Source organism: Chenopodium quinoa, unplaced genomic scaffold (assembly GCF_001683475.1).
Source record: "Chenopodium quinoa cultivar QQ74 unplaced genomic scaffold, ASM168347v1, whole genome shotgun sequence".
Lineage (NCBI taxonomy): Eukaryota > Viridiplantae > Streptophyta > Magnoliopsida > Caryophyllales > Amaranthaceae > Chenopodium > Chenopodium quinoa.
In genome coordinates, this window is record NW_018745000.1 from 5,533,553 (window position 1) to 5,605,641 (window position 72,089).

At 37.0% G+C, this 72,089-nt stretch overlaps 3 protein-coding genes across 4 annotated transcripts; 2 read left to right on the forward strand and 1 right to left on the reverse strand.

Moving 5' to 3' along the window:
* The first annotated feature begins 1,709 nt into the window (after positions 1–1,709).
* LOC110707540 (probable folate-biopterin transporter 7) lies at positions 1,710–5,840 on the forward strand. 2 transcript variants are annotated; one of them, XM_021885561.1, is made up of 3 exons: positions 1,710–2,357; positions 3,614–4,742; positions 5,656–5,840. In XM_021885561.1, exons 1-2 carry the CDS (start codon positions 2,093–2,095, stop codon positions 4,669–4,671), a joined length of 1,323 nt encoding a protein of 440 aa, XP_021741253.1. In that variant the 5' UTR covers positions 1,710–2,092; the 3' UTR covers positions 4,672–4,742; positions 5,656–5,840. The 2 variants fall into 2 exon arrangements, with proteins under 2 accessions (XP_021741253.1, XP_021741254.1); XM_021885562.1 differs by having other exon boundaries at positions 5,669–5,840.
* LOC110707542 (NADPH-dependent aldehyde reductase-like protein, chloroplastic) lies at positions 4,749–6,981 on the reverse strand. Its single transcript, XM_021885563.1, has one exon. It carries the CDS (start codon positions 6,518–6,520, stop codon positions 5,726–5,728), a length of 795 nt encoding a protein of 264 aa, XP_021741255.1. The 5' UTR covers positions 6,521–6,981; the 3' UTR covers positions 4,749–5,725.
* Positions 6,982–15,106: 8,125 nt separating this feature from the next.
* Positions 15,107–21,503, forward strand: LOC110707543. The gene is made up of 7 exons (XM_021885564.1): positions 15,107–15,618; positions 17,323–17,377; positions 19,176–19,250; positions 19,331–19,422; positions 19,793–19,874; positions 20,571–20,654; positions 21,141–21,503. The coding sequence occupies exons 1-7, from the start codon at positions 15,269–15,271 to the stop codon at positions 21,249–21,251; spliced, it is 849 nt and encodes a 282-aa protein (XP_021741256.1). The 5' UTR covers positions 15,107–15,268; the 3' UTR covers positions 21,252–21,503.
* Positions 21,504–72,089: the final 50,586 nt, after the last annotated feature.

A 72,089-nucleotide genomic window follows, 5' to 3' on the forward strand; every position in this document is an offset into this window, starting at 1 on the left:
TTCGAAGACATTTTTATCATTGACTTGTATCATGTGAAATTCTGGTAAGTACTTAACTAGGGTTGGATTGGTGGAATTCTGTAATTGTGCAGGCCAAAACCGCCAAAACTAAATGCTAGGAAGGCTGATTTGAATTTTGTTGCAAGAACTAGTCTTTCTATGTGCAAGGACCCAAGACTTGGCATTAAAGTATACACTCGGAAGAAGAATTTGAATGGGAGGCTTGTGAATACGAAATCCATTGTCAAGTAAAGAGATTTTTTGTTTTAGGTGAATATGCTGGTTTTTGGTTATGATCTTGCTTATAGGACAGCCGGGTTACGTGGATTGGGTTGGTACAAACTGAGGGCAACTCTGTATGTGGATGCTGAGCTTTTTGTAAATGAATGCTGTATAGACTTGGTTTTTTGCTTGGCCTAAGTCATTTTGGGTACTGATCTGAAGACGATTAAGTTTGCTCTTACTATTTTCTCTATCTGGGCAGCTTATCTTGGTCACTCACTCTAGGACTGGTAATTTTGGATAATCACTGATGTATATTTACAACTTGTATGCTGTCAAAAATGAAAAATCCACTTCGTGCTCCTATTGATTTAATTGTACGTAGTACATTTTATATACTTCGTTCATGACATAATAATATTGTACTACGTATATGCTTTTCCAACACCTTTTTAATGACCAGCCACCCTTGAATAATTTGTCCACTTTCTGATTATATAAACTTGTTTGATGACTTCCCTTCCCCTATGATTTTATTTAAGACATCATTTACGTCATTTATTTCATGTTCATATATCAGTTAAGTGTTCAAACTTGTGAGCCGCTCAAGGAGGAGGGACTTCCTGTCTCATTAACTACAATTGAATCTGAAAATTTGGAACATACAAATTGGCAGTCACAATTATCTATTAGTCTTGGGCGATTTGGATTTCTCGTAATCAATTGAGGTTTAAGAATGTTGTCAGTTATTGTATTTTCTGTTTTAGCTGTTTGTTGACATTTGTTTTTAGTTTTCTTTTTATTTGATAGCTCTTTTGTCAAAATAAATAAATTATCTATTAATCGTTTCATCTACTACTAATAGCTTAGGGAATGAGATCCTTCTTAGTCCTATGTGGTTAAGGTTGGTATTTCTCTCATTCATTCTGAAGCGATTTGTGTTGAGTTGTGTTGTGTTTCACTGTCACTTTAGTAACACATGTTTTGCCTATCTGCCTTTCGGGGTTGTTTATTCTAGGGAATGTCTCAGCATTTAGCAACTAGAGACAAGAATGTCTCTAGCAAGGACTAATAAATAAATTAGAATAAATGTAAAAAAAAATAAAAGAAAAATAAAATTGCAAAAAAAAAAAAAAAGTCATGTGACTCCAAGAGAGAGAGAAAGAAAGTAAAAAAAACAAAGGTCGGTTCTTCATTATCAATTGAATCACCAAAAAGGAGGAAAAAATAGCCAAAAAAATTTCCAAATTTTTGGTAGTGGAAGGATCGATACATGCGTATCAAAATTTTGGGATCTTTTGATGTTGCTATTGCTGAGGAATTAGCAGCGAGGCATGCCCTCAATGTTGCCTTGGAGGTTGGGCTTCTTCACCTTATTTTGGAAGTGGATAAGTTATCTGAATAGTATTTTTTAATTGCAAAATTATCATCCTATATACGCTAAAATCAATAAATGTTATGCGCCGAGACTTAACCAATTCCTATACCTTGAGAAATTCTCTCTACGTAATAGTTCACTCTTTGACCGTAAAACAAAGCCACTTCAGACCGAAGAAAACTAGTCTGGTCTCTAATTTTTCAGAAATTTAAATTTCCGATTCTCAATTAGATTCGATCTAGTCAAAAAATTAATTAAATCAAAAGGACCTTAATTACCATTAATCTTTGTTCATTGGTCTTATTTTAGTAGTTCACCTGTCACCACGTACATTCTCTTCTTTTCTTTTCTTTCCTCTTAAGTCACCCCTTCACATCCGCCTCTCTCCTGAACCTTCCCTCTCTTTCCTAAACTACCGTTTCAAATCGCCAATTTTCCAATTTTAATCTGAATTTAATCAAATTACTTAATTCCATTATTTGGGTGATAAGAATGGGGGAAAAGGGAAAGGGAAAGGAAATGGGAATGATGATGAAGTGTTTACTTGGAATGGGATACTGGGTTCAAGGATTCCGGTGTTTTCCATGGTTAGCCATTATTTTCTTCCTTAAAGATGGTCTTCAAATTGACCCTTCTACCCTTCAGATTCTTCTCAATTCTGCTAATCTTCCTATGGTTGGTAAACCCCTTTACGGCGTCGTTTCTGATTCTCTCTATTTCTATGGCCAACATCGTCTTCCTTACATTTCCCTTGGAGGTTACCCTTTCTTCCTCCCTCTTTTTATTTTTTATATATTAATCAGTGATGTAGTCGGTATTTGATCCGAGGTGATTTAAACCACCCGAGGACTTTACCGACTGAACTAGCTAGCTACTATATGCAATTTTTAGTTTTTATATGGAATATTGGTTTGTGCTACAGTGCAAGTAAAGTTATGTTGAGCACTTTGTCACTTTACTCACTTAGTCAATTTATTGTAGTATGATTTTATTTTTTTGGGTTTTCTAATGTCATTTGTATGGCCTTGGCATTAATTTTCTTTCAAATTATTAGTACTTGCACTTGATTATTTAAGGTTGTGATTTGTGAATATTGAATTTTGAATAATTTAGCTAGAAAGTGATAGGGGTGGAAGATTTGTATATGTCACTAGAAAAGTCAAATTGTGAAAGTTAAGTTGAAATAGAAAGACTGCAATTTGATGTGATAAAAATGCCATATTTGGTACAGTACCTTTATAATGCTTCGCTCTTTTCACTTGAAGGAGTCGTACTTATTTGTGCTTATTTGAACTTTATGTGTAAAATTCATCCTTAGCTTATTGAACCAGAAAAGGCTGAATTGAGAATTTAATAGATCTTATTTGAACTTGTTGGAGCTATTTTGGAGTTATGAAGTTGTATTTCCTCTGTTTTTGAAAATCTTTAACATTTCCAAATTGCACACAAATTGAAGCAATTGGAGTTTATGTGTTGATTAATGAGCGAAGGTAGAAAAAGGTGGATTAAGTTAGAGAAATTGTAACAAGGTGGGTGAGTGTAAGAAAGACGTGAATAAGATATGAGAGAGTAAGTGAAATTTTTTTAATTATTGTGTCGTAAGGTAGTAAAAGGGATTTGCGAAAAATTGAATAAGGTGACAGTGTTGAGAAGAAGAGGTAGAATTTAGTCAAACTTGTGTAGTCCATATATGAAATATGGACTTATTGTAACACATCAAGACTTATTGGAATTTAAAACTTATTGGAGCTTGTTTAATTTGAATTTTTTCAACTAGTTTTTCCTAAGCTTATATTTGTAAGCTGAAGAATTTAGAGTCTAAGTTTCAAATTGTAGAAGTTGTAGCTAATTTGGTGTTCTGCGGTTGAACTGAAATTGAGCTTAGGCTCCTTTGAAAATGGTTCTATCTCTCGTTTCAGTATTGGATTGTGGCTTTTATTATCAAGTGCTAGTTCTTAATTCTCATATTGTTGGTACAATAGATTTCTTATTTGTTCATGTTTATGGATGTAGCTATTCTGCAAGCTGTTTCATGGATAGCAGTAGCAATGTTTTCTTCGTCAAGCATCTCAATCTCTACCATTACTTTCTATCTCCTTCTGAGCAACTTAGGTGCCTCTATTGCTGAGGTTGCTAATGATGCTATGGTAGCTGAGATTAGCAAACAGCCCGGTTCAGCAAAGAAAGGGAAACCATCTTCTTCAGGGGAGCTTCAATCATTTGTTTGGATGGCTTCTTCAGTCGGGGGAGTTCTTGGGAATTTAGTAGGAGGGATTGCCATTGAAAAGTTAAGCCCACGATTTATGTTCCTAACTTATGGTGCAATACTTATCATTCAGTTCTTAATAACTATATTGGTTAATGAGAGATCTCTTAATCTTCCCAAAAATAAATCTGCTGGTGGGATAAAAGACAAGCTTGCTGAGCTTGCAAGTGCACTGCGCAAGCCTGAAATTGCTTACTCCATAGGTTGGCTTGTGGCCTCTTATGCCATGACCCCTGCCCTTGTTGGAACTATGTTCTACTATCAAACTCAGGCTTTAGGTATTGATTCATCAGTGTTGGGGATTTCCAAGGTGTTTGGCCAAGTAGGAATGCTTTTGTGGAGTTTTTTTTACAACAAGAGCCTGAAATCAGCTTCCCCGAGGAGAGTAATGTGTGCTATTCAAGTGACACTTGCTGTTTTCATGGTTTCAGATTCGTTTTTTGTTACCAAATTTTACCAGAACATGGGGCTTCCAGATTCCGTGTATGTTGTAATTTTTTCTGGTCTACAGGAGGTTCTTTTTTTCTTCAAGATACTACCCTTTAGTGTTTTGATTGCACAGCTCTGTCCACCTGGGTGTGAGGGGTCTCTGATGGCATTTGTGATGTCTGCCATTGCCCTTGCAATGATTGTTGGTGGGTATCTTGGTGTTGCACTTGCATCTTTTGTTGGTGTTACTGGGACCAATTTCTCTGGATTACCGCTTGGACTTTTGATACAAGCAGCATGCACAATACTACCCCTCTTTTTGTCGTCCTGGATACCTGATCATGTAAAGGCCAATGTTGCGAAGAAGAAAGAATAATTCAGTATGTACATCATTATGCTGTAGAGCTGTGAAATAGCTTGTTCAACAATCTCAGATTCTCAGTAAAGGTAGATGCATTTCCTTTTATATCTTTACAAGTTGATTGATTTTAGTGATGAATATGTCTTTGTCTTTCTGAGAGCGATAGAGTTATACATCGTCTATATTTTGTTGTTATGAAGCTCTCAAATAGGAAAACCACTGCAGTAGCTTGAAACCCTAGGCCGAACTCAATATATCTGTGCATGGGTTATTTTACCTTTTGTTGACTGTCACCATAAGGGGGCAACTGGTATGAATTTGGAAATGAAGTGAAAAGGAAACAAATAAGAGGGAGAAAAGGATTCATTTAACTCTTACCTTTTCATTTGTTTGGTTTGATCATGAAAAGGAATCATTTAACTCTTACCTTTTCAATTATTACCTTAGGTTTTAGAGAGGAAACAAATATGTGGAAACCATTACCCTAGGTTACGCAAACCTTCTAACCAAACAGTTGGTAGCGGTAATGGTTTAATTGAATCCATTCCCAACCCAAAAATCACTCTTACCAAACATGCTCGAAATGTTAATTATCTGTTGTTTTTGTGTCATCAAGATAATCTGTGATTTTTTATTTATTTATTTATTTTGATGGGATCTGTGATTTATACTTCCATCAATGCCCCATTTTCTCTTTATAATAAATAAGGTTTAGCTCAGGTCATTTCGTCATAGGGTCAAAGGTATGATTTATAAACCCAAAAGTTTGTAGTTGGTTCCAGCCTTCTAAGGACAGACCTGCTAGCCAGCTTTTAAGCCAGTTTGGGTTGTGCCTATTGTAATTGGTTGATTTGAATTCAAGGTAGTAGTATTTCGAGTTTGAATCAAATTTCAATAGCTCTACAAATGGCAATAAACAGATTGTGAACATCTTTATTTGGCAATTGTTCATGATTCAATAGTGTGAGTACTATGATAAAACAGAGTATAATTTGTTAGGATCCTCAAGCAGGAAACCTCATCATCTACACAAAACATGTCAGATCAAGAAGCCATCCCATGCTCTATATTATACAAATCCACCATTGGCTCGAATGATCTGGCCGTTGACCCACTCACCACCGTCACTAGCCAAGAATCCTACAAGCGGTGCAACATCCTTTGGCTCACCAAGACGTTCCATTGGTGAAGCATTGATTGCTGCCTGGATTTTCTCCTCTGTGGCACCAGCAAAGAATAGCTCCGTAGCAATGGGACCTGGTGCAACACAGTTAGCTGTAATACTGGTTCCCTTGAGCTCCTTCGCCAAAATCTTGGTAATTGCCTCAACTGCCGCCTTGGATGCCGTGTATGCTCCATACCCTGGCCTGTAAACTGCTGCCAGTGAAGATGAGAATGTAATTATCCGTCCTCCACCTCCGCGCTTCACCCTCCTGGCTGCTTCCTTACAGCACAAAAATGTTCCCTTGGTATTTACACCAAATGCTTTGTCGAAATCTTCTATAGAGGTTTCAGCAATGGAAGGATACTTTGGGTCAAGGATGCCTGCTGTGGTCACAACAATATGGGGTTGGGCCTGGAAGGCTTCTTCTGCTGCATTGAACAAGGCCTCGACTTGAGCTGGATCAGACACATCTGCTTGGACTGCGACAGACCTGGTTTCAGACCCATGAGAGTTAATCTGGGATACCACCTCTTGTGCTAGTGTTGGATTTGAAGTGTAGTTGACTACCACTTTAGCCCCAAGGGATGCGAGGTGGAGAGCGATCTCTTTACCAATGCCGCGGGAGGCTCCAGTGACGATAGCTACTCTGTCTTGTAGAGGAAGGGTGCTGGAAGATGATGCATTTGAGTCTGCTGCCATTTTAACAGCTTTGGAGAGTAGGTGTGCGTGTGTTTTGGTGGGTGAATTACTGAATTGTTGAAGTAGTGATTTGTCTGAGATTGGAGAGCTTGTGTTGTGTTCGCCATATATAAGAGATTATGAAGTAATATTATAAACTAGTGTTGATTATTTTATATTTGGAGTAGACTGCAACAAATATAAATTATGCTTCTTATAGCTCTTGATGTCAGTGCTAACGTCTGTTGATCATATGAGGTATATTAATAGCTGACCTTATCTATGTGGAAGCTGGGTTAACTCTTTTTTTTTTTTAATATACCACGTTGTTCCTCTGTTCTTATAAGAAATACTGGCTATTTGTGGTTTTTAGTTTGAAAGTATGATGTATAATAATTTGATATCTAGTTAAATTTCTTTTAATGTGTATATTCACATTTGTTTTTATTTATAATGATTGTTTAGGACAAATCTTAGAAAAGGGTTTCTAGGAATTCGTTAAAGGTTTTATGGGGTATTAGTAATCAAATCTGCCAAAAGAAAATAAACACAACCTCCAAATGAATTAGTTAAGAGCAATAAAATGATAGAATTATAATGATAATTATGAATCAAAGAACAAAGATCAAGATAAGAGAGGCATTTCTGATTAAGGACGAAATGGTGTCAGTAAGGACGACATAAATCAGAGATTTTAATATAAAAGTGTAGTAAATTGTATTAGACAATGTATGAATAAATTCTTTAACAAGGAGCCTCCTATTTATAATGATTTATAAGTCTAATAAAGGTAAATATTGAAGAATAATCCTTGCTATTATGGTAATGTTGACAATATTGATTGGAATCTTCATATCTTAGGAAATGTTGACTTGGTGATTGATATTTCCTTGATTCGCTCCTTCAATCATGGGACTTGATTGTGCTTGTTGCCCAAGTATTCATTACGTATCTTCAAATGGTCCGAGCTTTGAAGGGAAGCTGCCTCACTCAGAAAGGTGCACTTGAGTCTGTATTGTCCGTACTTAGTAGGGACCACTGCGCGGATAATATTCTATCAATCAAGTTATTCATTTCCCGATTTAGCTTTATTTGATTGATTCCATAGTCTTCATAAGATCTTTGATTGATTGTTGACTTTTTGATTGGAAATCCTTGATTAATATTTTTTTGATATCTTTGACCATGCATGCTTCCCTTTTCACCTCGTTTCCATATTAAGTGTAATTGATTATTTTATTATTAACATTTTCCTAATTTGTAACTTGCTTGGAATCCACTCCCAACAATAGCCCCTAGTTTTTCTCTCTAGATATCTATCTAGAGAGGAAAATTGTAAAGTTGTCAATTGCTGTCTTACTCAACACGTAACTTGTAAAATTGATGGTAGTGACAAATGTAGATGAATTTTCTTGTGTGGTAACTTGTAAAATTTATAGCCCCCGATGTTTCCTTGTGTGTTTTATGAGCATCGTGTCTCACGCTATGCCTCTCTCAGTTTTGTAGATGTATGTTTACTATGTTGTGTAGAGATTTGGCGAATGTATCGTTTGTAAATAATGTATGTGTATCCCTTGTATTTCGTATATGTATTGTATTATTGTATGCATCTCATATGTATGTATTTCAGTTGTATTACGGTATGTATTTCAGTTGTGTCTTTCTGTACTGACCGGTCAGATTTGCTGAGATATCCGTACTCGGTTTTTCTGTTTGAAACCTGCTTAACATGTTGGAACTCAAAATGGCATATGACATGTGAATAAATTATTGTCTTCACCTATTGTTTTACAACCACTTTGAAAAAGAAAACGATAAAAGGTCGTAAATCAACAAAGTGTAATAATTTCAACGTTCAAGAGGTGAATAATTTCAAGGGTAAGTATAAACAGAGACGGATTGATTCATTTCTATACCAAACTGAGTTCAGATGTAGTAACTAAGTTCAAAAATCAGAAAAGACAAACTAATTTGGTTTGGTATGGTTCCTAACTGAGTACGGATAAGAGAATTGAGTTTCAATTTCAAAAAGACAAATCAATTTTATTCGGTTCCGGACTGAGTATGGACGGAAGGATTGAGTTCAAAATTAAAAAGGACAAAGAAATAAATTTACTTATGTTCCGTACTGAGTATGGACGGAGGAACTGCGTTCGAAATTCAAAAAGGACAAAGAAATGAATTTACTTCTGTTCCGTACTGAGTATGGACGGAAGAACTACGTTCGAAATTCAAAAAGGACAAAGAAATGAATTTACTTCTGTTCCATACTGAGTATGGACGGAAAAACTCTGTTCGAAATTCAAAAAGGATAAATAAATTTATTTGCTTCCGAGCCGAGTTCGGAAGTCAGAAATGCAACCAAAATAAAGAGGAACATCTAAAGCCCCCACGGGATGAGAATCTAGAGTACATAAAAATAAACAAGCTAAACATGCATTGAAAGAAAGTAAGGAAAAAGTAGGTAAAATGGTACTTGAAATGAGTAATGCTTACAATTCTCCGAATGTCATTAGACCAACTCAGTTTGTAACAATCCGTCCATATTGGTCCTCCTCAAATCGCACTTGGGCCATAGCTTTAGCTTGCACATCTTTGAATGTTGCACAAGGGTACTTAATTAGCTCCTTGTATAGCCCATCTTCTTCAAAAAGGCCTTGACGGAATGCTTCAATTGCAGTGGGGATGTTACACTTATAGATTTTTACTTTCTCCTTGTTAAAGCGATTTAAATAACTCCGAAGTGTTTCTTCACTTCGTTGTCTAATGTGGTATAGATCGCTTGATTGTTTCTCAAGTGGGCGACTAGCTGCAAATTCTACTTTGAACATGTTGATCATGTCTGCAAAAGAACTAATAGAATAAATAGGTAAATTAATGAACCAAGTAAGGGCCGGACCTGATAAAGTGGCTCCAAAACTTTTGCACATGATCGCCTCTCGAATATTTTGTGGTACAAAGCTAGTCATCATCTTTTGTTTGTAGAGCGCAACATGTTCATCGGGATTTCCAGTACCATCGTATGTTGGCATGTTTGGAATGACAAACCGCTTTGGAATTTCCACTAGCTCAATGGATTCGACAAAAGGTGAGTCGGCATAACTGTTGTCAGCTTCTTCCTTGATTGGCCGAGGAACACCGGGGATCTTGTTGATCTTTTCTTCTACTCACTTGACATGAAAATCTACTATATTTTTCAAAACTGGCTCCTCCCTACTCAGAACGGACTGTGATTTCCCAACTTTTTGATGAAACAAAGCGCGAGGCGGGGTACGATCTCGAGATCTGAAATTTTTTTCGTTTTTATGTCTCGAATTGACATTTGTTGCTGCTATTGAGTGAACTTGATTCCTTAAGGATTCGTTCTCAAGAGTTAGTTGGGCTAGTTTGGCTTTTGTTTGGATTTTTCCTTCCAACAATGTTTCTATTTGGATTTTTTGTGAGTCTAGGGTTTTCCTCAAGGAATTCATTTCCTCATGGATGTCGGCCATGGTAATCCATCCTTGGTTCCCGGACATGGCTTGGATTTAGGTTTTGTGTTTAAAGGTTTTAGCAAATTTTTTACTACAAGCCCCAAGGTGGGCGCCAACTTGTTTAGGACAAATCTTAGAAAAGGGTGTTAAAGGTTTTATGGGGTATTAGTAATCAAATCTGCCAAAAGAAAACAAACACAACCTCCAAATGAATTATTTAAGAGCAATAAAATGATAGAACTATAATGATAATTATGAATCAAAGAACAAAGATCAAGATAAGAGAGACATTTCTGAGTAAGGACGAACTGGTGTCAGTAAGGACGACATAAATCAGAGATTTTAATATAAAAGTGTAGTAAATTGTATTAGACAATGTATGAATAAATTCTTTAACAAGGAGCCTCCTATTTATAATGATTTATAAGTCTAATAAAGGTAAATATTGAAGAATAATCCTTGCTATTATGGTAATGTTGACAATATTGATTGGAATCTTCATATCTTAGGAAATGTTGACTTGGTGATTGATATTTCCTTGATTCGCTCCTTCAATCATGGGACTTGATTGTGCTTGTTGCCTAAGTATTCATTACGTATCTTCAAATGGTCCGAGCTTTGAAGGGAGGCTGCCTTACTCAGAAAGGTGCACTTGAGTCTGTATTGTCCGTACTTAGTAGGGACCACTGCGCCGATAATATTCTATCAATCAAGTTATCCATTTCCCGATTTAGCTTTATTTGATTGATTCCATAGTCTTCATAAGATCTTTGATTTATTGTTGACTTCTTGATTGGAAATCCTTGATTAATATTCTTTGATATCTTTGACCATGCATGCTTCCTTTTTCACCTCGTTTCCATATTAAGTGTAATTGATTATTTTATTATTAACCTTTTTCTAATTTGTAGCTTGCTTGGAATCCACTCCCAACAATGATATAATTTAGAAATATACATCTCCATTTTGCAACACAAACGAAATTTAGGGTTTATTTTATGAGTAATGCTATGTGCAGTTCTTAGGGCTGCATATAAGCATTTAATATACTTTCTTTTTTAGTATTAAGTTGAGAATTTATCGACAATTCACAAGTAAAACGGTGTAATAAATGTTTATTTTTTGTCTTGTTCTTTCCATTTTTAGCTTCTTATATGCAGCCCTAAGGGTTGTATATATCTTTTTCTTTATTTTCCTTATTTTATTTATGTATTTATTTTTATTATTTGCATTATTCAATTTCGCTATTAGAACTTAATTTATTTATTATTTTTTCTATCCTAAATTTATATTTGCATACCTTACCTTCCCTTCCATTTCTTCATTCTTTAACTAGCTTTTTGGCCTGTTCAATGCACGGGTTGTTACTTGGGTTAATTATTTTCATATGTAGGAAGATTGTTTCAATTCTAAACTTAAAAGAAAAAAAGAGAGAGGTAGAACCGTGAAAGAAGGTGAATGAATTTAGTTAGATATATACACATGAAGATTGTGGGATATAAAATGACATATTATTTTAAATTATATTTAAAGTCTAGGAGATGAAAATACAATTTTTATTATAATTTGTATGTTTATGTAATGTGTATTAATTAAAACATTATTTTATTATGGTGGAAATGAAACACTTTATTTTCTTACTTGAATTTGCAAGTTGTATAATGCATAAAGAGTTAAACATAAATATTAAAGGAGATGACATGTGGCATATGAGGTGAATAGTGACTTGTGAATTGTGATGTCATGTGTCATATGAAAAATTTGTGGTTTGTGTTGAGTAATTAGGTTTTGATGATTGTAAACTAATGATGATTATCTATCTAAAGTGTTTGTTAAGTTATGCATAGAAAGAACAAGTTATTCTTGGAATAGGATACAAGGAACCTGAGCAATGTCATATATATATATATATATAAGGAACCTAAGCAATATATGATAAGCAATAGAGAAACAAGAACAATGATGAGTGTTGTGGTTGATAAACATGATGATGGCTAAATAACCATGAAGGTAACTATGTAAATAGGTGTTTGCATATGTTAGCTTCATAAGGTAAGTACACTATGCATATATGAGTTGTATATGTGTAGGGGTATTTACATAAGCTTTAAGTTTAATTAGTTCTCTCACTTGAAGTTTGTTTCTCTTAAGTGTTTATGTGAAGACAGGAACTGACTTAGGTGAAGTCAATGGGTTGGAACATAGAAGACTTCAAGAGGAACAAGAGAGAATGAATGAACCTAAAGCAGGTATCCCACAAGAACCAAACCACGAAGGAACCAGAAGATACTCTCTAACGAGATGCAGAAGGAACCTTTGGCAGGCTTTCCCACGAGAGCTGGAGCATGTTCCCTAACAGGTACATGAAGAGTTCCAAGTTCCCTAACAGGAACTTAGTTCTCTAACAAGAACTATCTAAGTTCCCTAACAGGAACTTAACGTTGCCCCGAGATCTAGAAAACATCAATACTACAAGATTCTAGAACAAGAGTTTCAAAGAAACAAAATGAAGACGGAGAAATCGAAGTATATCGCTTTAGGATTCATGTAAGTATGTTGGACATAAAAGTCAGTCTGGAACAAGTCTAAAGAACCAAGGTGAACTCATGATAGTCAATGAAATTAGATTTACTGACTTGTCAGGAACTCAGAGACTGTCAGAGTTCCGAAACCTAATCGGAACTTAGGTCTGCACGTCGTTAAAGGTCGCAGGTCGAATCTAATGATATAAATATTTACCTAATACGTGCATATCTTGTAGGGATTTGGTTTTACAGAATAAAAATATTTATTTTCTAATAAATCCCTTTTGGAAAAAGATAAGTTATTTTTGGAAAATATTTTTAGTAAAATAAGTTTTAAATAAAATCTAATTTTATAGCAAGTATATCTTTTGTAAATTAAATCTGATTTTATGGTAAATATCTTATTATTATTGATAGAATATATTCTTAACAAAAGATATATTTTTGGAAAACTCATTTTTGGAAAATATCTTTTATGTCTATCTTTTAATAAAACTTATCTTTTACGAAAAGGATGATTTGGGTGTACTGTAAATATGCTCATATGTATTCATTCAAAGTTGAGGTTGATGAAGCTTAGTGGTCGTGCTTAATGGTTTCATCCTTCACCACGAAGCTAAGTCAAACCTCCAGATCGAAGTTCCAGTCAGGTTCCGGCTACTGTTCGTCCAGTAAGTTCCAGATAGATCTCGAGTGTCCAGCGTATTAGTTTTATCTCTTTATTCATTGGTATGTATTTAGAGTTATTCTTTGAGATCTTGTAATTGGGAAAAAGGGCGTTGAGTGTTTTATGTATTGGGGTGTGAGAGTTCGTGAGGATTCTCGTTATAATTGTATAGTAAGAGTAGTTTGTGTAAGCTTCTAGGTGAAGCTGTGGTTTTGTACTTAGGTGGTACAAGTATTTAGTACTTTGGTAGTACGTGTAGTGCTTTGGTGGTAGAGTGAATTTAAGTGTGGTGCTTAGATTGGGTAGGATAGGGTCCTATCAAGTAGCAAGTCCAGTGAGGAACTTGTGAAATAAAGGTCCGTGTCTAATAGGTTGTAACTTGGTGTTTGCCCTATTATAGTGAAGTGGTTTGTGTTTGAAATCCATAAGGTAGGGTCGAGGTTTTACTTCCAGTTGGGCCCTGGATGGTTTCCTCGTAAAATCCGCTTTGCATTGTCTAAGTTCCTAACAACAATCAGTTTTATATTCCGCGAAAAGTAGGCACCAGGAACATACTACAATTCACCCCCCTCTTGTAGTATATCATCTGAAATATCAGTTTGTGTTTTCAAATACTAAGTATAGATATAGATATCCTAATTAATAGAATTATTTGTATTGCACATAAAATGCGTGGGGAATTGACTGTTAGCTTGGTGTAATTATATCCTTAGGTTAAAAGATAGTTCTAGTTCTTGGATTTTGATCCCTCCGCTATTTGGTTCATGATTTTGAAATTTTATTCTTCCTTGTACTAGTCCCCAAACTCTTGCTTCCTCTCTCTCTCAAATACCCCCAGATTAGTTGCATCTTTCTTCCTTCTTTGCAGGGTAATGAAGGACTAATATTTTGAATTCCGTTAGGCCTAATATTTCGTATTGTCAAACTCTATCGAACCCCGTACTGTAAAACTCTTTCTTCTTCCTCTCTCCAGTGTCAGCTCTCGTATTTGGTCTTCAGCGTACTGGAGCAATTCAATTAAACCATCTAATACAAATAAACATGCAATTAAAGTTTAATCGTTGCAACAATAGTATCACCAACTAATTAAAGTACAATCACCAACTATTACACATTCCTTTGAAGCCGCAAACGGCACAGTGCTTAGTCGCTGCGCAACCACATTGTGAAAACCCTAACTTGACAATTTGCAGTCGCCACTGCATAACTGAGTTAAGTATACCAAAGGTCCTTTATGTTTGGGGTTTATTTGATTTTAGTCCCTAATGTTTGAAATGGCTGAATTTAGTCCTTCAACCACCACTAAGGATGGTCAAATTGCTGACTTGGACAAACACGAGGGAAATGTTTGGTGATTATGATGTAAAACATCAACAAACATGAGGAACCTGCAATAGATGACAATAAGGAGGAGTTAACGTCAGTTAAGTGGAAGTTAAAGGTCCTAACCCTTTTTACAATTGTTCCCTTACTAAAGACGCGGAAAAGTCAGTAATACCCCCATGCATATAAACGCTCCCTGTTAATATTAACAGGGATTTTCTCTGATGGTAAATCCTCTGGTCCTGATGGCCTATCTTCAGCGTTCTTGTAAGACCTTCTAGCTAGTTGGGGAGCACGTGATTTATGCAGTTCAGTATTTCTTTGCTTATCGTCCAACCCATTTATATAATTGTGTTATGCGTGTTGGTTTTGGGGTGAAATTTTCAACCTAAACCTTGCCCGTTAAATTTCGTGTCGGAATTGTGTAGACCCAATTATATTAATGGGTAGAGAATTTTTAACCCAATCCTGCTTAATTTGTATTGAGTTTGTGTTGGGTTATTGTGTGGTGCCTGTTTAAAACTAACCTTTTTAATTTTCACTAACTTGTTGATTAAATTAAAGCTTAATTAACTAAATTTAGTGAACAAAATGAGAATTATGGAAAAGGACATTGATTTTGAAATTCAGAGAACCGCAGAGAAGATATTTGCTGCAAGAAAACAGAACGTGTGGCAACGGCTTCTTCCGTGAAGAACTTCACCCAATTTTCTCTCTCTTCTTCCCCCGCTTAAAATTCAACTCTTTCTTCAAAATTTTCAACCAAATTCAGCTTTAATCAATGGCACAGTTCATTCTACAAGGCCGATTGAAGCTGCTATTGAACAGTGATAACCCAGCTCAATGTAAGCTTATTGGGGTAAATAGAAGTTGTGGGGTGTTTGGTTTTGGTGATTTTTGCTCGATTTTTCCACTTAATTTCAACGAAAACATTGTTAGAAGAAATGGGTTGTTGAAAAAAGTGACAATAATTGCTTCTGCTTCAAAGGGTAGTTCAAAAAATTCTGTAAATGGGACAGTTAATGGAGTTTTTAATGGTGATAGTAGTGATGATTTTGATGATTATGAAGATGAAGATGGTGATGATGATCTTTCTTGTTTCAGGGGTTTAGTTCTTGACATTTCTTATAGGTCAGTTTTACTCCCTTTGTTTTTAATGAATTTGTCAATAATTGTTTCAAAAGCATGTGGTTTGTGTTGCTTGGGATTGCATTAGAATGAAATAATGATCTTAAAAATATTTATTTATGTGTTTAATTAAGGTATTATAATGCTTGTTTATTGAACTGTATGGTATGTAGCTTATGTTTTGAAAATTAGTGTGTAGCCGTGTAGGTTATGTAGGGTATGTGCAAGTCAATTTTCTTTGTTAAGGAAAGTTCTGTACTGATGCAAAATGATTTGATAATAAGTCTATATTGATTTTGTAATGATATGCTAAAATACATTGAGTTGAGATGAGCACAATATGAGAAATCACAAGGGACAATTATGGAGGACCTTACCCTAGGTACGTGCTCATTAGTGTATGGCTTTAAATGCAAGAAGTATGGACTTTTTTGCATGAGAATAATCAACCAAATATTTTTGAAAATCGGATAGATGTTAGATTGATTAAATGCTACACCTTGTTCCCGAAGGAAAGATGAAATGAGGTAAATTGAGAAGGAACTACCCATTAAGTTGTTAGCCTAGTGGTCGAGGCCAAGTTGGCAGTATAATATGTTTCATGTCTGATATTTACTTTGTCTTGATTTGTGGAAATCTTTCGTGTTAGTGTTGTTCTATTCGCCTTCCTTAGACCAAGCTGAAGAAGAAAACATTGAGAGGTTAGCCTACTTCTTAGGAGTTAATATCTGTCTTACAACATGGAGGTCCTCAACATAGACTTTTGCACTTGGATGGGTTTGGTGAATCTAGTTGTTAGTGTTGTAATTAGTTGATTTACCCACTATCTAAACCACTGATCTTTACAGCAAAACTAAATTTCACTATAGAAGTTAGTGGTGTAAGTTGGAGACCTAGGTGACAATCACTCAATTTGCGATGTCTTGCAGACCACTGGTGTTGAGGTGGTTTGCATTGTTGGAGAGCTGTACTTCGTGGCTTCTCCATAAAATCTCACTTACCTCCCAATGACAAAAAGAATTATCCAAAGAGAATTGACAAATTTAGGGTGTAAAAAAATTACTATGGTTTCCAACTGGGTGAATGAATAATTGGGGTCCGAGAATCTAATTGCCACCATTTCACTTCTTGTTGGTGATATGATACAACTCTATGAAGTACAGAAACCTTGCATTTGTCTTGTTGCCATTAAAGTATCAACTAAAACCTGGCCAGATCCCCAACCTGCATTGAAATAAAGTGTTTATTTTTTTCATGAATATAGGGAGTATGTATCTGAGGACCCTTCACCAATTGCCATTTGATTACTCTGAACATTAGTCAAGTCATGGTCCAGGAACATACTTATAGTTTTCCTATCCAACTTGTTATTTTATGTCTGTGTAAATTGATAAGCCATTATTGAATAAAATAGATTTGAGTAAGTTGATGGAACACAATAATAAGGCCTGACTTGATCATACTTCTTAGTAGTTTATTTGATAGAAAATTATCAATACAGTTCAGTTTCTGTTATGGATGAAAGCACGTTAAGGTTGCAGACTTGCTGCAATGCTGCACATACTGTTTCTTGTCTACATTGGCCATATCTTAGTCTTACATTTGATTAACAAGAATTACTCAATTACTTTTGAGCTTTGAATTAGTTTCTAAGATAATATTGTTAAACAAGGCTTACTTTAAAGAAGCTCTGCTTGTCCTTGCCAGACCTGTCAATGTTGTCTGCTGGAAGCGTGCTATTTGTCTGGAGTTCACAGAGAAGGTTAGACTTATGTGGGCTGCTTCTTCTGCTGTTGCACTCTTATTTGGGCTACAACATCTTTTCCTAAATATAAAGCTGGCAATAAGTATAGAAACTTGAAATTTGCATATAGAACTTTAAAAAAACATGGACTTTGACCCTCTATTTGATATAGACGACTTTTTTTTGAAACCTGATATAAACAACTTTATATTTTTATTATTTGTAATGTCCCAATATAATCTTTCTATATCCTTGTAAGTTAATGGTACTAGTATTTTTTTTTATTTTTTTTATTTATTTTTTTTCTCGAAAAGCAAAATTCTCTCTTTTTACTTACAATTGTTTATTTATGGAAGTATAAAATAACTTCAACTATTCTTGATGCCAAAATCTGATGGGAAGTTTATATTGGAATATTAGTATTATGCTGTTATTGTTAACTTAAATCTCAAGTGGAAGTTGAAAATTTACTGAATGCCTGAAACTTAATACAGAAGGTTTGTTGATGAGGCTGAAGCAAAAAAATTGATTGTAGTGTATGGTATTTATGTTGATCCGGGAGTTTGGCTTCAAGCGTAGCTATGATTTTTTTCCATTAATTTTGTGTGGGGAGGGGTGCGTTGGGGCGGGAGGGGGGTGGGGATTGGAGGGAAAGGAGGTACAAGGAGGGTTAATGAAGAAGGATTTATGTAAGGAAATCACTTCGCGCACTCAGTACTAGGATAGCCCTATTATATAATTTTAATTATTATTATAATTTTGCAATTTTTCTGTCAAGGGTATCTCATTTTGGGTAGGAAAGTTTAATTGATAGGGTCCATTTCCGCCATGATTTCGATTCTTTTGGAGCAATTTGAGTGATACACTGATCTGCATTTGATGGAGAACTCTAGCCATAGAGTGTGCTACAGAGTTTCATACTCTCTTTCCATAAACAATTCAGAATGATGAGCATAGTAACTAAGATATCCAATATCCCACTAAGATGAAATTCATCGGAGCATAAAACACGTTATGTTGGTTTTTTGCACAAAAATTAAAGCACAAGACTCCACCACTACATCAAAATATCTAAGCCTTCCTGTAACTAGGATACCCTGCAAACAGAGGCAGTTTCTTCCATGGGCATACTCCATCACACCTTGGACCTCGCCACAGATGCAGTAACAACACACTCATCATCATCACTGGACACTGCACCAAGACCCACCAGGCCACCACTCCTGTGTTTATGATGGCAGTTTTAGTATGTACTTTAATTGCTCCACCAGAGGGGGTCATCTAGTGTCAGTATTTACTTCGATGCATACTCGCAGTAGTCATTTTACCAGCTTCAAAAAACTGGATGTGACAGAAAGCAAACTCAGATTCCCATGTTGAGTTTGTTATCATTTCTTCCACACCACACACCCTAGTTCCATATAATCAAAACACTAAACTCCTCTGTATCACATCTATGCCTTGGCCAATCAATTTTATACCTAAAACAAATCGCGGTCTAATGCAATTTTTCTGTAAAACCATTCTAATTCCAGAAACCTTTGACCCAATTACACTCAAACAAAGCATGAGAAGCGGTCTCCTCTTCTCTCCTCCTCCCTATTATGTATATTACTTAATCTATCTGGATTAATATGACAATAACTCATGGAACTTTATGTTCACATATTGGATCTTTTGTTTGTGGCATATTATTGTCTTTAGTTGAAATACTTTTCCTAATTGATCTGATCTTCATAAAAGGGTTGTTCATGCTCGTAACTTTCTATAGATTTCCCTGACTTCATCCTTTTAAATTTTTTAACTTCTTCTGCAGGCTGATGTTCTGGAATATTACGATCAGACAGTAAACTCACCTAATGGTTCTTTTAATATACCAGCTGTATTAAGGGTATATATGGTCTACGTTTTCTGCTTGCTTTATACTCCAATTTGTCAAATTATCTAAGCAGAAGTGTTTTTTTTGTCCAGGTTCCACATCTACTTCAGGTAATGAAGAGAAAAAAAGTCAGAAACGTCCTAAGCCGCAAAAATATCTTCTATCGAGATGATTACATGTGTCAGTAAGTTGACATGAAGTAAAGCTACTTTATATGCTTATTGCTGCTCTTGTATGCTTTCCGTTTCTCCAATATTCCACTTCAACGTAACTATATAAACTTAAAAAATGCACAATAGATCTGCTTTCCTACTTTAATTTGAATGAAATATCTTGGTTTTTGAGCTTGTACTTCTATTTTTGGCATATGCTAGTGAAATTCTTGTCTTTGTAAGCTCCCCCATATATAGCAGCCTGCAGCACAGTAGGAAAATATACAAATTGCAATTTTTGAACATTTTGCACTGCACTGCATTTAATCGCTTATGAGCTTTTCTTAATTGTGTTCTATTGTGCTCCAAACGACTTACCAATGGACTTTTAAATCTCTCTAGGTACTGTAAAGTGACAAATAATTTGACTATAGATCACGTGGTTCCAATTGCACGAGGTGGAAAATGGGAATGGGAAAACCTGGTAAGTGCACCTCCTGGAGAGTGGTACTTCATTGATGAATTTATTCATCTTTGCTATGTTTTCGATGAGATAAAACTAACCTAAAAGTACAAAGCCTTGTATGTTGTCAATTTGATCATATCAAATTGGAATTTATGGGCTTGTACTTGGTTTCTGTGCATGCATAGTCTAACTTTATTATGACATAAACTTTATTACTGTAAGAGCATGTGAAGATAACAAAGCCGAATTTGATTATTAAACTTTTCTTTATTGCTATCAAAGATCTCGGATTCATGCAGCCAGCCACTTCTACTGGCTTGTAAAGCTGATTATCCTAGAATTCTAGAAACTCTTAAATTTCTCCCATGTTAGTTCTAACTTCTAAATAAGATATTCGTTTCTTGTACCGTCCTGCTAGTAATTGTCACTTTCATGGTTATCTTCTTATCTAACCGGTTAAGTTCTGACAACTATGATCTATAGATTTAAACCATAGGGTAGTAATTATCATTAGAAAACCTTGTATTTTGACAATATACCAATGTATTGTACCTGTGTAATCAAATTTGAAGTCATATTATTGTGCTTTCTTCTGATCTGGTGGTGCTGAAGTAGTTTCAGCTGAGGCCTGATTATTACTGTGCTGACTACAGGTTCTTGCTGTTGAAATTAAATTGCTGATTCTTTTTCCGGTAACCTATATATTCAAAACAGGTGACAGCTTGCATTAGATGTAACTCGAAGAAGGGCCACAAAACTTTAGAAGAAGCAAACATGAGTTTTGTTAAAGCCCCAAAGGTACATCTTTTCCTTTAAATGATTGGTAAATAACTCGAGCAGAAATTATATGCCTTGGAAGTTAACTTGTTCAATTTTGCTTCACTTGGATTACCTAGAGGCTGTACATTCACACCAATCCAACTCCTAATATTTTCATTCTTTAATTATTATTATTTTTTTTTTTTAATTTTTTTTTTTTGGTATAGAGAGAGTCACAAAGGGCTGTCATTTAAGGTTATGCACTCAAAAAATTGAATTGTTGTTATAGCATATGTATTCAATACTCACTATAAAATTTTCACTTGAATGTTGAGTGATTTGAACGTCGAGTGATTTGAACGTCACAAAGTGAATGTTAATATGCTTTGAAAATATGCTTAATATGCTTGTACATGCTCTCAAGCAGACTTTAGGTGTATGAAGTGAAAGTATATTACAAGTGTTATATTTTCTTTCACAGAAAATCTGACCTGCTAATCTGTTCAAGACTATATTGTTTTGCAGGCACCAAAAGATTATGACATACTTGCTATACCGCTGACAAGTGCAACTGTAAGGATGCTGAAAATAAAAAAGGGAACACCTCAGCAGTGGCGTCAATACCTTCCAAAATGACGGCTACAACTGATTAGTGGCACTGCCTGAACATGTAAGGTGGTTGTATATAATTATCGGTCCTTCATGTACCCTTATGCCTTATGGTATCCTAGTTACACGTCAACTGATGTATCCGTGGCCATGAGAAGAGATTGGTAGCTCTGTAAATTGTAAATTTAGGAAACGTTCTCTTCGGGTTTTCATGGCTGACACAACTAATCAATTAATTCTCTCTAATATAAGCAAGGAACTGCCCTTTTCTTTACCTTATTTTTTTAGGAAAATTTGTCAAAAATAACACCACCTTTGGCCGGTCTTCCAGTAATAGCACCACCTTTTGATTATTCCAGAATAACACCACCTTTCACATGTATTTGCCAAAAATGAAACAAAAAATCGGTAACCTATTTTACAGGTAACCCTAGGACACGTGTTCTAGTTTGATTGGTTAACTTATTTATTTTTACTTTTAATTTTGAAAAAACATGAAAAAAAAACAAAAAAAATTAAAAAAAAAAAATTAAACCCCTTCCCACATTCCCAGCCCCTCTGCCCACCGACATCCACCACCCCCACCAAGACCATCCACCTTCCCCGTTTCCGATTTCGGGCTCCTCCTTTCCCCGTTCCCGATTTCAGCCCCCACCTCTCCTCCCCGTAGCAGATTCAATCCCCCCTCCCTTCATCGTCCCCAATTTCGAGCCCTTCCCCTCTACAAAACCAACATTTTCGACTGTTTATGGTTTCGGAGAAGGAGATAGGTGGTAGGGGCCGGAAATTGGGAAGGGAAAGGGAGGGGGTATCAAAAATGGAGAAGGGATGGGTAGGGGCATCGAAAATTGGGAAGGGAAGGGGGCTAGAAACGACGACGGGAAAGCATGGTGGGTTGTTTAAGGACGGGGAATGGGTGGAGGGAGGGGGAAGGCTGGGGAGGTCGATCGGCGGCGAGGATGGGGAGGGGGAAGGGCGGCGGCAAGGATGGGGAGGGGGAAGGGCGGCGGCGAGGGTGGGTAGGGGGTAGGGGTTCGGCAGCGGGGGCTAGGTGGTGGTTTTGTTTTTTTTTTTTTATTTATTATTTTAACTTTGTTATTTAATTAATTAGGTTCTTTTTTTAAGAAAATTATATAAAAAATTGACCAATGACATTGTGACACGTGTCACAGTTAAATAGGTTATCAACCGGTTTTGTTTCATTTTTGGTAAATACATGTGAAAGGTGGTGTTATTCTGGAATAATCAAAAGGTGGTGCTATTACGGGAAGACCGGCCAAAGATGGTGTTATTTTTGACAAATTTTCTTATTTTTTATTATATAGGAATGCTTCTATGAATGATAATTCTGTTATAAACTTCTCTTATATTTGTGTTTTGCATGAATATCCTTGTTCTGGAACTTGTTACTTAATTCAGTTGGATTTCTATTGGAAATCTAAGTAATGCAATTGCACATTTCTCTATCTACCCAACAGAGGAAGCCGATTTGTGTGGAAGTATATAAGTACTGTACTTTTATACCTTCGCACACTGCTCACCTAATAGGGAGGAAGTAGTAATGGAGTGTTGTTATGTATATGTGAAAAACTGAAAATGCAGAGAGTGAGGGATAGCTCAATTGGTTAGAGCTTCTCTCCCGTTTCAGGAGATCTTGGGATCGGTTCTCACCCCTGCCCTTATGGCTCTCTAAACACCAAAAAAAAAAAAAAAAAAAAAAAAAAAAAAAAACTGAAAATGCATGACAATACAACGGGGCCAGTTTGGAGGGAAAAAAAACGGGATGGGGCTTACTGTACAGTAAGAAAGCAAAACATGGGTCAGAAATACAAGGAAAAAAAAGGAGAATGCATGTATAAAGTGAAAATGTACAATACATGATGTACATATAATATTTACAGTTTTCAAAATTATTATGATTTTAATAAGTTTAAATAATTTTTGATTCATTATAGGGCATATATCATGTACTTTTTAAAAAACAAAAAATCAAAAAACAGAAAACCACATTAATGCCAAATGAAACCTAAATAATTAAATTTAATTAATATATATAGAAAATCACCACCCCTCCCCTCCTCCTCCCCTTCTTCTTCCTTCCTCCTTCCTCCCATGGCATCAACCCCCCTGAAGGAAGTATTTTCCGTAGCTTCCTCATTGCTATTAACTGTCAATATATACACATTACAAGGCTTATCACAAGCCACTAATTATACTATAAACTAGGAGAAGATATTCACACAATATACGTGAGCTACAAATTAGGAAACATAATATTTACATAGTCAAAGATATATTATGCTAATATATCTTCACACACACCCATGGCCGAAGCGGGAGGAGGACGGCCACTTAAACTATCCCGAAAATCTTCAAATAACACTCGTGGTAGTCCTTTAGTAAAGACGTCCGCAATTTGGTGTTGAGATGGAACATGGAGGACCCGAACTTCACCCCTAGCCACCTTCTCACGAACAAAAAGAATGTCCATCTCAATATGCTTGGTACATTAATGATGTACCGGATTACCCGAAAGGTAAATAGCACTCACATTATCACAATATACCAAGGTAGCCTTCATAATCGGACAATGTAACTCCAATAACAAATTACGAAGCCAACATGACTCAGAAACCACATTGGCGACACCCATGTCTCTACCTCAATACTAGACTTGGAAAGAGTAGGTTGGTGTTTTGATGACCAAGAGATCAAGTTATCACCCAAAAATACACAATATCCGGACGTGGAACGTCTCGTATCGGGACAACCACCCCAATTAGCATCTGTATAGGATATAAGTGTAGAAGTAGATTATGGATAAAGATGCAAACCATGCTCGAGGGTACCTTGTATGTAACGAATGATCCGTTTAAGATCAGCCATATGAGTGTCCTTCGGATGATGCATATGTAAGCATACCTGTTGCACGACATAAGAGATATCCGACCTTGTAAAAGTAAGATATTGCAGCGCCCCAGCAAGGCTGCGGTACAAAGGTCGTATCTGCAAAAGTTGAACTCGAAGCACTGACCTTTGGCTTTGCTTCAACCGGAGTGGCCTCCCTGCTCTATCAATGATCTCCTCAGCATATTTCCGTTCTGACAAAAACAAATTACTGTAGGGAATATTTCAAGCATTACCCAAACTTGAACCCCACTGTGATCATACACTTAAGCATGGTGGCGTCCAAAGGGAAAGAAGATAGAGCAAAAGAGTCTCCAACAAGTTTTAGAAACTTGTAAACCGTTCACGAGGTGAAGGTTACACCCCTTAACGATCCAGGAGATTGTCAACTCCAATAGGTCTGGAACCATAACTGGTAGTTCGGGGATGAAGGTACAAATCCAATCTAAAAGAGATTGAATCTACCCTAATAATAGGCCTCTACTTTATTTTGATCGTATTCATGTGCGCTTTCTGACTAACGTGCAATCAATAGGATTACCCTAAACCTGTTTATCTATGTTGGTTGAATATTAATACACAAATAAACTATTATTGGCGATCACTTGAATTATAATCAAATTAACCCTAAACAAGATTATTAATTATCTTATTAAGCGTGATTACAAGTATCAATTTCCTTTAAACATGCATAAAAGGTGTGATCAAGCAATAACAATAAATATCAAGCAACATAATCATAACCATAAATAATAAAATTAATAATAACAATCATAATTAAAAATAATCACCATAACAATAATTATAACAATTATAATCATAAATCATAAAAATAATCATAATAATGTTAAAGCATAATAATAGCAAGATCCTAGGCATGATACTAACAAGATTAATAACAAACCCTAGCATGTCACTAAACATTAAAAATCAAAGCTTTAACCCTAACATGAATATTAGGAAAGAACATAGGAAGCATCATACTTTTTATCATACTTGACATTTGGAATTTTTAGTTGTTACCTAAACATGATACTAGGAAGATCAAAACACCCTAACATGACATTAGGAATCATAATAACAACCTAAGCATGATTTCTACATTATAATATTAATAAAAACCTTTAAAGCACTTACTTGGATGCCTTGTATCTCTTTCTAATAACAAAATACACGTGTTAGTAACTTCAAGGAAAATATAAAACAATTAAATTAAATATTTGAAATAGAGATTAAGAAAGTTTAGACTAGATTTGGGACCAAACCCTCAGAAATTAAAACCTTTCACGTCTAGGGCGAAGGCAACTTTGAACAATGTTAGGTGTTTCTTGGTCTTGTGAATACGGAATTTTGTTTGTAAAAAGGTTGGTTTAGAAAAGAAAGAGAAAGAATAAGAATAAGCTTTAGCTTCGAGAGAGACGAGAATTAGAGAGTTGTTGATCTTTGATGAGAATTGGTGATGAAAAACGGAGATTTTAGGAGGCTATTTATAGAGAAAATCAGCCAAAAGGATAGAAAAACAAATCAGAGTTTCGATGAGAAAAAAAGAAGTTAGCGCCAAGCGCTAATTAATTTTTTCACGCATTTTCTAAATTCAGATAAAATTTAGCCGTACAGAAGAATCTAAAAACACTCTTTTATTCTGATTAAAACTCTAAAAAGTCAACAAAAGTCAATTTATCAATGCTAATTGAATTAGGAATGAAAAGAACCTTCTAGAAGAATCTAAAAGACTATAACCAACTACACCATTATTGGAACCATACTATGGACCAACCAAACTGTATTGGCTGTTTTCTTAAAATAGGTTTTAAAAAACATAGAGAAAAGAAAAGAAATTAAAACCATTCGCAACACTAGACTTTCCACACTTTCACCTCATTCGATTAGGATTCGACGTGAAAGGTACTCATCACCGGGTTTGGTTTTGGGGAGACACAAATGGGTGTCTACAGTTACCCTTATGCCTTGTCACAAAAATGCCAAGAAAATAATTCAAAGGACCCAAGTCCTTCATAGCAAACACTGCACTAAGACGGGACATAATAGTACGGCAGAGAGCATTAGAAGAGGTGGTGAGAATAAAGTCATCAACATATAGTAATAAGTAAGCCACATTCAATCCATCACGATAAATAAAAAGAGAATTGTCACTCCTGCTATTAGTAAAACCAATAGAAGCAACAAAATTAGCAAATCACTGATACCAAGCTCTGGGTGCCTTGTGCCTATTTAAGACCATATAAAGATTTCCGCAGCAAACAGACATAATCAGGATGAGTCCGATCACGGAAACCAAGAGGTTGATGCATATAGACTGTCTCATTTAGCTCACCGTGTAGAAATGCATTCTTAACATCAAGCTGATGAATTTACCAAGCTTTGGACAACGCTAAGATAAGCACAGTACGAATGATAGTCGGTTTTACCATTGGACTAAAAGTCTCCCCACAATCAATGCCAACCTGCTGTGTTTTGCCATCACCTACAAGACGGGCTTTAAGCCTCTCAAAAGAACCATTAGATTTCACCTTATGAGTAAAATCCACATAAAATGAATGGCATTAACATTAGGCGGACGAGGCACCAACTCCCACATCTTATTTTTAATAAGAGCATTAAATTCATCATCCATAGCCATTTTTCAATTCGGGTCACGAAGAGTAGAAATGGGGTTACGAGGGAGAGGAGACTTCGTAACATTAGAAACCATAGTATTGAAATTTTTTACATTTCGGGTTAGGCTTACTAATACCATTTTTACTTCTTGTGATAATAGTAGAAGAAGGAAGGGGTTGTGGAATTGGAATCAGTGGGCTAGAGGTAGAAGATGGTGCACTTGGGCTTTCTGTGTGTGTAGACCGCAAGTGGGCCGTGGCTGATTGAAAAGGCCCACGGTCCACCTGTAGTCTATTCTACCCAACAGGAGCTTGCATGCTATGGGGTTGGGTAGGAGAGGCTGAGCGTGGGTCTGGGCTGGAGGGAGGAGATGTGGGTCGTGTCCTAGGTGAGAGAGGAGAATCCGGGTGTGGGCTGTGAGGGGAAGCCGCTATGTATCTGAATTTTTGGCCATAGCAGGAGGTCCACTAGGTAGTCGCAAATGTTGAATAACAGAAGGGTGCATTCCCTCATCCAAAAGATCATAAGTGTGATTAGTTGGGGTGTAACTTAGCAGAAGAAAAGATCAACTCATCAAACACAACATGTCGACTTATGAAAATCTTATGAGATGATAAATCATAACATTTGTAACCCCTATAATTCGGTGGATACCCCAAAAAAAACACAAGGTGTAGATCGAGGTTGAAGCTTATTAATAGTAGTGGAAGGGAATAAAGGGTAACACAAACAACCAAAGACACTTAGGTGAGAATAAGACGGTTTCCTTTAATAGAGAATTTCCAAAGAAGACTTGGACTCTAATAACTTACTTGGAAGAATGTTATGAAGATAAGTTGCCATTTGTAATGCATGGTGCCAAAAAGGAGGCAATGATGCATGATCAAGAAGAGTGCGAATTATATTATTCAAGGATCTAATTTTTCTCTCGGCCTTTCCATTTTATGATAATTTATGAGGACATGAAAGACAAAAATACATGCCATTAGATTGACATAAAGCCCAAAAAGGTCCGTTATCATATTCCCTCCCATTATCACATTGAAAAGTTTTAATAGGTCGCTCAAATTGGGTTTAAATAAATGCTTGAAATGCTAACACCTTATCAAACACATCAGATTTTTTAGCTAAAGGAAAAGTCCACAAAAACTTTGAAAAATCATCCAAAATAAGCATATAATAACGATGACCCGATGAACTCAAAACGGGAGATGTCTAAAGATCAAAAGTGAACAATATCAAAAGACATAGTAGTATTCGAAATAGAAGAAAGAAATGGCAACTTAACATGTTTTCCATGTACACATTAATGAAAAACACTAGAGATAGAGGAGTGAGTACATTCAATGTTTTTATTATTACTAAGAGTCCTTAAAATAAAGGCACCCAGGTCTCCCAATATAATCGATCATGCCAAATAGATGAAGCTAAAGCTGTGAAGGTTGATGGAGAAGTGCGAGTGAAAGTGGTAGTGAGTGGATAAAGGTCCCCTTGGCTACCACATCTCATTATTGGCATCTCCGTCTGATAATTCTTCACAGAAAAACCATAAGGGTCAAACTCAACAGACTATCAGTTGTAAACTTACGAACAGAAATTAGATTCTTAATGAGTTTGGGGGCATGTAGGACATTAGAAAGGGACAAAGGTGGGTTAGGGGATGGCAAAATAGTGTTACCACAACCACGAATCGAATAGTATGACAACTACCAATAATAATTCCATTATGATGATTGCTCAAATTAAAATAAGACGAGAGATTACCGTTGGTGGATGTCATATGAGAAGTGGCACCGGTGTCCATGTACCACAAGGGATCGGGCTGCTGTAGGGATATAATATGCATAGCCGCTTCAATGTCCGTCGGGCATACGAGTTGGAATAGTGAGAAGTGGCATACGCGTGTTGGGGTCTTGGACTTAGTAACCTAGACTGCTGTCCTTGCCGAAATGGGCCTTGAGGCTTGGCCCACCCTTGGGTTGGGAAAGGGCATGGGGGAACAACCCATTGTGGCACCCAAATCCCCCACCTTCGGTGACCTCCTCCACCGCCAGACAACCCTCCCTTTACCCCTAATCATCGCCCGACAACCACCTCCTTGATTTTGAAAACCCTAGAAAATTGATTTGGGGGTTTTTATTTTGTGCATCTTGCTTGCATTTGATGCTTGTTTTGGGTTTGATTACGTATGTATGTGGGTTTTATTACGTATGTATATGATGGTAGGGTGATTTAGAATCAAATTGCAATCAATTTGGACTTAATTTGAGCATGTTTGATTAAATAAGAGCCAAAAATTCAAAGGGGGTGGTGGTCGCCAACGGGGATTAGCGGGAAAGGGAGGGTCAACCGATGGAGGTAGGTCGCCGAAGGTGCCGGGATTAGGGCGGCGGTCCGGTGGGTGAGGGGGTTGCTTCCAAGGGAGGGGGAAAGGGAGGAAGAATGGGAAGGGGTGGTTGGTTGGTGGTTGGGGTGGTGGTTTATTTTAAGTAATCTAATTATTAAGTAATTGGGTGGGTTAGAGGTTAATTAGAAGAAATGGGAGGAAATTAGAATCTAATTAAGTTAATTAGAGGATAATTATGGAAATGGGTTTCCTCTCGTAAAAATAATGAACGTGGTGGTTTTTTTTAACCCAAAAGTTTTAAAAAGGGTTTTTTTATTTTATTTATTTATTTTTATTTTATTTTTTTTTTTATTTTTGCAAAATGGTGCTTTTAAAAGGTTTTTTTGACAATTATTTATTTATTTATTATTATTATTAGGAGAATTTATCAGAAAAAAACCTTTTAAATGCCTCGTTTTGCAAGAAAAAACCTTTTAAAAGGATTTTTGTTTAAAAAAACCTCCACGATCAATTTTTTTGTTAAATGAAACATGTCCTCCCTTTTCCGGCATTGACAGGGTTTCAAGCATTGACCCTTATTTTCTCTACTTGTACAAATTTAGGGTAATTTTTCGTCTTTTTTGGCTCTTCAATTTCCTCTCTATCTTTTTAGAGTATATATGCTACATTGAAAGGTGAATTAGGGAAAAACTACCCAACTCATTCAATTTGAAAAGGTAAATTAGGGTTTCAATTCTCTTTCTTCCACCATTGTAGTGACCAATACTCTATCTTCCACCATTGTAGTGGTCAAATTAATCTCTTTCTTCATCTCTCTGATTCCTTAATTTTTGTCTAATTTTGAATAATTAATGATGAATTGTGGGTGTGAGATTTAAGGAGAACTTCATGGGCTCATGAAAATCCAAAAAGAAAGTGGCTTGCAAATTCTACAACCAGGTTTCGACCCTCTTCTTCCTCTTAAAGTAGAAAGGTGAGTTAATGAAATGTAATAAAAAAAACCCAATTTTGATACTATTTACAGCAATAATTTAATGAATTTACACTTACTATAGATTAGTGTTGCTTGTACACCAGAGGAGAGAGAGAAAGCCCAAATATGATTGAAGTGCAAAGCCTTCATGGAAGCAAAGGAGAGAGAAGATAGGGAACTTACTTTGGAGGAAATAAGGGGGAAGATAGAAGAAAAGTGTACAAATATAAACTTACTTGAGTGTAAGTGGATAAAATAAGGGGTCAACACTTGAAACCCTCAGTCAATGCCGGAAAAGCAAAAGGAGGTTTCATCTAACAAAAAAAGTGACCGTGGAGGTTTTTTTAAACAAAAATCCTTTTAAAAGGTTTTTTCTGGCAAAATGAGGCATTTAAAAGGTTTTATTTAACAAATTTTCATTATTATTATTATTATTATTATTATTATTATTATTATTATTATTATATCTCAAAACCATACAAAGTTATACAACCTATAGAAAATTAGTGAGAAGCCGAGATACAATATTATTATTATTATTATTATTATTATTATTATTATTATTATTATTATTATTATATCTCAAAAACAAAAGTCATACAACCTACAATAAATTAGTGGGAAGCCGAGATACAATCTGGGCCCCCACTCCTCTAGCTATTGCAAATCCTACCCTAGTGAAGATATGAGCTGCAGCACGAGCCTCAATGTCTTGCGTCGTCGAGAACCTCTGAATCCGCTTCAGAAACGCAACAACCTCTTTCTCTAATTCCCCAAGCGAAGAAAAGGAGAAGGGAATGAAACCATATCCAATCGCCTGACATCGAGCATCATACTTAACCCGCTTCCGATGAGCTGCATCAGCCACAACCCGCTCAGGAATGAAGTCAGATAGCCCTGACTGTGTCAAAGGAGAAGACCCTGTCAAATCAACACAGACATCGCGACCACGATCCCATGAATAAAGTAACACATCCACGGGTCTGAGGGCCTCGTCGTTCCCTCCGGCCAACCCAATGTCAACCTCTTTTCTCGCTGAAATCCCAGAACGAGAGCAAACATAACCAAGGGTATCCCGAACAACATTATGCCGATGTTTAATACCCACAATACCAGCACAAGACACCGCGTGATCACCAAAAATATCTCTAGCAAAAACCCTCGAACAAGCAGAGCACAACGTCGAGATAGAGAACAATGGAACACCCAACCGATAGGACAACACACAGCGATAAGTCTTGTGCTATTGTTATTATTGTTATTATTATTATTATTATTATTATTATTATTATTATTATTATTATTATTATTATTATTATTATTATTATTATTATTATTATTATTATTAGTATTATTAGTATTATTATTATTTTTATTATTAGTATTATTAGTATTATTGTTATTATTATATTTATTCTTATTATTATTATTATTGTTATTATTATTATTGTTATTATTATTGTTATTATAGTTATTATTATTATTATTATTATTGTTATTATTATTATTATTATTATTATTATTATTATTATTATTATTATTATTAGTATTATTATTATTATTATTATTATTAGTATTATTATTTTTATTATTAGTATTAGTATTAGTATTAGTATTATATTATTAGTATTAGCTATATTATTATTATTATTATTATTATTACTTCCTTCGTTTTTCTTTTATTGTACCATAAGGACTTTTACACTATTCACTTAATCTACTTTGACCATCTTTTGCGATTTATCTATTAGGAAAAACATAGTCATGTGAGATCTAGTTAGATTCTTCTTGAAATCTACTTTTTAAATATTAATTTTTTTTATAATTTTTACAAAAGTATAGTTAAAGATATTAATAGTCAAAGTAATGCATTGACAAGCGTGAAACCCCTTATGGTGCAATAAAAAAATAATGGAGGAAGTATTATTATTATTATTATTATTATTATTATTATTTTTTTTTATTATTATTATTTTTATTATTATTATACTCTCTCTATCTATAAATGTCGTTTCTAATTTGATTATTTTTGTAAGATGATTACCTTCAAAGTAAGAACAATATTTAGTGACGGAAGCATTACCCCAAACTTGAACCCCACTGTGATCATACACTTAAACATGGTGGCGTCCAAAGGGAAGGAAGCCAGAGCAAAAGAGTCGCCAACAAGTTTTAGAAACTTGTAAATCGTTCATAGGGTGAAGGTTACACCCCGATCCATGAGATCGTTAACTCCAGTAGGTCTGGAACCAAGACTGGAAGTTCGAGGATGAATGTACAAATTCAATCTAAAAGAGAAAGAACCTGCTCTAATAATAGACCTCTACTTTATTCTTCTCGTATTCATGTGCGCTTTCTGACTAACATGCAATCAATATATTTACCCTAAACGTATTTATTCTATGTTGGTTGAATATTAATGCACAAACAAAACTTTTATTGGCGATCACTTGAATTATAATCATATTAACCCTAAACAAGATTATTAATTATCTTATTAAGCGTGATTACAGGTACAAATTCCCTTTAAACATGCATAAAAGGTGTGATCAAGCAATACCAATAATATGATCAAGCAACATAATAATCATAATAATAATTATAACAAAAATAATTATGATAACCATCATAACAATCATATTAAAGCATAATAATAGCAAGATCCTAGGCATGATACTAACAAGATTAATAACAAATAAACCCTACCATGTCACTAAGCGTTAAAAATCAAATCTTTAACCCTAACATGATACCAACAAGATATTAAGAAAGAAATAGGAAGCATAATAAAAATCATAACTGATATAAGAAACTTATTATTTACTCTAAACATCATACTAAGAAAAGAATCCTAACATGGTACTAGGAAGCAAAATAACAATCTAAGCATGATTTCTACATCATAATATCAATAAAACAATTAAAGCACTTACTTGGATGCCTCGTATCTCTTTCTAATAACAAAATACACACGTAAGTAACTTCAAGAAAAATAATAAAATTAAAGAACAATTAAATTAAATAATTGAAATAGAGATTTGGGACCAAACCCTCAGAAATACCAAAACTTTCACGTCTAGGGCGAAGGCAACTTCGAACTATGCTAGGTGTGTCTAGATCTTGTAAATGCGGAATTTTGTTTGTGAAAAGGTGGTTTAGAATACGAGAGAGAGAGAGAGTATCAAGATGTTCTTGATGAGAGTTTATGATTTGAAAAAGGGGAGATATGACCTCTATTTATAGAGAAAAAAGAGGGTCGAAGAATAAGAAAAGAATCCGAATTCAAATCGAAATAAAACTCGATGGACAGCAGTTTTTGCGGATTTTGTTTTTATCATATCTTTTGATCCAGAAGTCCAAACAAGTCATATAATATGTCGTTGGAAAGCTCTTGAAGTCTTATTTCCAACTCAATTAGAATCAGATTAAAATATTTTGTAGATAAAAATATATGGCAAAAATAGTTGGACGGCGTCAGTTTTGGATAGAGTTTCATATTCCATTCATATCGTTTTCGGTATAGCTTGGAATTAATATTATAATATATCATTGGAACGATAATTTCAAGATCTATATAACCATAAAAATTTTGGATAAATATTATGAGGCAAAAAATTATATCTGATTGTCTTTGAACATCTTTAAATTCGAATAGAATTAGGATTAAAAAAAATGAAAGTTTTTATTAAAGGAAAGTTTTTATTTAACTCAAATTCTTTAATCTTATCTTTTCAAAAAGGATAATTAAGATATTTTAGAAACTTATAGAATCTTCTTATTAATCCTAACTAGGCCCTGTTCTATTCACCTTAAAAAAAATATTAAGTAAAAATAATTTCAGTTTAGTAAAAATAAGTTCAGTTCAGTAAAATTAATTTCAGTTCAGTAAAAATAATTTCAGGTCAATAAAAATAAGTTCAGTTCAGTAAAATTCAGTTTTCTCAAAGAAGAATTATAACAGAAAATCAGTACAAATAATTTCAGTTCAGCAAAAATAATTTCAGTTTAGTAAAATTAATTTAAGTTCAGCAAAAATAAAGCAAAAATAATTTCAGTTCTGTTAAAATAATTTCAGTTCAGTAAAATTAAGGTGAAGAGAACAGGGCCCTCCACATGATCATTGAGCCGTAGGTAAAAACCGGTTTGGGCCCAATTTAGTATTTTGGCTATAACTTCCTCATTATTCATCGAAATTGGGCTTATAATATATCGTTGGAAAGGTCTTTTCAACCCCAAGCCAACTACACTACTATAGGACCCTTATCAAGGATCAAACTAAACTAGAATGCACGTTTTTTCATAAATAGGGTAAGAAAAGAAATATTTTCAAAAACAGAAAGAAGAGATATTTTATTAAAAACATCCTCATCACTAGACTTTTCACACTTTTGCTTTGTTCGATAATAAATGACATAAAAGGTATTCATCACTGGGTTTGGTTTTGGGGAGACACATTTGGGTGTCTACAATACTGAGTATTATTAGTTTTTTTTTTTTTTTTTTTTTTTTTTTTTTTTTTTTTTTTTTATTTGAAGATCTGTAGTAGTTACTTTGACAATAAATATAAACAGATTTTCAGTTTTCTTTGTACTCTAAAGAGGGGGGAACCTTTTATATGCATGTTTCTTCCAAGCCCCATTTATTAAATCATTAATTTCCTTCATTTTAATGCACCATGCTTCCATCTTATATGGAGTTTTTTTTTATTTGAAGAAGGAGGTACGTTCTCTAAGATCAATGGTGCATGGTCAGAAAACATTATAGACAAATTCAAGACCCTTGCATTTGGAAAAGAGAATCTCCATGAGCTATTAGCATAAGAACGATAAAGTTGCTCATAGATTCGAGATTGTACTATATTGTTGCACCAGGTGAATCTATGGCCTACAACCTGTACATCAGAAAGATCATTGTTAATCTTCCATTCAAAGAAGCCTACACTCCCTGAGATAAGGGTACGACCTCCCATTTTTTGTTCGCTGGATTCAATTTGATTAAAGTCCCCTATAAGCACATACCGTCCTTGGAATATAATCATCAAGTCCTGTAAGCTAGACCATACCTCATATCTAAGCACGAGGTAAGGGGAACCATAAACACAAGCAAGGTAATTGTTAACGTCTCCTACTACTGATATATTACATAAAATAACATTCGACGAGACTACTACAATATCAATATTCACCCTATTTGATTAACAAAGAAACATACCCCCTTTGTTGGCTCAAGCATCTACCCGCGTACTACTTCTAAAACCCAACCTACTAAAAAAAGGGGTTAGAGAGTTAACACTACACTTAGTTTCACTTAAGAAAATATAATCTATGTTAAACCTAGCCGTAATAATTTTGATAACTGGGAAAATTGGAGAGCTGTGATCGCTTGCTCCCCTGCAGTTCCAACTCAAACAATTCATTTTCCATTGAAAGGCTATGGGCCACCCGTGCCTTCATACTCCTGCACATCCAGCTCCTTGATTGTAATCTCATCATCCGATCCCATGACATTCTCTTTAGCAGAAATCTTTAGCACTTGAATTCTCACTTGCAAATTCTCATTCTCTTCCACTTGCTCAAACTTCTCCCAAAGGTCATCCTCCTTGATTAGCCCAAACTTGCACCTCTTACTACTTCCTCTGATGATCTCCCGTGCTTCAACAGTACCCTTGCAATCCAGTCCTGAATCCTCCTCCACAGTTGGTCGCTTATGAACATTACCCTTGGCACATCCTTTCTGGCCTAAATTCTTCATCACTCCCGAACTCCACTTTTTCTTTCTAGACCCCTCCTTAGAGAATCTCTTCCCATTCCTTCTTTTATATAGAATTCTTTTTGTTCATGGTAGTAATATTCAAGCTCAAAGTCTGATGACTCATGTCATGAGTTTATATCCATATTTTCAAGCTTGAGAACTGGATCCAAAGAGGTTGAGGAAATGGACGACGGCGAATCAGGGCATGATTTTTCCGGGGAACTAGGGGAGATAGAGAATTTCGAGGAGCTTGACAAGGAGTCTACCATTGGCCTTGTCAGCTTTTGTCAACAGTGAGCAGGGCTTATAACAGTAGCCTTGGAAGATATTTTCACCCCTTTTGCATAAGAGTCGGCCATAATTGAACTCAAAGAAACATATGAGTGGGTGGCTTGATACTTACAGTAGTTTTCAACTCATAAGGGTTAGCCATTAGGATGGAAAAATAGAAATCAATCTCCCTAATGATTGGGTTAATAAGGATAACTTTTGGTCTAAAGGGGTCAAGAAGATGGTTTTTTGTATAAACTTTGCCTGTGGGGCATAAAATGACAAAATTCCACTTTAATTTCCATTTTTGTAGTTGACATGGTTAAAAAAAGTAGAGGCAGTTGGTGGTTGGGCTTGAAGTGGAAATGGATAGTGATAGTTGATAGTAGTGGGGTTTTATGCTTAAAAAACGGGGAAAATCCATTATAACTCAGAGAATAAATGGGAATAACAGGGGAGTTTAAACATTGAAAGTCATTAATACTATTAGGTGAGGATGAGTAAATGATAAAACTCGAAAAATTAAAGTTTAAATGGGTAGGGAGTAAAGTAGAGAGAGAGACCCAGGATAAGGAAGCAACCATTTTGTGTCTCAAGGCAGCTTACGTGTCATCTCCCCAGAAGACATGTTATGTGAACGGTTAACTAGAGGGAGGGGTTGAGCGTTGACATTAAAGGCACTGCTGCTAAAGAAGATTGAAGAGGGGTACATGGTCCAACGTGGCATGGCTTGTATAGTGAGCTATGTTGACTGAACACTTTTTCTTCAGATCAAACCGGGTTTGTCATCTCCATCTGGATCGAACCGAGCTCAAAGCATCCAAAAATTGAATTTACAGAATTCTTGTGGACTGCTTTCCGTTTGCTCTCCAAAGTTGTTCCTAAATATGATTTCTACACCATGTTGTCGCATACTTTCTTTTGATACCTTGATTCTTCTAAATAGGTTGCATGATCGATTTCCACACCAGTGCTATGTTTTGTTGAGATTGCTAGCTTGGTATAATGATTGGTTGGATATCAGACATACCTCTTCTAGATCCAATTTATTCTTTTAGTAGCTTGCTTTGGCTAGATGGATCCCCTTATAAAATCCTAGAAGTAAATTGAATTCCTACAACATCAGTACATTTTTTTCTCTTCGAAGATCCCTATTATGGACTCTTTACATTGTTGAGAGGAAGTTGAGGTACTTCAAATGCTAGTCTTTTTGATGCTCTATTACTTGGTCTTGACAGTCTAGAACTTAATGAATTGGAAGAACTTGATGAGCTTTAATCATAATCCATGCCACATAGACCCCTAATTCTATAACTCACTTCCATGTGAGCTAGGCTTTGTGATGTCTTGTAATGTGTTTTTCTATGACCAATTTTACCACATGCATGACAAGAGATAAACACTCCTTCGTATCTTAGTGTGATCCAAATGGCTTTGGAGGGAGTAACTTCATAGAAGAATCCTGGTACTAGGGGTTTGTGCACAGGTACTGCGACCTTTGCTCTCATTATGCTATGAGGTCTACCATATAGGGAGGGTTGATCAAACCTTATAATTCTACCCATTCTTTCCGGAATCTTTCTAGAACTTGCTGTTGACACTCTATCGTGGGTATAACTTCCACTTTTACCCATATAGATGATTTCGAGAAGTCCATTTCCATAAGATTGGATCCCATTAGCCATCCTTTGAAAATTATTAAAGCTCCTTTGTACGAGGCTGAACCCATGGACATTGAGTTATCTCTGTCCTCCCATGAGGTTCAAAAGAAGAAGAAAAGATTATTCTCATGGATTGTTTTCTGCACTATGATCTCTCTATCAGCTCTCCAGAAGTTATCTACCCAAGTTTTGAGTTGAATTTCACTACAAACTCTATCATGTATAACTTTGGCTACTACTGCTAGAAGGTATTTGTCCACATCTTATGGAGTATCATATCTTTCTTTAGGGATGTCGATTCCCATTCTGTTCTGCACTAGTCACTTACAATGAGAGGTCATATTCTGGAAACGAACTGATAGAGAAAACCGGAAATAGAAGCGCTTCTCTATTAAATTTTAGAGAGAAGAAAAACAACTATCGGTTTAGAGAGAGAAAAACGTTGCTAATAATTTTATTCTTTATTGAAGTTTACTAACGTGTGTATTGTTTAGATAGAAAGAGATACAAGACATCAAAGTAAGTAATTTGATTACTTAATTATTTCTTTTGTTATAGAAATCATGCTTAGGATAATTTGTTAATTCCCAGTATCATGATAAGATAATTTGTTAATTTGCTAATTCCTAATATCATGATTCCTAGTATCATGTCTAAGGTGTTAACTAATATTTCTAGCTAATATCATGTGTCTAGTATCATGTTTAGAACAAAACTTTTGATCTTTATTATTAGTGACACGGAAATGATTTTAGCACACCAAAATTGATTTTGGCACACCTCTATGTGAGAGCACAGTTTTCTATACATTTCTCACATAAGGGTGTGTAAAAATCAATTAAGGGTGTGCCAAAATCAATTTCCTTATTAGTGACATGCTAGGATTTGTTATTAATCATGTTAGTATTATGCCTAAAATCTTGCTAATATTATTATGCTTTAATGATGATATTTATTATAATGATGATGATTGTTGTGTAAATATTATTATGTTGCTTGATATTATTGTTATTGCTTGATCACGCTAGGTTTAAAGGGAATTTGATAAGTCGTGTATAATACGTGTTTTTAGAGTTTATTTAGGCAGTTTTTGAGTCTAGATTAGTTGTTCATAGCTTATTTTGGCTTGATTTGGTTTAGTTGTGATCACACGATGCTTTTATGGGTAGATTTGTTGTTTTTGACGTACTTCAGGATTTAACGAAGATTTTTGGAATTTTTACGGAGTTGCGGATCGTGATCATAGCTTGCAATTCACCTAGAAAGCCAAAGTTTGAAGTTGAATTCACTTAAGGGTAATTTTCAACCAAACACGCCCATGTCACTCAGAGACATGGGCATGTCAGTGTGTTTTGAGAAGGCAGAAATTTGGAAGTTGAAGTTTCATATGAGGCACGCCCATGTTCATTTGAGCCACGCCCATGTCGAGTCGAGTGTTTCGAGCTAGCAACTACGTGCTAAGGGAAGCATGTCCATGTTGAATGCGGGCATGCCCATGCCTCGTCGAGTGAAGTTGGCCCAGCGAGACACGCCCATGTCAGAATTTGACATGCCCATGTCTCGCTGGAGATTGAAGAAAAATTGATTTTGACTTTAGGCACGGGCATGTCTTGTGTGACATGCCCATGCCTGGATGAATTTAGTCGGTTTTAATCCGATTTCTTTCCTTATTCTATTCTATCTTTTAGCCTTCTTATAAATACTCTTTAGCATTATAATTTCATTATCTATCATCTTAGAACACTAGTTTTTTCTCTAGACTTTATTTTCATTGTAATTCAAGATTATGCACTCAAGTTTCTTCATTTATCTCTCATAATTCAAGATTTGGTATTATCTTATTATTTTAAATTCCTTTTATTATTAATTATGTTTTCTTTAATTCTTGTTATTTTTTTCATTAATATGTGCAAGTAGTTTCCCTATTCAAAGATCTAGCGAAACCCGAATATGATTGATGCAAGATTTAATTCTTTAAGTTCTCTAATGATAATTGTAATTGATATGCTTAATTGATTATGCTCATGCCAATACTATATTAGGGATGATTGATATTGTTATTAATCCATTGTTTTAATCGTAACGGGAGTTTGATTTTGACGGATTTTAATAAATCAATTAAGGGTTTGAAGTTCATCACGGGAGTAGTTGAATGGATGATTAGGAAGTTAGAGTAATGTGCTTAAGGTCTTTAATTTACATGATTCCACGGAAGTAGGCTTGATTGTGATTAGAGAAGCCATTGATAACTCGGGAGATACCATTGGTACTATTTAGGGATTACTTTTCCTCTTTAATCAATTGAATTATGTGTTAGGGATAGAACGACTATTGCATTAATTGTATTCGTGGTGATGCTTGATCTTGGATGTTTACATGATTCCACGGAAGTAGGCTTGATTGTGATTAGAGAAGCCATTGATAACTCGGGAGATACCATTGGTACTATTTAGGGATTACTTTTCCTCTTTAATCAATTGAATTATGTGTTAGGGATAGAACGACTATTGCATTAATTGTATTCGTGGTGATGCTTGATCTTGGATGTTTTTAGCATTGATTTGTCATATTTTATAGATTTAATCGTTTTAATTAGTTCTTTAGATATTGATTCTTAATTATTTGAATTGGTTACTTGCTTAGTAATTGCTTGAGTCGATTTAATTAGTTGTACCATAGTCTCTTGGGAACCGACCCTTACTTGCTTTTCTACATAGTAGTGGTATAGTTAGGTTTATTTTTGTTAGGCACGCGACACACTTATCGAATTTTGGCGCCGTTGCCGGGGACTAACGGTTTCATTCTAGTTATTTGTGATTCGTTTTTACTAAGCATATATTTTGTTTCTTCGGCTATTGTTCCTTGTGTCTTTTATATCCCGTTTTAGTTTATTTGTTGCATGCAAACTTAAAGTTCAAGTTCAGATGATTTAACACCTTTTGATTCTAAGATCGAAGCTACTGCAAGAAGACAAAGAGGTAGAATAAGGAGAAATCAAAATACAAGAAACATGGTTGATCTAGGAATAAAATATCTTTTGGAGTATGGTATTCTGGATACAACAATCCAATTCCTCTCCAGTTTTGTTAGACCACCTGTCACTGCTCAGAGTTTCGAGTTGAAGCCCCAATTCATACACGGGTTCGCCGAATGATTGCCCTGTGACTCATATTGATAGTTTCTTGGAGAAGTGTGATACCATGAAGCTCAATGGTGTCACTGATGATGCTATTAGACTACGCCTTTTCCCCTTTTCACTACGTGATAAAGCAAGGGAGTATTTACGAGATGAAGGTATTGGTTCCTTTGATACGTGGGACAAGCTTGCTAAGGCCTTCCTAGTTAAATTCTTGGGGCAAGAGAAACCGCGAAATTAAGGAACGAGCTATCTACCTTCCATCAATCTAATGACGAATCCCTATATGAGGCATAGAGAAGGTTTAAGTGATTGCAGAGACAATGCCTTCACCATGGTATTCCAGAGAGAATGTTGATCCAAAAGTTCTATAATGGTTTGACCCATGAGTTTTGCATATACATTGATGCTGCGTCTAGAGGTTCTATCATGACAAAGAACCCAACCGATGCGAAGGATTTGATTGAGAAGATGGCGGCTAATGATAATTACCATCCAAGGGGACGAAATGCTGTCAACATAGGTAATAAACATGATGTTGATGCTCTAACCATGTTGACTAGTTCAGTGCAGGCACTAACTTATAAAGTCAATCAACTCCAAGTTGAGTCCCCTCGACCCTCGATGGAAACTGTCAGATGTGTGGATTGCAAGGCCATAATGCGCGGGAGTGTCAGCCCAATTATGATGGAATGACAATTGAGAAAGCTAATGCTTTCTATACCACGACCTCCACAAGGCCATTTGATGAAGAATGGAGAAATCATCTAAGGCTCTCATACAAGAACACTCAAGCTATAGCGAATCCTCCACCACCACTAGCTTTTCAAGCAAGGGCACCTTTCAATCATCATCCCATGCACCAACCACCACCTAAATCTTCAAATCTTGAATCCATTATGGAGACTTTTTCTACTTCCCAACATCGACAACAAGAGCTTATATCAAAACAATTTGAGTTACAAGCAAAGCAGAATGAATATTTTGAAAACTCGATCCAGCTGCTTGTTGCTCAAAATAAGAGGACAAAAACTCATCGTTCTAAACTATCATAGCAAGTGATTCATCTATCAACTCTTCAAGATCAAGCAAAAGTCCAAACGAAACAATGTAATGCAATTTTCATGAAGAGAGATGAATTGACTACGGGGGGATTAGAGGAGAAAGTGTGCAATATGGAATCGAAAACAGAAATGCGTGAGAATGAAGGTCCCAAATATGTTGCTCCACAAGCCTATTAGGAACCGATGCCTTTCCCGCAAAGGTTATCAAAATCCGTGCTCGATAAGCATTTTGGGAAGTATTCGAAGACTCTTACAAAGCTATATGCTACTATCCCTTTTTCTGATCTTGTGATTCAAATGCCTCAATTTGCAAAATTTGTGAAAGGAATTCTAGATCATAATCATAAATATTAGGAATTAGAAAATGTAGTAGTAAAGGAGAAAAGCTCTAATATTTTACAGAAGAGCCTACCACCTAAGTTGCATGACCCTGGTAGTTTTACTATTCCTTGCAAGATAAACGAAACATCTTTTGATAGGGTCTTGTGTGATTTAGGTGCTAGTTTTAATTTAATGCCTTCTTCTTTGTATGAAAAATTAGGTATGAAAAAACTTAAACCGTTCCCCATATCTCTTTAAATGGCTGATAGAATTGTTAGACTCCTTAAAGGTGTAGTTGAAGATGTATTAGTTGGGATTGGTGAACTTGTTTTTTGTTGACTTTGTTGTAGTGGATATGAAAGAAGATCTAAAGATCCCACTTATCTTTGGTTGTCCTTTTCTTGCTACAAGTCAAGCTTTAATAGATGTTCCTAAAGGACAAGTGACCATAAGAGCTCAGGATAAACAAGTTGTGTTTAAGCTTTTTAATGACCACAATTTTACTCTTGATGGTGGTACTTGTTTAAGAATTGATGCTACTAACCCTTTGGTTGATAAGTGTGTCTCTAATAGGAATCCTGTGAGCAAAAAGGACAATATTCCACCACATGATGGATTTAGTTACATGAAGGTCAATTCGGATACAAGGCTCATCAACTCTAATTTGAAAGAGTCGTTTGGAGGCGTATATATTAATGAAAAATACCATGGAGTATCTTCCGTGTGTGGTGACCCAGGTTGATCTACTAAAGAAGGGTCGAGCTAAAGACCTTAAACAAGCGCTAAATGGGAGGCAACCCATTTCCTTTTTTTATTTTTTATTTATTTTTGTTTTTTTCCCCTTTATTTTCTTTTTTATTGTTTTTATTTCTTTTTAGTGTCTTGGGGATATGATGCGACGTTATTTTGAGGGCGGTCCCAGTTTCGCCCTTAGGTATGATTCCTCCTCTGCTAGTAGGGCCTAGTTTTCTTTTTCCCTTGCTTGTTCTTAATCGATATATGTTCACATTGAGGACAATGTGAAGTTTAGCTTGGGGGAGGGATTACTTTTTGCTTTGGGTTGTTTATTTAGTGTCTTTATACAACTATGCCTCGATGATGATATGTAATATATGTGTGATTTTAAAAATTGAAAAACTTGTTTTTGAAAACCCATTCACTGATTGGCTTGGAATTGAACTTATTTGTGGCTAGAATGGTCTCCCTGCTCGACCAATATGGATAGCTTGAGAACCTATGTGAGACTTTTGGGCCATTGTTGAATGGTACATCTTATTTCAGCCATTCTTTTCATGTGTGTTAGATTTTCCTTCTTGTAATTTGATTCTTGGATTTGCTTTGCGATTATTTGAGACTTATGATGCAATGTGGAAGAGTGATTGAAGTTCCTTTTAGATAATTAGAACCAAAACTTCTTAGGTGCTTGATGCTTATTCTATTTTCTTTTTATTTTACATTAACTCTTAGGATGAACCAATTTGAGCCATGATTCCCCTTCTTTGATGCCTTATATTTTATGCCTTAGAGCCTTTTATAGGTTTATTTGATGGCGAATCAATGTATTATTTATGCCCTATTAAGTTGTGTTAAAAAAAAGTTAGAAAAAAAAGAGCAAAAAAATGAAAAATTCAGAAAAATAAGTTTGTTGATGCTCTAAGTTTCAAAAAAAAAAAAAGTTGAAAAAAAGAGAGAAATTAAAAAAAGATGAGAAAATGAGAAAATGTGAAAATTTCATGAGAATTCGAGTAAGAAATTCATGAAGAAGAAATAAAGGCAATATTTGTGATAGACATCTATGTTGTCTTGTGAAGAAAAGTGAGAATAAGGGCATGCTTGTAAGTAGTGCGGAGGAAATAAGGTTGGTTTGAACCCGACATTTGGATATGTAGTGGGATTAGGATTTTTGTTATTTTTTAGCACCACATTCCCAAATGACGTCGTCTAACCCCATATTTAACAAAGCCTACCCTTATTTAGGATCTCATGACTTCCGTATTTGCATCATATTTTTACAAGTGGAAAAAATCTATAAGCAAATCTAAAGAAGACAATTGCATGAAGTCGACACGCATAATTGCAATTAGGATGAGTGATTTCTTATTCTAACCCTTGTAAACACATGAGTGGCTTGTTTGTTTTATTTGCACAACTAAAGTAAGATGCTATTCATAAATGACTGAGTTGGTTGGGGGAGATGTGTGGAAAGATCAGTTATCAATTTCGAGTGCATGACGTTTATGGTGGTTTTATAATCAGTGACTTGCATTTCTTGTTTTCACTTGGTTTTTATTCATTAGCAAATATATTCTTACTTGAGGGGCTATCTCACTCTTCTTGTGTTTCATGGTTCAATTCTTGATGACAAGCATTGGTCTAGCTTGGGGGAGTTTAATAAGTTGTGTATAATACGTGTTTTTAGAGTTTATTTAGGCAGTTTTCGAGTCTAGATTAGTTGTTCATAGCTTATTTTGGCTTGATTTGGTTTAGTTGTGATCATACGATGCTTTTATGGGTAGATTTGTTGTTTTTGACGTATTTCAGGATTTAACGAAGATTTTTGGAAGTTTTACGGAGTTGTGTATTGTGATCATAGCTTGCAATTCACCTAGAAAACCAAAGTTTGAAGTTGAATTCACTTAAGGGTAATTTTTTCAGCTAGACACGCCCATGTCACTTAGAGACATGGGCATGTTAGTGTGTTTTGAGAAGGCAGAAAGTTGGAAGTTGAAGTTTCATATGAGGCATGCCCATGTTCATTTGAGGCACGCCCATGTCGAGTCGAGTGTTTCGAGCTAGCAGCTACATGCTAAGGGAAGGATGTCCATGTTGAATGCGGGCATGCCCATGTCTCGCTGGAGATTGAAGAAAAATTGATTTTGACTTTAGGCACGGGCATGTCTTGTGTGACATGCCCATGCCTGGACGAATTTAGTCGGTTTTAATCCGATTTCTTTCCTTATTCTATCCTATCTTTTAGCCTTCTTATAAATACTATTTAGCATTATAATTTCATTATCTATCATCTTAGAACCCTAGTTTTTTCTCTAGACTTTATTTTCATTGTAATTCAAGATTATGCACTCAAGTTTCTTCATTTATCTCTCATAATTCAAGATTTGGTATTTTCATATTATTTTTTAATTCCTTTTATTATTAATTATGTTTTCTTTAATTCTTGTTATTGTTTTCCTTAATATGTGCGAGTAGTTTCCCTATTCAAAGATCTAGCGAAACCCGAATATGATTGATGCAAGATTTAATTCTTTAAATTCTCTAATGATAATTGCAATTGATATGCTTAATTGATTATGCTCATTTCAATACTATATTAGGGATAATTGGTATTGTTATTAATCCATTGTTTTAATCGCATCGGGAGTTTGGTTTTGACGGATTTTAATAAATCAATTAAGGGTTTGAAGTTCATCACGGGAGTAGTTGAATGGATGATTAGGAAGTTAGAGTAATGTGCTTAAGGTCTTTAATTTGCATGATTCCACGGAAGTAGGCTTGATTGTAATTAGAGAAGCCATTGATAACTCGACTGATACCATTGGTACTATTCAGGTATTACTTTTCCTCTTTAATCATTTGAATTATGTGTTAGGGATAGAACGACTATTGCATTAATTGTATTCGTGGTGATGCTTGATCTTGGATGTTTTTAGCATTGATTTGTCATATTTTTTAGATTTAATCGTTTTAATTAGTTCTTTTGATATTGATTCTTAATTATTTGAATTGGTTACTTGCTTAGTAATTTCTTGAGTCGATTTAATTAGTTGAACCATAGTCTCTTGGGATCCGACCCTTGCTTGCCTGTCTACATAGTAGTGGTATAGTTAGGTTTATTTTTGTTAGGCACACGACACACCTATTAGAATTGGTACTTGAAATCATGCCTAATAAGATAATTAATAATTTGACTTAAGCTAGTATTATTTTAATTCAAGTGGTCGCGAACAATAGATTTATTTGTGTTTTAATAATCAACCAACATAGATTAAATATGCTTTAGATTAATTTATTGAATGTATGTTGACGAAAAACCAACATGAATATGATAAGAATATAGTAGAGGCCAATTTAGAGCAAGTTCAATCTCTTTTAGGTTGGATTCATACCATCATCCCAAAATATCCATTCATGATTCTGAACCACTATTGAGTTAGCGATATCTATGATCGTGAATGGGATGTAGCTTTCACACATGTGAACGATTTACAAGTTCCTAAAACTTGTTGGAGATTCTTTTGCTCTAGCTTCTTTCCCTTTGGACGCCACTATGCTTAAATGCATGATCATTGTGGGGCTCAAAGTTAAGTTTGAATTTGGCCGTTTTAAACCAAATTCGAGGTGAAAAATCAAGGCCAATTTCGGATTAAAAAGTATGTTTTATTTTATTTTTTTTTATTTTATAAATTTCCTTCTTTTTTCCAATTTTTTTTATTAAGTTAATTATTGTGGTTGTGATTATTAATGGTTGTGGTTGTTATTTTTGGGTGGTTTTAGGTTGGTGGGTTCAGGTGGTTGTTCGGCCAGATTGTTTGGTTAAGGTTGCAGATTTGGGTTTAGGGTTAGGAATGTAAATCTTGGTTAGGTTGGGGGGTTAAGGTGGTGTTTGGCTTAGGGTTAATAATGCAGATTTGGGGACTAGGGTTAGGCCGTGTATGGTAGGGGATTAAGGCGGTGGCGGGGGCTGGTAACGGTAGGGGTTGTGGGGAATAACTTGTGGTTTTTTTTATTGTGGTGGTGGCGTCTGGTGGCGGTTGATGGCAGTACTGTTGGTGGGGTGACTTTTTTTTGGCCCGTCGAAAATTTCTGACTAACTTTTTCGGGCCGGAGAAACCTCTTTTGACGTCTAAATTCAGTTAGAAATTCCGTCAAAAAAGTGTTTTCGATGGAAATTCCGTCGAAAAAGGTTATTTTTCCTACAAACCTGTTTCCGACGGAATATAAGGTGTTTCTAACGTTTTCGTCGAAAATTGCCTGTTTTCTAGTAGTGAACGCAAATTTAATTCGATCTCTTTAATTCATTTCCTGTGTTTTCTTCATGGTTAGTTTTTTTTAAATATAATAATAATTTCAAGGCAATAATTGTATATTAAAGGATTACTTTTAAAAGAGTTTTATAGTCCATGCACATTAGATTTTGGTTTATGTCTAGAAATATTGTGATAACTAGGGGTGTTCAAATCCGGGTACCCGGAGTTTCGGGTACTTGTTAATTTGTCCCATGTCCCGACCCGAATAATTCGGGTACCATTCGGGTTCCGGGTACCCGAATTATTCGGGTCGGGACATAGGGTACCCAGATTTTTGAATGACTATAATTAATTTTCTTCCAAAAGGTAAAAAATTATAAAAATAATTTAGATCTGCTACCCAAACTCCACACAATCAACAACCAAGATACAAAATAACCAATTACACAAAGCTTTATTTCAATAATTATAATAAAATTTGAAATATACAAAGAATTAGAAGAAGAAAAAAATATAATTAGAAATTACAAGTCTTGAAACTAGTAATTATATTAGAAAATATAATTAGAAATATAATTAGAAATTTTTGCTCCCAAGGTTTGTTGCAAACTTGCAACATAGAACGCAGCAACGACCACCGCGACATTGTTGGGCAAAGTAGCATGCAGCGACCATCGACATCGGAGTTAGGAGAGGGAGATTGCAGATCGAGAGTGAGGGAATTGAATGGAATAAACCGACACTTACGTCGGATCCATCGAAAAACACGAACAATATCTCTGGGTAGAGGCAATGGAATTAAACTAGGAAGGAACTCAAGGTAGAAGAAGAAGGCAGGAAGAGAGAGAGAGAAAGAGAGAGAGAGAGAGAGAGAGAGAGAGAGAGAGAGAGAGCGGCGGAGAGAGTGGAACTGTGGAAGAGAACCCTAATTTCCAAACTTATACTATGGGATGGGCTTAGTAAGTTACTAGTGAATATTTTTTTAAAATTTTAATTTATTATCGGGTACCTGATAATGGAAAAATGCGCCCCATGTCCCGACCCGGATAGAAGGCATATTTCCCGGGTCGGGTACCCGTCCTGGAAAAACAGTTTTTTCTCCTAAATTTCCCATCGGGTATTTCGCGGGTCATCGGGAAATCGAGACGGGACAATCGGGTCGGGTTTTTTTGAACACCCCTAGTGATAACCGTATGGTTATATTAATTACAAGGTGTATTCGTGATTGAACTTTGTAGTGCAAAGTGTTGATTGAGATTCAGAATCAAGGTACCTTTAGGTGGCTCGATACCTTTGAAATTGATTGGATTGAATGAGCATGTTGTATATGGTTTTTATCAGGATTGAATGAAATAGAATTAAATTATGATTTATGAAATAAAAGCATGTTTAAATAATTTTATTTGATAAATAAACTAGAGTATTGATTATTATATCATGTTTTGAATGATTTAAATTATTTATCATGTTCTAAAGGCTTGATATCAAAAGCATGTTGAGTTTATTTAAAAAGACGTTTGTGTATTAATTGGAATTATTAAGTTAAAGAGGTTTATTGAATTATTTAAAAAGCTTTACAAGCATGATTATTATATTAATCCCAGTATGAAGATTTATTGAAGACTACAGACTTTGTATGACCTAGTATTTCTTTAAGAATAGCTTGAAATAGTAGGAGACTAGCTTGGGGGGTGTGGACACTTAGAGAGGAGATTGAGTTTTTGAAAATAATTGATTTTATTAAACATTATTATTCAGCTATTGAGTTATTGGAATCGTTTGGAGAATATTGAGAATTGGTTTTGGATCATGAGTTTTGGAATTCGTTGGAATAATTATTGGAATTGGTTTTAATAGCATGTTTGCTAATAAATTGAGTTCACTTGTCTTCCACTTATCGTACTTAGTATATTTTACTAACACGTATTTCTTATTTGTTTTGGTTCACTCTGTTTACCTTATTGGTAAGTAGTGCTGACTAAGTTTAGGCAGAATCAATATATATGAGCATATGGAGTCCCGGGAATGTACTTCACCTAGAGTTAGGATTGTTGGTCTTCGTTTTAATTATGAATATTCATGACAATGGTTACTATTTATATTATTATTAATAAAGAAAGTATTGAAGTTTCCGTTGCAAAGTATTGATTTTAATTAGTAAGTTTGAGTAGCCTTGCGTAATCACGTGGCAGTAATACACCTAAGTCTATCTCTACGGTACAATTGTATGTATTATAGGCATCGCTTGAAGTGCTCCTATGTTAAGCGTGTGTGAATATGCTTGGCACTCATAGAAAGTGGGAATTGGCAGTATACAATTAGAAACAAGTAGAAAGCCCCCAACAAGTTATTAAGGTACTTGTAAACCGTTCACGGATCATTTAAGGTAACCACGATAAAGGGACAATGAAAGGCAACAACGATTAACCCGTGAAGATTACACCCCATTCATAATCCATAAGATTACTAACTCCATATGGTTCCAAACCATGAAAGGAGGATTAGGGATGATTATAAGTGAGTTATGGAGTCACATTCGCCCGTATTGGCCTCTACTCAATTTTTATAGTGAAAAGTGTTCCGGCGATCTCAAAGGCATACAAAGAAAGATTCAATTCGCTCCAAACTATTATTATGCTAAATTGGTTGAATATTAATGCAACGTATAATTCTAAAATATTGTGATCACTTAATTAAATAACAAGATTAAAAAGGATCCTAAACCGGTTATCCAAATTATTTTATTAGGCGTGACGTTAAATTACATATTCCCTTTAAACACGCAATATGGTGATCAATATAATAAAATAAACATTAATATTAGAAGCAATTTAACAATAATATCGTTAGTCAAATTAGATTATAATAATAACCCTAATCATGATACTAGAAATATTAAAATAAAATAAGTAATTAAATTAATTAATTATTTACATTTCGCGTTTCCTTGAATTGCTACATCACGAATAAATTGTTAGTAAGTTCAAAAATATAAATCAAATTGAAATAATCAAATTAAAAAGTAGAGTTGATTTGGTCCAAACCCTCAATTAAGTATACCTATCATGCCTTGGTTTAAGGACGAAACCTCGGGCCAAGTATGGATTCCTTAGAGTGCGTGCTTAGGGGAAGTATTATGAGGGATTAGGGAGGCTAGTGTTTAGGATAAAGAGGGAGAAAAGAATGATTTTGGTGTAGGGAGAAAGAGAATGATTTTTGGTGATCAATCTAGTTTATGATTGAAAAAGGGGTGATATGACCTCTATTTTTAAAGAAAAAATAAGGGACGAAGAATCAAGAAAAGATCTGAATTTGAATCAGAGTAAAACTCTTACGCTAGGCAGCAATTTTAGCGGTTTTTGTTTTTATCATATCTTTTTATCCAGAAATCAGAATAAGTTAAATAATATGTCGTTGGAAAGATCTTAAAGTCTAATTTCTAATACAATTAGAATGAGATTCAATTAGTTTGTAGGAAAAATTATATATTTGAAATAGTGGGAAATGTCAGTTTTGTATGGACTTTCGTATTTCTTTTATATCTTTTTCGTTATAGCTCGAAATTAATATTATAATATATTATTATAAAGATAATTTCAATAAATATACAACCATCTAATATAAAATATGAGGCACGAAAACCATATCTGATTATCTTTGAATGTCTTTCAAGTTGAATAGAATTAGGACTTTCAAAACGAGGAGTTTTATTCAATTTCAAACTCTTTAACATTATCTTTTCAAAAAGGATAATTAATATCTTTTAGAAAATTATAAAAGCTTCCAATTAATATTAATTGATTTATGAATGAGATTAAATCCTTTGGACCCTCCACATGATCATTGGGAAGTAGATAAGGTGGAATTAGGTTCGGTTTAGGCTCAGTTTAGTATTTGACCATAACTTATTCGTCAAAACTCGGATTTGGGCTTATAATATATTGTTGGAAAGCTCTTTTCAATCCCTATCCAACTAATAAATCATTGGACCCATATTACGGACCAAAATAAACTAGTCTAAATATTTTTATATAAAGGACATGAAATGAATTATTTTAAGGGACATGAAATGAATTATTTTGGGTTTAAAGGCACAAAAAGAGGAAATAAGTTATGGTTCGGGAAAATTATCTAGAATTTGGGTTGTTTTAAGCACTCTAAGATTAAATACTCAACCCGATCAATAACGGCGGTAAAAGGTTTTTCATCATTAGGTTTGGTTTTGGGGAGACATTTTTAGGTGTCTACAGTACGATATTGGTATTTCCGTAGAGGGAGATTTGGGGGTGTTACAATTTCAACATGTAGTAATAGTATCAACTTTATATAATTATTGTATTTTAAAAATACCTGGTACAAGTATATATAGAGTCTTGGGAAGGAAACTCCCCTAGAAATATCTCTAAATACGTATAAAAAACCCTATAAATATTTACACTATCGGTATTTTACCAATGGATAAAATTCATCGGTATATATTATATAATGATTTAAAAAAAAAGGGGAACAACCCTAGCCTAGAAATTAAACCCCAGCCGACCCATCCCCTTGATTGATATATTATCTTTCTCTCTTTTGTCACGTTCTTTTTCTCATCTCCTCTCTCTTTCTCTTCCCTAGTCTTCTTTTCTTTTTCCTCTCTTTCCATTGCCCTCTTTCTATTGCCCTCTTCTCTTTCTTTTTTACAGTCATCTACGGTCAGCGGTGGTGGAACAATTTCATACCTTCATTCGTGGTGTTGTGGTTACTTGATTAGTTTTCATGGTCAAATTAGACCATCTATAAGAAGAAGAAACAATCCAAAATTATATTGACTTTGGTTTAATATTTAGGGGATTATATTTATTTGTTTTGTGGATTTATTTTGGTTGATTTGTTGAATATTGTGGGTTATTTTCATTTACTTATCATTTCTTTTTGTGGGTTGATTTCATTATTTTTTGTTGATTTTTTAGGCTTGATTTATTTTATTTATGGTATATTTTTCTGGGTTAAGCGTTGATTTTATTTATTTATCATTGTGTTGGTTTCTAGTTTGTTGATTTGGATTTTTGTGAATTTTTATGGCTATCTATGGCAGTGGTAGTTGGTGGGTGTTATGGGAGGCAGGTTGCTTGGTAGGGGGGCAATTAGAGATGAAATAGGGTGGGTAATGGGGGTTAAATTGGGGGGAGGGGGGTTTACATTTTTAAAAATTTTCTTTTTTAAATTTACATCATACATATATATTGAAAAACTGAAATTACCGATGGCAAAAATAATCGATGGCTTTAAGCTATCGCTATTTAAAAACAAATGACGGTCCTGATCCATCCGTAAAACCAACAAAATTCACTATTGGAATTAGGTCATTTCCAATGGAAAGGTTCCAACGAACACGTTATTTCGTCGAAAAAATAAAAAATGCCGTCAGATATTTACGACAAATTTAAAAAATCCGTCGAAAATTTCCGGAATTTAATTTTGTCATAATTAATGTACCTTTTAACGGATTTTTTATTTGGAAACTACCTTTTCCGACTGAATTTCTGTCGGAATATAATTAAAAAAAGCTTTTTAAAGAAAACCCTAGAACTCATGTGCCCCCTCTCTTTTCCGCCTCTTTTATTTCTCTTTCCCTTTCTCTTTCTCTCTATCATTTTCCTTCTTTCTCCTCTACATACCTTCTCCTTCTCTCTCCTTATTTATTTAAAAAAAGTGTTTTCGACGGAAATTCTGCCAGAAAGGGCGTTTTCTGACAAACACTTTTCATATGATATTTTAAGACGAACAACAGGATGTTTCCAACAGAAATTTTCTGTTGGAAATCGCCTATTTTCTAGTAGTGATTGCTTTTACTGACGGCGAATCGATTGTTATTTTCAGTTTTTCCGACGAGTTGGTTTTCATTGGCCAGATTCCAATGGTCATCCATCGGTAAACGTTATACCGATGGTTAATTATCTATTTACCAATGGATTTTGATCATTGGTAATTGGCTTAATTCTTTTTTTGTATAAAATCTGGCTTAATTCTTGTAGTGAGTGTTGCTACCATTACAAAACAGAGGGAGCAGAAGCATGTCATATAAAGAATTAAAAATTATTCTAGACCAATTGACTTTATAAGTAACAAGAAAACTTACAACATAATTTTGTTTAAGGTTTTATTATTTAATTAAAAAAGAAAGCGAACAAGCTCCTACTCTCAATTTTTTAAAGTCGTTTTTATCAGTGCATCACTTTTATTTTATACTTTTAATTTGTTTTAATTATAATATTCTCCACACACGTAATCTCAATCCTACTTTTATTTTATTATGTCTCTTCTCTCACCTTTATCGCTTTAATTTATGAGAAAATAGAAATTTCTTAACCTAATATATGTTAGCAGTTTCTCAAGGAGATGCATGCACTATTCCTTTATTGAAAAAGACTATTTCACTCATTTTATGACTTTAATGGGAGACGGTAACTTAGAAACGGTAATATACATGAATAAATGACACTAATTAAACTTGAATAAAAATCAACGGAGGGAAACTCACAAGCAAATGGCAAACACCTGCTACCTTGAAGATGAACCATTCTCTTAATTTAAATTCAAAATTTTCCGTAGAATTTTGCGTTACTCTTCAGATAGCTATAAAAGGTAGCCTAATATGGCCCGATATTATACCTTATGCATAAATGACTCTGTAAAGCAGCTAAAAGACCTAATTAGCTTTTGAAGTAGCATAGACATGCCTACAATTTCTATATAAATATTAGAATTCACCAAATAACAATTAATGCATAACCACTAAAGTTAATCAATAACATCCTACTAAAATCAAATCTGAAATGACACTTGTCATGTTTTGATTAAAAATTTTCCCGCCACTTTTACTTTTCCCTTTTTTATTTAATTTTTCTTTTATTAAAAATTTTCATGAATATTAATTTATATATCCTATAGTGTTTAACTTTCAATTTATCAATTATATACGAATGTTATATTCTATATTGCATTCAATGAAAATAATTTATCATATCTTTCATACATTTTATTGTAGTTATTTTTGATGATAAATGTTTCGGGGTTTTCTGATGTCCTGCGGGAGAGTTACAATTCCGAGACTGGAACCGGACGCCTGTACCTGCAAAACAACGGAGACTCCTGGTGGTGGGAGCTCCGCCTCCGACGGTCAAGTTAGTACTTGATTAAGGAGTAATTAATGCGGAAATCAAAGTGATTGGGTCTCTCTAGGTGAGAGTGTTTAATGTATGTAATCTGCTTTTTAGCATGTAATTCCTGTAATCCCCCTTAATGAGGATTAAGGGAGGTATTTATAACCTTGGGAAACGTGCCAATCCTAGGTTTAGGTTAACCTAGGGCTGATTGGGCTTCCCTCGGAAGTTGGGCCTGGGTGGCCGGTTTCTCCATTAGGCATGGAGTATGCCACGTGTCATGACATAATAGGTCCAAGGTGGACGAATAAGCGTGTGCCACGTGGCAAGCCCTGACAGTTCCATCTGGGGGACACTTTGGCAGGACCTGATTGGCCCACGTGGCGCATTCCGATTGGTGGGAGCAAAATCCCCTAATAATTTGCCCCTCACAGGTGGCACGTGACTGGTCACGTGTTACCTGTGACAGGTGTCGCACTGTAACAGGCGACGGCCTGCTACAGGTGTCACTCGGCGAAAGGCCGAGAGATTCTCCCACCCAAATTATGAATTCTGGAAGTGACCCTTCGCCTTCTCACTTCGCCTATATAAGGGAGTGTTGACTTCAGTCATTTTCACACTTGAGAACTTTGTGAGAGAACATTCGAACCCCTGAACTTGCTCTGACACTTTGGACCCTTTCTGCCTACCTCCTGCTCTGACAAGCCGACTGCATAGGATTTTCAGAACTCCATCAACGTCACTCGTTCAGGTAACCGTGGGTTCTCTTACTCTTAATTTTCTCTTTATTTTATTCTTTTTGAAATGGCACCACGGAAGCACACGACACGACCTAGGTTAGTGATCAGCCGGTCACCGGGGACGGCTGAATCTAGGACTAGGAGTGCCGCCTGCCCTTTTCCGGACCCATCTTTGCCCTTTATACAAAGTCCGACTGTATCTGTGTCTATGCAGAGCATGATGGCCAGAACAAAAAAGACTGCCAGGATCTCAAATTCAGACGGCTCCTCCCACAGGGTGCCGATTAGTGAAACATCTGACCAGGCGCCAGATGTGGAAGTGAAACAAAGCGGCTTGAAAGCCGGCAGTTCTGAGGGAGGAGTCAAGGTGACCCCTTCCCATTTTACCGTTGACAATTCTACATTCTCTCCTGCTCCTTTTAAAGGAGAGGAGTCGTCCTCTTCGGACTCGTCAGAGGACGATTTCGAGTCTAGCTCTTCTGGCCATGCTTCCCTGGACACAGAAGAGAAGAACAGTCGCCTGCAAGAGGCGAGGCTTTCTCACGCAGTTGAGAAGGGGGACGATTGGGCGGAGCCATCCGCCTCTTACCGAGAGCAAAATACCCCCTACTACTGCACGGTACCTTGGGGCCGGATCACGGCCATGCAAGAGAAAGTGGAGAGCTTTATCGCCACACAATGGGCCCCGACTTTTTAGTGTTTGTGCCTGATCCAGAAGACACAGTCGTCTGGCCGGCTGGTACCAGTTATGATAGCGGCTGCTTTGGCTGCTACGAGGCGGCCATCAAGGCTGGGCTGCGCTTCCCATTACATCCGGCTGTTCAGCGGATCTTGGATGGGTATGAGTTGGGGTTATGGCAGTTAGCCCCGAACTCCTGGGTCAACGTACTCGGCTATGTGGCCGGGTGCGAACTGCACGGGGTGGAGCCGAGCTTCGAGGCTTTCGCCCACATGAACTACCTCAGCCGGACCCCTAAGGCAGGCGGTACCGGCTGGTATCAATTGACGAGCCACAGGGGCTACCTCATGACGAGAGGTAAAGCAAACAAATGGAAGGACTGGCGGTGCACCTTCTTCATCATTGAGAGTTCAGACACAGAGCTGAACAAGCGCTTCAACAGGTGGAACAGGAATCCGCCCCTTCTTGCAGGCGGCCGTAGCATGCCGCCTGTTCCCCCCAAGGCTAAGAAAGAGATCCTTGATAAAGGACTCTTTAAAGTAGAGTCGAAGGTGAACTCTACTTCAGGGGTACGAGAGCAAGTACCCCTGCACTGCGTCCCGAGCTTCAAATGGCTCTACGACGAGTACTTTTTGGCCGCCTGTGGCCTCAGCAGTCGGTGCTCAAGAGGTAGTCGGCCTGTCGAATACTCTGCTGTTCCGTGCATTTTGTTATAACTTTTATTAACTTTGCTGTTTGTTTTTGCAGCGGACGCCATGAGCAAAATTACTGCCTCCAAGACTGCGGCGGCCATGTTGCGGGCCTCCATCATGCAACAAGCTTCAACCGACTCCCCCAACAAGGGGGCACCCTTGGTGGGCTTTGAACCTTTCACCCTCTTTTTGGAGTTGTGTTTATGCATAAACTGACTTTTTTCTTTTTTTTTTTTAGACGGGCGCTCCAAGAGCTTCTTCTTCCCAACAGCCGGACCCCAAGGCCCGGAGGACGACTGTTGCGAGCTCTCCTGGTTCTGCCAGGAAACATGCGGCGGCTGAGAAACAGCCGGCCACTTCTTCTAAAACTCTCGCTGGGCCGCCTAGAAGTATGAAGTTGTCCTTGTAAATTTTAGACTTGCTCCCTTTTTTACTAGGTCTAATCCGTTTGTTTATGCTTGATGCAGCCGGCCCTCAGGAGCCTGACTTGGTCGAGGTGGCCAAGTCTATGATCAAGGTCGTTCCTCCAGCTGAAAGGGAGGCGGTCAGGGGTGTCGACACCCTTGACCTAGACGGGATTGCAGGGGTCCCCTCTGAGGTATACTTAGCATATTTTTGAGTATTTGAATTCCAGGACGCCTGTTTTCTTTTTGTTTGGAAACTGACGCCTGTTCCCCTTTTTACTTAGGCCCTGCTCCGAGTGAACGGCCTTCGCAAGCCGCTTGACCGGAAGAAAAAAGAGGTAAAGGCTGCAAAAGCTATGGCCGCCTCTGACTGTGATAAGGCAATGTTTCAAATTGCCCAAAATGAAGTTCTGACCATTGATATTCTTTATTATCAGGCGCAGGCTACCGCCGCTATTCGGGCTCAGTTAGAGGCGGCCCAGAAGAGGAATGGCGAGCTGGAGGCGACCATCAACAACCTCAAGGCCGAGCTGAGACCTCTTCGCCACAAGATGTCCTCATACGAAGCCTTGGAGAAATCCTTGGCCAACGTAAAGGAACGCCTAGTGACCCAGGAGAAGAGTCTTACTCAGGAGCTCTCGGAAAAGGCCGAGCAAGAAAAGAAATAGCTGGTCCGGGAGATGATGGAAGACTCTGCTCAAATCCAGCGCATGACTTGGGGCCGCCTCTTCCCCAATGCCGACTTTGCCTCATGGGAAAAAACGTACCGCCAGTGTTCTGATACATATAATCAAGAGATCCTGACGGCTGCTGAGGAAGAGGCGTTGGAGGAAGCGTTGGAGGAGGAGGAGCCGGTAGTAGCGCTTGTGCCGCTTGGGGGTAATGCATCAAAGAAGGATGCAGCTGAAGCCGAGTCCAGCAAGAAGAGTGCTGACCAGGCGGCAGCTACTAATATTGAAGATCTGCCCCCTTCTTAAGTTTTATGTCTTCTTTCCACGGCCTGCGTGCCGTTTGTTTTGTATTTACCCGGCCAGGGGGCCGGGGCTCTGAATATTTTGCCGGTCTTTGATGAATGACTTCTTTTTAATGAATTTTTTGCTTTGCTTTAAATTTGTTCAAGTATTGAATATTCTGATATCCAATTGTACACTATACCGACTGTTTTACTTGGCCGATAGTTGCAGACAGGTACGGATAGTTAGTCACGCCGCCTATGCCCCTGGACGACTGGTAGTCTGTTTCCAGGCTAGACGATCAGTCGGCCATTTATCCAATCGGTATTCGAACCATTTTTAAGACTGGATCCCCTTTAGGCAGGCGGTCCTTGTAAAATTAACCAAGTAGGAAAGTGGTTTGACCAAGTAAACATGATTGTTACCTAGCCAAGTAACTGAGTAGTAGAGGTATCAAGCGGTGGGTACCGGTTGTTCCCCTTTATTCGCCAATGTTTGTTTGGCTTTTAACTCATAAGTTGTTAACCTAGCAGGAGTAGTGGTTGAGAGCCCCTGTTTGCTAAAAACAGGCGGACGACTCATACCTTTTAGGCTCCATACTAAGTTTGAGAGAGTGACTATGAGTTAACTTTGGAGTTACTCGGTCGCCGTCACTCCTGCTTGAGTAGTAAAGGCACCAGGCGACGGAGGCCGGCTGAGCCTTTTGATTCGCCAATGTTTGTTGGCTATTAACCCGAGTGGTTACCTAGTAGGAATAGGGGTTTGAGTGCCCCTGTTTGCCAAAAAACAGGCGGTCTACTCAAACCTTTTAGGTTCCATACCAAGTTTGAGGGAGTGATTATGAGTTAACGTTGGTGTTACTCAGTCGCCGTCACTCTTGCTTGAGAAGTAGAGGTACCAGGCGGCGGAGGCCGGCTAGAACCCTTGATTCGCCAATGTTTGTTGGCTATTAACTCAAGAGGTACCCCCTGCATTTATCCCAAGTAATACATGCGGTCATCTGACTCAGATGTCAACTGCTACCACTGGTTTGGTTAGTGATACAGTTATCCTTGTCTCAAAAACGGCTACGTGGTTGCCCTTGGGGGCAGTCGTATAGGTGCCGTGTAATTAGTTTATAGAGCAATGTTCCACCCAAAAGGGAGCTGCTCTCTGCGACGAATTTCATCCGGAGGGATGCCGCCGGACGCCTGCTATGATGTTGGGACAGGTCGTATTAGTTTTGAAGATTTGATCAGTTGGCTTGGCGCCTGGTCTGATCATTCGGCCTGTGGCCTTGGTTAGTTCTTGGTGAACGTAGATGCTAAGTAAAAGGAGGGTAGCCGCCTGTTAGGCACAGGGTCGGCCAGGCCCTAAGGGGGGTGGCTGTGTGTTTGGAACCAGTCGGCCCTCTTCTATGGAGAGTAGCCGACTATATGTCCAGACGGCATGTCCTTATGGTGAGTAAAATAATCGATGGAGAGTAGCCGACTGTAAAGGTACAGGCGGCATGCCCCTCTGAAGATAGAGTAAAATACTCGATGGAGAGTAGCCGACTGTAAAGGTACAGACCGCATGCCCCTCTGAAAGAGTAAAATATTCAATGGAGAGTAGCCGACTGTAAAGGTACAGGCGGCATGCCCCTCTGAAGAGAGTAAAATTCTCAATGGAGAGTAGCCGACTGTAAAGGTACAGACGGCATGCCCCTCTTAAGTAAGAATAAAAATTAAACATGGAGAGTAGCCGACTATTTGTTAGTAGGCGTGCCCCTCTTAGTACAAAATTGAATATTAAGTGCAAACTTTTATTAAGTAGCCCTTGATTATTTACATCATTCAAAAGAAATATTTCTTAAGATTATCTACATTCCAAGTTCGAGGTAACGGTTGTCCATCTGGTGTTTCCAGCCGGTAGGTACCATCCCTGACCTCTTTACAGATTCGGTAGGGTCCTTCCCAGTTGGGAGTTAGTTTGCCAGACTCATTAGCCCTACCAACTGCTTCCATTTTTCTAAGTACAAAGTCCCCCACTTTAAGTGGACGCCTGTGTACTTTTTTGTTGTATGATCTAGTCATTCTCTGGCGGTAAATTTCATGGCGCAAGACAGCATTGCCCCTCCTTTCAGGAAGTGAGTCTAATGCCAGGCGCATGGCTTCCCAATTTGCCTCTTCGTCATATAGCATTACTCGAAGAGTCGGCTCGTAGTGTTCTATTGGAAGATCAGCTTCCGCACCATAAGTTAGGAGGAATGGAGTTTCTCCAGTCGCCCCTTTTTCAGCCGTCCTAATGGCCCAGAGAACATGTGGTAATTCATCCGCCCATAGGCCGCCTGCTCGTTCAATTTTTTTCTTGAGACCGTCTGAGATGATTTTATTAAAGGCTTCTACCTGGCCGTTTGCTTGTGGACGGCCGACAGATGCAAAGTAGTGTGCAATTCCTTGGTCACCCAACCAGCTTTTGAGAACAGGCGTCTCAAATTGGGGACCATTATCAAAAACCATAGACATGGGAACCCCGAACCGAGTGATGACATTTTTCCAAATGAATGAAATTACATCCTTCGTCTTGATTCCCTTTACAGCCTCCGCCTCTACCCATTTAGTGAAGTAGTCGACGGCAACAAGTATGTACCTCCTTCCGCCTGTAGCAGGCGTATATGGACCCAGAATATCCATGCCCCACTTAGCAAACGGTAGTGGGCTATGAATGGTAGTGAGGTCAGTAGCCGGACGGTGAATTAGCTTGCCAAACCTTTGGCACTTGTCACATTTCTTCACCATCTACATTGCATCTGCTTCTAAAGTAGGCCAAAAGTAGCCCTGCCGCCTTGCCCGTTGAGCAAGCGTCCTACCGCCTATATGAGAAGCGCAGTAACCAGAGTGAAGATCGTCTAGTATCTCTCGTCCCTTTTCTGGAGTAACACACTTTAAGAAGGGTTGAAGATACCCCTTTTTGTGAAGTTCTCCCTTTATTATTTCAAAACTGGTTGCTCGTTTTTTCAGTGCTGCCGCCTGTTGATGATCATCCGGCAGGGTACCGTTTGTCAGATATGCCCTGATTGGATCCATCCAGGTTGAGCTTCTGTCTAGGATTGCAATAGGTTCTTCCTCAATGCTTCTCCTAACCATTACTTCCCAAAAAACAGTTCGAGGAGTATCACAGGAGGCGGATGATGCTAATTTCAAAAGTGCATCCGCCTGGTTGTTTTCTGATCTCGGCACTTGGATCAGATGGAAATCCTCAAGGGAGCCGACTGCTTGTCGGACCGCCTGTAAATACTTGATCATGGCCGGATGGGTTGCTTCGTATTCGCCATTGTACTGACTCACTATCAATTGTGAATCGGAACAGGCGTCTATTTTTCTTGCCCCTGCCGCCTTGCACATGCGGATTCCGGCTAGTAAAGCTTCATATTCTGCCTCATTGTTTGAGGCCTGAAAACTGAAGCGTAGAGCATACTCGTACCTGTCGCCCTCTGGCGACTGACATATGACGCCTGCTCCACAACCATTTGAAGTAGAGCTTCCATCCACATATACCTTCCAGACTTGGTCTGGAACTTGAGAGTCAGGAGGACGAGTCATCTCAACAATAAAGTCAGCAAAGGCTTGCCCCTTCACTGCTTTTCTAGGCTCGAAAGTAACTTTAAGGCTCTGTATTTCTATGGCCCATTTGATCATTCGGCCTGACGACTCCATGATGGTCAGTGGCCGCTTGATAGGTTGGTCTGTGTACACGACGACTGCATGTGCCAAAAAGTAGGGCTTCAATTTTTTAACAGCCATGAAGAGTGCAAGACCAAATTTCTCCACTAAGGGATACCTCAACTCGGCATTTTTCAGTACATGACTGAAAAAGTAGACCGGGAGCTGACAGTCGTCCCTTTCAGCAAGGAGAACAGCGCTTAACGCATGATCAGAGACGGCCAGGTACATGTAGAGTATTTCTTTGGGCAAAGGGCTGACCAGCCTCGGCAAGGAATGCAAGTGAACTTTCAATTTCTGGAAGGCTGCCTCAGCATCCGGCCCCCATTCAAACCTTGCCTTTTTCTTAATTGCCTGGAAAAAGTATAAGCATTTGTCGCCTGATCGGCTTAGAAATCTTCCCAAGGCCGCCAGACAACCTGTTAACTTCTGAACCTCTCGGATGGTACGAGGCGACTGCATGTCAATGACCGCTTGCACCTTCTCAGGGTTCGCCTCTATTCCTCTCTGATTGATAAGGAATCCGAGAAATTTCCCACATTCAACTCCAAAGACACATTTCTTGGGATTGAGCATGACATGGTGCCGCCTGAGTGTGGCGAAAGTTTCTCGGAGGTCTGACAGATGATCTTTCTGAAGTTTAGTCTTGACAATCATATCATCAATATATGCCTCGACATTTCTCCCAATCTGATCAAAGAACACAGTGTTTACCATTCGCTGGAAGGTAGCCGGGGCATTCTTAAGACCAAACGGCATGATTGTGTAACAGTATAACCCCTGATCAGTGACGAAGGCCGTCTTCTCCTGATCTTTCTTCCATAAAGGAATTTTATGGAAACCAGAGTAGGCGTCCATAAAGCTCATCAAAGCATGGCCGGCTGTTGAGTCGACCAGGTTATCAATTTTAGGCGGAGGGTAACTGTCTTTAGGGCACGCCTTGTTTAAGTCTGTGTAGTCTACACACATTCGCCAGGTGCCATTCGGCTTTTTAACAAGCACCACATTTGCAACCCAGTCTGGGAAGTAACATTGCCGAATGAACCCTGCATCAAGTAATTTTTTAACTTCGGCGGCTGCCGCCTGACTTCTTTCTTCGCCATGGTTCCGCTTCTTCTGCCGTACCGGCTTCTTTTTCGGATCCACAGCCAGTTTATGTACGCCAGATCAGGACTAATGCCTGGCATTTCATGGACTTCGAATGCAAAAATGTCCTTGTATTCTTTCAATAGTTTGTGAAAGTCGTCACCTAGGACTCTCAAAGCAGTCGTCCCAACTTTGACTGTTCGGTCAGGACGCGAGTCGTCTAAGATCAGGTCCGTATGCTCACCAGTCGGCTGAGGGCGGAATTCATCCGACCGCTCCTCTGCCAATGATTGCTATTTTTTGTCTTTTCTTGCGGCCCCTGTCTGGGATGCCTTTCTCTTCTTGCCGCCTGCTTCTTGAACAGGCGCACTCTCCTTGACTTTCTCAAGGTCTGTTTTTCCACCAGTCGACCCAGTGGCCATAACAGTGGGCTTGACATCCGAGAGATAGGACTCTCGGGCCATCCTCTGATCTCCCCTTAGGGACCCGACTATTCCATTATCCCTCTCAAACTTGAGCAACATAAGAGATGGGATTATAACATTCTTGGAATTATTCAGGGTTGGTCGTCCCAGAATCATGTTGTAGGCCGAGAGTTCTTCTACTACCAGGAACCGGACTACCATGTGTCGTCCTTCCCCTTTTTCGCCCAGGCGGATGGGTAAATCCACTCGTCCCACTGGGTGGACGACTCCTCCTCCAAACCCTACTAAAGGGTGGGATGCCGGATGTATGCAATCAGTCTGATATTTTAGTTTCGACAGACATTTGCTACTGATGAGATCCGAGGAGCTTCCGGTATCTATGAGGATTCGGCCAACTCTCTGGTTGGCCACTTTACATTCAATAACGATAGGGTCGTCATGCGGCCCTCTTACCCCTCCTAGATCTTCTTCAGTGATGACAATCTCAGGAAATGAATATTTGGAGGGCCGTTCTTGGTGAACGGAATTTACATCTAACCGTCTGATGTTGTCTTTGTTGCCCCTAATAGTGGGGCCGCCTCCTGAGAAGCCGCCTGCAATGGTGTAGACGACTGCATCATCTGTATCGGAGCTGTTGGCCTGTTGATTCTTTTTGGCCGACTGCTTTTTCGAGGAAGTGTTCCCCGTAGATTTCTTGACATAAATGTCAAGATCACCTTGCTCAGCCAGGCGGTCCAGATACCGCATGAGACTGATGCAATCATTGGTGTGATGACCAACATCTTCATGATAAGCACAGAATTTATCTTGGTTCCGGTTGTTTGCATAACCCTTTATGGGGACCGGCTTCTCAATTGAGATCCGTCCCTTGATTTCTTTTAGGATAAACTGGTTATCCTTGTTAAACGCATACTTTGGGGAGTATGGTTTGAATTCTTTTTTCTTTTTCTAGGCCGGCTGTTTAGAGGAATCAGCCGCCCAGACCTCTTTTTTCTTCTCGTCTTTGTTGGACGACTGTTTCTGTCGTCCTTCTCTTTTGTCGAACCTTTTCCCGTCCGACTGTTTTACCGTACTACAAAGATCAGTCGCCTGTATATAGGCTTCCGCTTCAATCAAGGCCTCTTGAAGAGTCGCCACCCTCTTTCGGACCAAATCAAATTTGAAGGTCGACCCGTCCTTGAGACCTCTGAAAAAGTCAGTATAGGCTACTTCATCCGGTAACCCTTGAATCTGTATTCTCATCAGGTTAAACCGCCTGATGTAAGAACGAAGCCCCTCCTTCTCGCCCTACTGAATTGTTCCTAAATCAAGGGTCGTCTTCTACGCAGGGATGTTCATGGCGAAGTTGGAGGTGAATAAGTAAGCAAGCGTCCTGAAGTTATTTACACAACCAGTCGGCAGGTTGCCGAACCATTGTTGTGTGATTCCTTTGAGAGTCGCTGGGAAACACTTGCACCAAGTGGGATCATCCAACCCTTGAAGGTACATCAGGTTGGTGAATGCCATCAGATGGTCTTCTGGGTTAGTAGTGCCGTCATAGGCGCCTACTAATACATTTTTCACTTTGGCCGGCTGAGCGGCTTCAGTAATTTCCTTGGAGAAGGCCGACGACTGTTCACCAAGTCTAAGCAACAGAAGCTGCCAGTCCATAGGTTGGACATTTTTTGCTGCATGACCACCAAATGGAGGTGGCTGTAAAAAATACTGTTGTTGCGGTACAAACGGTAAGTTTGGTACCGCCTGGTCGCTATGAAAGCCGGACTGACGGGAGGTGCCGCCTGACTGACTCTCACGATACGACTGAGTATGCCTCATTGAGGTATTTCGCAGACTGTCTTGGAAGTTTGAAGTAGAGGCCGACTCTGACAATCGGTCACTCTTCTTCTGCTCTAGCAGTAGCCGAGCGTTTGTGTATGATTTCCTCGACCCGTCCGCCTGAATATGACGAACAGGTTTCCTATTTCCTGGAGTAGGAAAACGGTATTTTGTGAAATCAAGGGCAGTCGGCTCCCGCTTCTTAGATTTAGGATGAGGAGTCGCCTCTCGCCCTTGAACTGGCTTCCTCTTCAGTGAAGTGGAGGGTTTCTTAGCCGACTGCTCCTTGTCCAGAGCAGGCGGCTTCTTGTTGATCAACTCTTGAATTTCTCCCTTGAAGTCCCTCATGAAGGTCATGAGTTCACTCCTTGTGATGGGAGCAGACCCATCAGTCGGCTTTTGCCGAACAGGCGGTGCGCCTGCTAGCTCGCTTCCTGTATGAAGATGTTCCCGTTCCCTCCTTTCGGCATGACGGGTACGTCGGGCCCTTAGGGTCCCGTCTGAAGCTGTGTGAGCTTCAACTTCAAATTCACTCTCAGTACCGTGGTCCGACTGAACTTGAGGGTCGTCTAGGGGACGCCTCTCTTCAGGAGTCGGTACAGACTTGGATGCCATCTCAGAAGTACTCTCCCCACAGACGGCGCCAAATGTTTCGGGGTTTTCTGATGTCCTGCAGGAGAGTTACAATTCCGAGACTGGAACCGGACGCTTGTACCTGCAAAACAACGGAGACTCCTGGTGGTGGGAGCTCCGCCTCCGACGGTCAAGTTAGTACTTGATTAAGGAGAAATTAATGCGGAAATCAAAGTGATTGGGTCTCTCTAGGTGAGAGTGTTTAATGTATGTAATCTGCTTTTTAGCATGTAATTCCTGTAATCCCCCTTAATGAGGATTAAGGGAGGTATTTATAACCTTGGGAAACGTGCCAATCCTAGGTTTAGGTTAACCTAGGGCTGATTGGGCTTCCCTCGGAAGTTGGGCCTGGGTGGCCGGTTTCTCCATTAGGCATGGAGTATGCCACGTGTCATGACATAATAGGTCCAAGGTGGACGAATAAGCGTGTGCCACGTGGCAAACCCTGACAGTTCCAACTGGGGGACACTTTGGCAGGACCTGATTGGCCCACGTTGCGCTTTTCGATTGGTGGGAGCAAAATCCCCTAATCAATAAACAATTATGTATACTTGATAAATCACATTTATATATGATTTATAGGCACGTTTATGCTAGTTTTATAGTTGTTTTTAGGTATTTTAGTCTCTTTTAAGTTGCAAATGTATAAGTTGTCCATTTTATGCTCTATTACGCTTTGTTTGTGTGTTTTTTTAAAGAATGTTTCAGGTAGTTTTCATAACTATTTGGACTCTTTTGGAGTAGTTTTTTTTGGAAGAATCGGACAATAAAAGAATGAAACGTTGATGAATTGAGGTCGCTCAATGAAAAATATGTGTTTGTGGAAGCTTAGGTTGAGATTTATAAGCATATGGAGTGAAAATATCGTCAGCAAGAGTCGCTTTGCATCTTTCGGAAATGAATATGAGTTTAAAACGGAGAGACACTTCAAGGGAAATGGCTTTAGGCAACACCGAAAGTGGCAATGATTTTCTAAGTTTGCCTTAGGCTTTTATGGCTGCAGTTATTAAGCCTTTGCTTTTTCCCTTGAAAAAATTCTACTTAAAATTAAATAAGACAACGGTTTCCATACTACATTATGTTGGAAGATATAAGGCAACAATTTAACTTGTGCTAAACCGTCGCCTAAACAAATTTGGTAAACGCGCCAAGTACCAGAATTTCCCCTCCCGTGAAATTACTTTCCCACTAACACAATTCCACTAAATGTCAAAATCCCAAAGCTGCCCATTTTTTAAACTCCCACTCTCCCTCTCTATAGAAACCCCCAATTTCTTTGTTCTTGTTCTTTCTCTCCCATGAATTTCTTTGTTCTTTCTCTCACATGAATTTCACTCATATTTAGGGCTTCAATGTTCTTTTAAAATCTTATGCACATGGTTGAATTTTAGAATTAGGGTAATGTAAGTGCTATAAAATCTCATTCATATGCATATAATTGGAGAGAAATTGTAGATCTTTAACTTTCAAAGCTAGTGGGTGTGGGTCTGACTACGACTATTGTGACGAAGAAGAAGGTTAAAAATATCAGAGCTAGTTGGTGTGGTTCTGACTAATACGAGTATTGTGACGAAGAAGAAGGTTTTGGTTCAGAGTAGTGCTCAAGAAGAAGGTTACAAGTGTCAAGTGTGAGGTATGTAAAATTGAAATTTATACACCAATTTAGAAAAGTACTGCAATTTATATTAATTTATTGCAAAATGAGTTGATTTATTTTGATAAGACAACATTTTATGTGTAATTTTTTTCTTGAATTGAGTTATTTCATCTAGTTAGCTTACTCTACTCTATAAAGATTCATAGTCTAGTATTGCAGAATTTGGAAGCAGTTAATTTTAGTATTGCAAAATTTTGACATTGGGTTCTTCATTATTTTTGCAAATTTTTAGCAATATAATCTTACTTATACTATAATACCTGCGTACATGCAATTTAGTTCCCATTGATATTAGTAATTTGAAATTTATAGTGTGTTGTGCTGTATGCTTGCATTGTTTATGTAAATTAGATAACTAATAATGATTGCATTTTATTGCTTTTATTTTCCATTGATGTTTGGCTGATATAAGTTATATTTTGCTTCTAATTTTATCTATGTGGACCTAGAAAAGATGAAGTCTAAGACCACTTCTTAAGAGAGTTGTGTCTTTTTAAATATTTTATAGTTGCATTGTCATGTGTATTTCAGCTCTTAGTCTTTTAACTTTTTTGATTACTAATTGTGGTTGGTATCTTTTGCTAATAAGAGAACATACATTGTGTTAAAGTGTAATCTTGGAAAATAGATGATATACTCTGGTTGGTTTTATGTGCTAAGAGATCATGCATTGTGTTAAAGTGTAATCATGTGCTAAGAAATCTAGAAAAAAGATATAGTGTAATCCTTATACAAAGTATTACGGTATATAAATTTAATGAATCAAAAAGTTATTTCTGTCACTACTATGAACTTCTTTCATTTAAATTTTTTGGAGGGGGGGTGGGGGGGTTCTCAAAGTGTAGCACATGTTATAGAAATTAGATGATGTCTTTTAGTATCATAATGAAAAAAAGTAGTGTTTTATGTATACACTTGTGAGTCATTATTTTTCCTTTCACATGGAGTTGAATGCACTACTCTTTTAGTGTAATGTTTACAGGATAATGTGTTATGTATCTTATTTTATGTCTAGTTATCGTTGGTTTCTCAAGGAAGTGAACTAATTAATGGAACCAAATTGGATGAAGTATCCTAGACAATCAGATGAGTATAAAAGGGGGTTGAATGCATTTCTTAATTATTTGTTTGCTCATAACACCATTAGGGAACAAATTTGTTGTCCTTGCAAAAATTTTAAGTGACAATTTTTTCATTATAGGCACAACGTATATGATCATTTGGTGGTTGATAGGTTTGTGAAGGGATATAAGGAGTGGGTTTTGCAAAGAAAACAATCTTTATATACGTGTAATGACCCTCATGAAGTTGATGGGCAGAACAGTTGTGATGATATTGAAGGTTTATTACATGGTATACCTTTAGAGAAGTGGCTGAACAATTGAATGCATGCAAAGGTATTGAAGGTGGGCCGAATGAGGATGCTAAAAGGTTCTATAAATTGGTAGAAGAAGGGAAACAAGAGCTATATCCCAGTTGCAAAACTTTCTCAAAGTTCTCTTTTCTCATTCGTCTCTACCTCTATAAGTGTCTTAATGGGATAAGTAATGTAGATTTTGACGATCTATTGGAGTTAATAAAAGAAGCATTTCACGTGTCTAGACTTCCTAAATCTCATTATGAATCCAAAAAAACTGTAAGAGATTTAGGTCTTGATTTCCAAAAGATACATGCTTGTTTAATGATTGTATTCTTTATGTGAAGGAATATGAATCAGCCCAAGAGTGTCCTAAGTGTAATTTGTCGAGGTGGAAATCTGATAACGCCCCTACTAAGGTTTTAAGATATTTTCCTTTAAAGCCGAGACTTCAAAGAATATATATGTGCTCACAAAAAGCAAAATCAATGGTCTGGCATCATAAAGAACGTCCTAATGATGGGAAAATAAGGCATCCATCAGATGGACAATCTTAGAAGGACTTTGATTCATTGTATCCAAATTTTTAAAAAGATCTACGCAATGTTTGATTAGCACTTGCTAGTGATGGGTTCAACCCATCTCGAACAATAAGTATCTCTCACAGCCCATGGCCTCTTGTGTTGATTAATTATAATCTTCCTCCTTGGTTGTCAATGAAACCTGAATATTTTATGTTATCTTTATTGATTTCGGGTCCGAAGTCACCAGGAAATGACATAGATATCTATTTGCAATTATTGATTGATGAATTGAAGGAATTGTGGGATAGTGGAGTTGAGACATATGATGCATACCAAAAGCAAACATTTCAGCTACATGCAACATTGATTGGGACAATAAATGATTTTCTAGCCTATTCCATGTTTTTAGGATGGCGTACTAAATGAAATTACGCATGTCCTTGCTGTAATCATGATACGTCACCTGATACTTGAATCATAGCAAAAAAATTGCTACATGGACACTCGTAAATTTCTAGATATGAATCATCCTTGGCGACAAGATCCAAAATCATTTGATGGCAAAGTAGAGGACAAACCTGCTCCTCAACCTTTGTCAGGTAAAGTGCTGAAAGAACTGGAAAATTTTGAAAATGATTTTGGGAAAACAAAAAAAATTTGGTGGTAGTGATGAATGGTTGAAAAAGAAGTTTAAATTTTTTATTTTTCATATTGGGCAGACATTTCATGTTGTTATAACCTTGACGTTATGCGTATTAAAAAGAATGTCTTTGATAATTTGAGTGGAACATTGTTGGACATTCTAGGTAAGACAAAGGACCATCCTAAGGCAAGATTGGATTTGACGGAAATGGGCATCAAACCTCATATTCACCTATACTTTTTTGAAGATGATCAGCATCTTTTAATACCTCCAGCATCTTTTACGATGGGGAAGGCAGAGAAGGATGTTTTCCTGAAAGTCATCAAAGAAGCTAAGCTTCCTTATGGGTATGCATTAGATTTATCAAGATGTGTTCAATAAAGAGAAATAAAACTTGTTAGCTACAAAAGTCATGATGCAAATGTCATGTTGCATCAATTGATTCAGGTTGGAGTTCGAAAGACATTGGCAGAAAGTGTTGTTGTGCCATTGATTAGGTTGGACAATTGTTTTTGGCACATATGTAGTAAAATTTTAACCCTAGAAGAGATAAAAATATTAGCAAATGAAGTTGTACTTTGTGAGTTTGAAAAGATATTCCCTCCTGTTTTCTTTGATATTATGATGCATTTACTAACTCATTTAGTGGATGAGATAAAGTTTGGTGGACCAGTTTAATATCCTATGCAAGTTGAAATCTTATGTGCGTAATAGAAGTCGTCCAAAGTTGTATAGCTGAAGGGTATTGGATGGAGGAATGTCTTACATTTTGCTCTAGATTTTTGTATGATGGGGTGAAAACTAGGATGGATAGAATATGTGTCAGGAATCGTGAAATAAATACAAGTGAAGATAAAAATCCTTTTTTCCCACAAGGAGGACACCCTATTGGTCAGGGTAGAGGAAAAAAAAAGGCAAGGGATTCTCATTAGACCTTGAAAGTTTGAAACAAGCTCATAGATACTGCATCTTCAATTTCAATAGTGAAATAGTTGATAATTATATTGAGTAAGTAAAATTTACCTTCATTTTATATTACAATTTTGAAATTTTTTAGTTACTATAATATATTGTATATATTATGTTTCTTAATGAACCTTTTGAATTTAGGGAACACCAAAGTTTGTTTAATAGCCATGGTCAGAAGCGCAAATGGGATAGAGCTCGGGCTCATAGCTTAGATTTTATTGGTTGGTTCCAATATAAGAAACAAAATGATTGCGTTGAGGGTAATTTATTTTAGTTGGCAAAAGGTCCTAACCCAAAAGCAAGAAGGCATAGCGGATATTCTGTAAATGGATATAGGTTTCACACATGGGATTGTGATTCAAGGTTGAAAACTTAAAATTATGGAGTCACTTTAACAGCTTTAACTTCAAGTTTTGCTAGCTCAAGGGACTAAAATCCAGTCGATGGTAATTTTACATACCATGGTATCATTAAGGATATCATTGAGTTAGATTTTTTTGTCCAAGTTCAGTGTTGTGTTATTTAAATGTGACTGGTTTCTTGCAAAAACTGACGACCATCAGCTTACATATGTGAATTTCAAGAAGAGTTGTTACAAAGACGATCCATTTGTGTTAGCATCTCAAGTTCATCAAGTCTTTTTTATCAAAGATCCTAAAGAGCATGATATTCAATATGTTATGAAACGGTTACTAAGAGATTTCTTTGATTTTTAGAGAAAATTAAATGGAGAAACATACTGGGAGAAGCCTGTTGATTATGGTTTTGATTTCATGCACTCTATTGAGATGGATTCTAACCAGTTGAGATCAAATAGTTCTAATGTACGATTAAATGGTGTCAAAAGTATTTTAGATGATCCTGATAATTGTAAGGAACATTAAGAAGATTCTGACCATGATGATACAGATTGGGATTGGATGCATGCTAATGACGATCCAGTACTTGGGTTTGAAGGATTATAAGTAAAAGGGAATTAGGGATTTAATATTTTTGTTCTTTTAATTTATTTTTATAAAAAAATGTTTATGTAAGCAGTATAAATTAATGTCTTGTAAGTTTGAAATGACATTTCGAAAGATTGTTATGAAGTATTGTGTATGCTACTTTATTATCAGGAATGTCGTTTATTATGACATTTCTTCATTAAATTTGACTTTTCTAGCTATCTTTTGTATGCTGCTACCCGTAAATAATGTTGACAAAGAATCTATAGTTAGAAAATTGCAGTTATTTTTAATGGTTAATTTAGATTTGTACTGTTTTTTTTTAATTTTTTTTTATTGTATTAGATGTGCTGCCAAATCTATATGTTTATCTTACATGTTTTATTTTTAGTTGGTTGAATATGGCAAAGCAAGGAAAATTCTCAAGTTCAAAAGTAGGTTAAAAGGCAGGTTTCAAAGTAGTTGAACCACCCAAG

Excerpts from the sequence above, each read along its gene's own strand:
- LOC110707540 (XM_021885561.1), top strand. The coding sequence starts at position 2,093 with ATGGGGGAAAAGGGAAAGGGAAAGGAAATGGGAATGATGATGAAGTGT. Across the intron at positions 2,358-3,613 it reads TCCTTACATTTCCCTTGGAG|CTATTCTGCAAGCTGTTTCA; the intron begins GTTACCCTTTCT and ends TTATGGATGTAG.
- LOC110707542 (XM_021885563.1), bottom strand. The coding sequence starts at position 6,520 with ATGGCAGCAGACTCAAATGCATCATCTTCCAGCACCCTTCCTCTACAA.
- LOC110707543 (XM_021885564.1), top strand. The coding sequence starts at position 15,269 with ATGGCACAGTTCATTCTACAAGGCCGATTGAAGCTGCTATTGAACAGT. Across the intron at positions 17,378-19,175 it reads GTCTGGAGTTCACAGAGAAG|GCTGATGTTCTGGAATATTA; the intron begins GTTAGACTTATG and ends CTTCTTCTGCAG. Across the intron at positions 19,875-20,570 it reads AATGGGAATGGGAAAACCTG|GTGACAGCTTGCATTAGATG; the intron begins GTAAGTGCACCT and ends TATTCAAAACAG.